Genomic DNA, 72,089 nt, shown 5'->3' with positions numbered 1-72,089 from the left:
TTTGTTTGAATTCTTTTAAATAAGGCAACAGTATTATACAGCTGTTCAAAAGTCATAAATGGATTGAGAGAAAACAAATCTGGGTTACAAACTAAAACCGAAGACAACACATTATCTACAAAAGAAAAACAACAGAAAACTTTGAAGTACAACAGAAACAAACGCCAACATACTGTGGATTCATTTGTTTGCGTAGGTACCAATTTTCGTGGATTGAGGAAAACTGTCACTTTCGTGGATATTCAATTTCGTGGTTTATATAAAGTCTACATACAAGGCAACGGAAATTTACATTTTGTTGAAAATTTAAATTCGTGGTTAACATGTACCCACGAAATCCACGAAAATTGGTATCCAACTAAAATAATGAATCCACAGTACATACATGAGTGATTTTGCGGCCTTTTTAGCTGACTATTCTGTATTGTTTTGCTCTGTGTTGTAGGCCGTACGATGACTTATATAATTTCTAAGTCATTACGTTCCTTGTGAAGAGCTGACTCATTGACAATCTTACTACGGTTTTTTTTTTATATGATAAGCATTGAAATATAATTATAAGGAAGACCCAAAGTAAAAAAGGGTATTACATATGTTTAAGTCTAAGAAGTACGTGGCATAAACATGTTGAAAATAAGCTGCAGAGTCCTATAGTTTTACCTTTCAAACAACATTGAATTTGGAAGATACATATTTTTTTTTATGAAACTACATAGTGAAAGGGACAGTTTAAGCTGTCGGTAAAAGGAGATCCTAAGGGATATTGTTTAGGATATTGACAATATCTGTCCTTTGTCTGAAAACCTGAAATTCTTTGTTTACAATGTCAGAGTATATTTTTGAAAGGTTAAATTAACAATTGCCAACCGGATTTTGCATGCATGGAAAAGTGTCAGTGCACTGATCTGTGTCAAATGTTTTTTTTACTATGAATAAGGTTTTGAATTTTCAAATATTTTAACCTCGAGCATGATTGATTTGATTGATTTATGATGTGTTGACGTCACTTTTATTTCTAATATAAAAAAAGAAGATGTGGTATGATTGCCAATGAGACAACTATCCACAAAAGACCAAAATGACACAAACATTAACAACTATAGGTCATCGTACAGCCTTTAACAATGATCAAAGCCCATACCGCATAGACAGCTATAAAAGGCCCCGATAAGACAATGTAAAACAATTCAAACGAGAAAACTCACGGCCTTATTTATGTAAAACAAATGAACGAAAAACAAATATGTAACACATAAACAAACGACAACCACTGAATTACAGGTTCCTGACTTGGGACAGGCACATACATAAATAAGTTGGTCAATTGACAATTGTTTCAATATGGATTATGTGGTCTACAACTATTGAATACATTTAATCATATAATTGAATCTACATTCAATCTTAACAATTCAAAAACTTGGAGATGAACAAATTCCATATTCATAATCACTGTTGACACCATTTTAATTGACTTTAAACGAAATTATCCACAAATAATAATGTAAGAAATTTATTTATACTAAGTAATCTAATATACCTTCTATCACTTTTTGCATTTTAAAAATGAAGAGGTGAGTATCGAAATAAAGAGATCTCATTTACTGATATCTAAACAAATATTTGTGCAAGGAGACTTTCATCAAATCTCAATAACTTATCTTGCATTTTGTCCATTCTTTAAGAATTGCAATTATTAATGCATCCACCAATTTCTGAATTTACAGTATTCATGAATGAATTACCTAAAGAACTTACCATAGTTCGAAAATACAAATTTTCTTCGTGTACATTCAACATTTCAATGTATGGGCTTCTTAAAATTTTACCATCATGCATGAAGCTCTATAAACAAAGAAATGATGATTCTTTTTTAACTTTTATTTTAATTGTCTGACATCTGGCTGGCATTAAAACGTCTGTTTTATTTTCTTTTATTGTGTTTATAATCTAAAATATTTATATTAATTTTATATTGGAATTTTCAAAAGAAAATCGATTATCCGCTATTTAATTGATAATTGATAGAGTACAATGAAAGAGGAGTCAATATATGTTAGTTAAATTTATTGATAAAAAACATTTGTTTTATTTATGTATTATATAGACCATTTCCTGGTACTTTTCATAACTCTATTCATATAAAACAAAATATAACAATTTGCCATAATTGATTAATATCAATCACAAGAGTTATGAAGTTTACATTCGAGAAATAGAACAAGAGACAATTTTCTTTATCTTCAAATTTAACGTTTATTCTGTAGAATTCTCGTGAAAATAATGCTAGTTTTATTGTGTTTTAGACAAAGGGTAAAGGTATACAACTGATACTGCCAAAATTCAATTTCAGACATACTTCTGTAAACAAAATCAGAGGTGGTATGATTGTTAAAGAGACAACTCTCCGACAAAATAAGGTAGAAGTAAACAACTCAAGGTCACTGCATAAACATTGCCAAATACACAATTTTCCATCAGAGACAAAATGTAATAGAATTTAACAACCATAGATCACTGTTCGGCGTTAAAACATAATTACTTTCAACGCGATTGTATATTGGAAAAAAAATCCAGACATTGATACCATTAATATCTTGTTATGCAGACAGCAAACAACGACAATAATCATTAAATAATAGAAAGTATGTTAAATATATGTGTAGGCATTAAACTCTCTCCGATTCCTGGACATTGGTGAAATAGTACAACATTAGAAAACCTAGGAAAAGCAATGTCTAAATATAGTTATTCACAGGATATCGCACTATAATAGTTCATAACTGTTGCATGATACATATTATTTTTGTTTTTTGATTCATGTAGAACAAAATCAAGGTCAGAACCAATAAAGACAATATTAAAAGATCTAACTTTAATGTAAAACTGCTGACCTATACAAATAAGCTATTCCAAAGGAGCGATGAAAAATCTCATCTGTAATACAACTCGTATCTGTACAGCATAAAGTTCGAACCAAATCTTTATATATATACATGTATAAGCTTAAGTATAAGGGTCTGATGCACAATTAACTGACTTACACAGAGGAGAGTCAAACTCTTAGATAGAAAATAAACCGACAACACCATTGCTAAAAATAAAAGACAAACAGACAAACAATAGACTGTACAGAAGACACAACATAGAAAACTAAAGACTTAGCAACACGAAAAATATGCAATACAAGAATATTGATGTCCAATCTGACCAATACACTGTATTGATGAAACGCATATACATGTTGACAAGGGAAAATACAATGCTGTTAGTACTGCGGATTAATTATTATTCGTTGAATACTAATTTTCGTGGATTTTGTTGTTACCTTTGAACCACAAATTTTAATTTCCAACGAATAACACATTTTCTATAAGATTTTATGCAGACTTTGGCAAAAAAAATAAATCAAAGTTTTCCTTAATCCAAGAAAACAGGTATCCACGATAATAAATGAATCCAAAGTATCTCATTACTTCCTTACATGCTCAAAATAATTAATTGTCTGTATTTGGCAAAAGCTTGCTCAGTACTGTGAATTTATTTATTTTCGTGGAAACCACATTCGTTGATTAAAGAAAACTTACATATTCCTGGATATTTAATTAAGTGGTTTTTCTGTAGTCTGCAAACAAACATATAGAATATTTATTAGTCATTGAACATTTAATTGTGTGGTTCACCTGAACCTAAACAATCCATTAAAATTGGTATCCAATGAATAGAAATAAATTCAGAGTGTAAGGTCATTTATGTTCTTCACCTTCGAACTATATTTGGCACTTTTTAAGTATTTTATGGTTCGCTCGTCACTGATGTTACTTTTGAAGGCGAAACCTGCATCTGTCGTAAACATTTTCATCCTCGTATTTTTAATGATTATTTATAAAAAGATTATTATTTTCAATTACACTTCACTCAAATTTTCAGGAAGCCAATTACGACATTTAAATGATCTTATCTCTACGATTATTCTTAAAGTCATAAGAAACGAGTGACCGGTGAAAAATTATGTTCTTCCAATTCTTGAACCAATGCATACACACATCATAAACTTAGTCTTCTGTTCACGAATTTATCATTTTTTTCGTGTAAATTTCGTATAATCGTCAATTTTTTTTTCAATCGGTCAGTGATGTTGTGAAAATATGGCAGGTAATTAAAGTTCGTGTTTTGAAGCCGAAGTTTAACGATGGTCACCTGTTTGTCAACAATCGACAAAAAATAAATAAAAAAGCATGGAAAGAGAGCACGTGTTTAACAAGTGAATTCAGATAATAGTTTATTTTAAGGACATCCATGCGTATTGTGATCACCGGATTTTTACGAGATGGGTCACAATGAGGTCACTTTGCATACGGAAAATATGTCTGGGGAATTGGTTGCTGGAAGCAAGCAATTGAAATAAAGTAAACTTCTTCTAAATATGAATAAATTAAAGAATTTTCTTCAGAAAAAAGTAGATGTACATAAGTTTTATAATGAAAACTATCCATTGAGTTATAAAAAACATATGCATTATTTTTTTTTGATTTGAGGTTTCTTATGACTTTAAGAAAATGTGCTGAATGCAAAATGTTATGTTTAAAAAGATTTGCGAGTTCATACTCAATTTTATAAAGTCTAATTTGTAACAATAATTTGAAACTTACAGAGCTACACCTGGGATCATTTCTGACCTATAACAAATCTGTAGGATGTAAAACTGTTATATATTACTAATTATGACAGTTCCGTCTTTTTTTTCCTCATGTAAGTTTTTTTCTTTTCTAGTTTATTTCCAGAGGGTTCGTGCAGCTTAATCCTTGTATAAATTATTTCTTTTTTGGTTTTATCCGGGTTTTTTCTTGTCGTGGTGGCTTTTTTTATTGAACTTTCCATTGTCCCCTTGACATTTTCTTTTTACATTTTCACATTGAATGGCTTTTCTTGAAATGACGATAAAAAATATAAATGATAGCTAATTCACAGAGGAGTTTCATGCCAAAGTCATACTTTATTTAATCATAATGCCATCATTATTTCTTTTCAATTTGTACTTCGCTAACATGAAAGTAGTCTTACATGTCTTATTTTACGCCTTATTTAAAGGTCCGTCATCTACAACACAAAATTACATGATCGGTGTTTTTTCACCGAATGGATATAAACGTTATAAAGAAATCGTGATTCATGCTGGGCTTTGTTTTATCAGGATGTCACTGCCCTGATAAAAAAAATATATTGGTAAAAAACAAAATTAACTGAATACCTACATGCGAGAACTGTTATGCTTCTCTTAAGACGTGTCTATACATTTCCTACTGACATTGAAGCTAATGTTCTGCAATAGGATGTAATTGGTGTTGAACTTTTCCTACCTTTTTAACGTAGTCAGAACGTCGGTACCGACATGATTTATATCAAACCTTTCAAAAACTGTCTGTTTATTAATTTTATATCGTAAAAAAACTGTGGTTTCAACACCACGAGGCGAAATTGACCTTCAATGTCAGTATCATTTTTGTTCATATACCATTCAACTGTTGTCGTTCTTGGATTTTCAAATGTTCGACTTTGACAGAAAATGTTTGAGCGTTCTAAATACAGAAATTCATTAAAGATCTAGACTAAATTGTGTCCGTCATTCAACAATCCAAGATGCTAATTATATTCAGTTGTATTACATCCTATTTGATTTGTTTAAAAGTCGCGACTTAATGGAAATAAAATTTTATTTATGTCAACACATTTTGATGGAACACAAATTTAGTATTTCTTTGACAGGTAAAATATTGATGAAATGTTAATGTTGAAATAAACAATATTTATTAAACCGCATCCCAACGTAACGAACTATCTGTGTACTCATGTAAAGCTGGCATAATTCAAAACAAATCTGTTACAAAATTTTAAGTTGCTTCACAAGTCGGAGATATCAATCTTAATTTGAGTTTGAATTGCGGCAAAAGTATTAACCGACTTTCATATCTCATAGATAGAACAAGAATTAATAGACAGGTCTTGGTCACAAACAAAAACAGGGGGAACCATGTTAACTACTGAAAGAACCATATCATATAACTAAAATTGTGTTCGTTTGAATTTTTTCAAGTTTAAAAAAAAAATGAAAATAAAAAGTTGAAGACTGAAATGACAATCTGCTTAATATTATAATATACCGTAGACAACTACAAGCTTAAGTCTGAATGAACTTTCTGCATACTAACAAGGGGAAAGTGATTATTGATTCATTACTGATATTTCTGTATTATTTCAAACTTGTAGTGATGCGATTTATAATTTACATTGAAGTTTTATTGATTAGCTTCTTTGAATACAGATGCTACAATGCATATACCAAGGTTTTACAAAACAACTATAACACAATTTATTGATTTTAACGTTAACCTTAATATTGATATTCTTTTTTCCTTTAAATTCACTTTTTGCATCAACACCAATCAACAACATTTTAATAGGTCACTCAATATGAGGTCTTTGATAGATGCTGCGGTATAAGGAGTAGTATAATCTTCCAAATCATTTCAAATATGTTATTGTAAAATGCTTCGGTATTTTACAGGTAATACAAAAATTGCTCAAAATCTTTCAAGTCGCAATAATAAAGTTGACATTTGGTTTTTTTTCCATAACCCTGTAGAACTAAGGAAATCTAATAGAGTTAAAATACTGAGATCTACTTGACAATGCTTGATATTTAAACGCATATTTTAACAAAAAAGGTAAATAATCAAGCATATGCTCATATGTTATATAAGCTTCACTAAGTGTAAAATTCCCAACATATACTTTCCAGTTTATCTACATAATGTTCACGGAAAACTGACAGCTGTTGTCATAATATTAGTAAATAAACTTCGTCTACTTATATTGTTCGCAGATGTCATTCTTAATTACAATGCTAGACCAAACATTAATACAAACAATGCAAGCACTCCAACCAAACATTTGTCTTTCTAAACTTGGGATATCAGCTGCAAGGTTAAGTTATATACATTTCTGTTGAAAGATGTATTATATAATGCATGGTATCAAATTTTCAGGTATATAATTTGAAACAAGTTGCATGCTGATGCAGTGATTTGATTGATAGTTTGTGTTCATTACGCTTAGCTAATTACTGGTGGCAAGGTTCTACTAGAAGAAGAAATCGTAGTACACAGAGAGACTAAATCAACTTTTCACAAGCGAGTTTCAAATTAGACCCATGAGTACTTTAACGTATAAACATTTTGAAGCTCAAAAGACGAAAATATATTAATTTGTTACTTTTGAAACAATTCCTGTCGATAGATCTCATTTCTATATTGCTTATTCCAACATTCAATTTTTGCCTTCAAACTAGGTGTTTCTCCCTTCAATTTTCAATATCTTACTTCTAATTTGACAGGGGCCTCCTTAGCCGAGTGTTCTTAGTAGAAACTACTGTAATCTCTAGCAATTCATCACTTCGGTTTTTAGATCGAACTCCGCTCGTGCAGGTGCACTCGAATCCAATCTTAATTGAATAAGATTGTTAATTTTCCTATCGAAGGTCAGTAGACACTCTGGATTCCTCAAACAATAAAAACTGGCCGCCACGAAAACACGGAGCATAAATGTGGTTTTTAAACACAAAAAACAATTAATCACTCCAATTTGGCATACCAAACTTCTAATTGACATGAGAAACTATATGCGTCAAAATACAATAAATGATTTCCTGGAAAAGAACTATTTCTTGTGTTCCTGATAATTCATACGTATAACAGAGTAAGCCGTATACCTCTATTTTCTTTTTTAAGTTTTTTTTTTAATTTAAAACTGATATGAAACTGATATTTTTCTATTCCGCATTTCACTTAACCGTAAAATTTATTCTAGCGTAGTACTTTGATCATGGGAAGTGTTACTTCATAAAAATGATACATAGGTAGTTTTAAATTAAATGTCTTTTTCTTTACTATGCCCGCAAAAAAAGTTCTTTAAGGGTATCTACTAGTTACTCCGTTAGTTTGTCCGTCCAGGTGCCATGGCAAACGCAACCTCCTGTAATCGAGCAGAAGGACATACATGTACTTTTACACAGTTGTAGAGGACTAAATCCTAAGGTGCATGCAAAAATTTGATATTGATCAAAAATGGTAAGTGGAAGTGAATACTTAGATAAAGGGAAAAATTATCTGGTACCAGATGCAAGAGGAAAATTGTATAAAAATTGCAAATATGCGAATATAGTGTATAATAATGTCATCTTGCGTTCATTTTTTAACATAAATGAGGCCGTTAGTTTTCTCGTTTTAATTGTTTTACACTGTCTTATCGGGGCCTTTTAAAGCTGACTATGCGGTATGGGCTTTGCTCATTGTGAAAGGCCATACGGTGACCTATAGTTGTTAATGTCTGTGTCATGTTGGTCTTTTGTGGATAGTTGTCTCATTGGCAATCATACCACATCTTCTTTTGTTATATTAGGCGGGTGTATCAAGTTTCAGATACGAATTTATATGACTAAATTGCCAGTTTAAATGACTTAACTGGTCTTTTTATCCAAGTATCACTTAGAATTACACAAAGCAAGATATTTTACTTTTAATGTACAGTTCCACTTGGCAATATTTTGATATGAACAGAACAGTTGATTTTCCTTTTAATATATTTTCATTTGTTCGAAAATGATTGCTTTCGCTGATATGTTTAAATAGGTACACGTAATAAGTATAAAAAAAGAAGATGTGGTATGATTGCCAATCAGACAACTGTTCACCAGACACCAAAATAACACAGAAATTAACAACTATAGGTCACCGTATGGCCTTCAACAATGAGCAAAGCCCATACCGCATAGTCAGCTATAAAAGACCCCGAAATGACAACATAAAATAATTCAAACGAGAAATTTAACGGCCTTATTTATGTACAAAAAATAAATGAAAAACAAATATGCAACACATAAACAAACGACAATCACAGAATAACAGGCTGCTGACTTGGGACAGGCACATACATACATAATGTGAAGGGGTTAAACATGTAAGCGGGATCCCTACCCTCCTCCTAACCTGGGATAGTGGTTTAACTCTACAACATAAGAACGAAATATAAAAATCAGTTGAAAAAGGCTTAACTCATCAGATGGACAAACATACAAGGCTCATTTGTTTATGCAGTTTGCTTGACTAGGTTTTTATTATGAGAGTGCAAAGGTTCTTGAATTTAAACATATACGAGCAAGTTCAATGAAAGGCTACTCGTAAAAACGTGACATCTCAACTAATTGCTAAGGATAAAATAAGCAATTAAGATTAAGAAAGGGTATTAGTTCTCATGTCTTAGAACTACAAAAACACCATAAAATAAACCTTAAGTCGTCATTAATCATTCTGATAGTCATACTTACGACACCTAATGAGAAACATTATATCCTTCTCTACTAATTACTTATTGGAAAGATAAAAATAGGATATACAGTATTGTTCATGCAACCAAAAAGATTAGTAATTGATTAGTACAGTGCAACTTGTTTAAACAGAACCTATTCGGGACATAAGATTTTGTTCGGTTTAATCAGTTTCACAATGAATACAATTTGATACGACGGTGCTGAAGAACATATTTGGTTAATACATGTTTCGGTTTATGCAGTATTCAGTTTAGCCAGGTTTCACTGTAAACTATTTTATCATAAGAAGTGTGACGTTAAGACACATCTGTCATTATCTATACAGTACTTGCAACCTTAGGCGTTACTATTTCAGCGATCAATCAGCGGTCATCGATCAGTCACCGATCAGTCAAGTTCGCGTCAAACTCACGTCAGCAATCCGTCAGACTTATAGAAAAAGTAATTGACTGATCGGACTGATCGGACGGATAGAATCGATCGACCTTGGTGACGGATTGACCTGTAATACGTCACATGATTAACTTATACAAATTACGGAATCTTAGTTTCGTTAAGTTTAATTAAAATGGCGACTAGTGAAAATCAAACGTTCAATGATCATGATGATACATTTTGCTTTAATAATAATAATTGAGCAAAGTTTTATTACAAGAAATGTACAGATAAAACCTAACATAAATATTATTATTAAAGAATGGTCTTTTTGTTTTATTAAGGATATAAAACTTTTTTCAAATGTTTGTCTTTGAGCGTTCCTGATGAAGGTAAATCCAGAAAAGCGCTTCGGACGCAAGAAATTAATAACGTGTTGTTTTCAATATATATTTTCAAACCCGGCGGGTTCTAAAACAGTGTCTACATCGCGATATTGATTTTGTTATTTTCCAAACATACTCGGGAAAAGCAAAATGAAAGGATCATTTAATGAAAGATGCAGTCTATATTTAAAAATTTTGTATCCTTATCATCATAAGATTCTTAAAAAAAACCTTATCATAATCAAGGACGTTCTATATTCCTGTCACAATCGAAGCCTATAAAATTTTAATAAAAAGAAGACTAATTTTGGACATTTTAAACGACGCGAATAAAATTTAAATAAGACTGACACTCTTAATTTCAGGAAAAAAAATATTCTAATTTATAAAAAGTACAAAAATCAAATGGCGCTCAATAATTTTTAGTAAAATGAAGAAATATTTGCATTTTAGTCAACGCGTCCAAAAAATTAATATCTTTTTCCTTGAAATAAGCATATGTTATGAAGAAAAGCCAATCTTGATGTACACAAAGTACTGAAATCATATGACGGTTAATAATTTGTATTAGAATTAATTCCACAACTGCATTCTTATTCAACAAAAATAAAAGTTTAAGTATTTTAATTCTCATTATATCTCAATTCTGATTAGAAGACTTGTCTCAAGATGGTAAAAATAGCTGATTTTAAATAAAATAGCATCATTTCAAATAAAAAGAAGACTAATTTTGGCTATTTTAAACAATGTGAATAAAATTTCATGAAAAAAACTATTCTAAACAATAAAAAGTACAAAAAATCCAATGGCGGTCCATAATTTTGAGTAAAATGAAGAAATATTTGCATTTTAGGCAACACGTACAAAAGTTTAATATCTTTTTCCTTAAATTAAGCATATTTTATGAAGAAAAGCCAATCTTGATGTACAAAAAGTACTGAAATCATATGACGGTTAATAATTTGTAATAAAATTAATCAACAACTGCACTCTTATTCAACAAAAATAAAAGTTTAAGCATTTTAATTCTCATTATATCTCAATTCTGATCAGAAGACTTGTCTCAAGATGGTAAAAATAGATGATTTTGAATAAAATAGCTTCATTTTTAATATAAAGAAGACTAACTTTGGTTATTTCAAACAATGCAAATAAAATTTTAGAATGTATTCTCTGAGTGACACTCTTTTAATTTCATGAAAAAAAACTTTTCTTAACCATGTTAACTATAAAAAGTACAAAAATCCAATGGCGGTCAATAATTCTTAGTAAAATGAAGAAATATTTGCATTTAAGGCAACGCGTACAAAAATTTAATATTATTTTCCTTAAAGTAGGCATATATTATGAAGAACAGCCCATCCTGATGTACAAAAAGTACTGAAATGATATGTTGGTTAATAATGTGTATCAGAATAAATTATTAACTGCATTCTTATTCCACAAAAATAAAAGTTTAAGTATTTTCATTCTCATTATATCTCAATTCTGATCAGAAGACTTGTCTCAAGATGGTAAAAATAGATGATTTTGAATAAAATAGCTTCATTTTTAATATAAAGAAGACTAACTTTAGTTATTTTAAACAATGCGAATAAAATTTTAGTATGACTTCTCTGACACTCTTTTAATTTCATGAAAAAAACACTTTTCTTAACCATGTTAACTATAAAAAGTACAAAAATCAAATGGCGGTCAATAATTCTTAGTAAAATGAAGAAATATTTGCATTAAAGGCAACGCGTACAAAAATTTAATATTATTTTCCTTAAAGTAGGCATATATTATGAAGAACAGCCCATCCTGATGTACAAAAAGTACTGAAATGATATGTCGGTTAATAATGTGTATCAGAATAAATCAATAACTGCATTCTTATTCCACAAAAATAAATGTTTAAGTATTTTCATTCTCATTATATCTCAATTCTGATTAGAAGACTTGTCTCAAGATGGTAAAATAACTGATTTCAAGTAAAATAGCATCATTTCTAATAAAAAGAAGACTAATTTTGATTATTTTAAACAACGCGAATAAAATTTTAATAAGATTTCTCTGACACTCTTTCAATTTCATGAAAAAAATATTCTAAACTATAAAAGTACAAAAAAAAACAATGGCGTCAATAATTTTTAGTAAAATGAAGAAATATTTGAATTTTAGGCAACACGTACAAAAATTTAATGTCATTTTCCTTAAAGTAAGCATATTTTATGAAAAACAACCAATCTTGATGTACAAAAAGTACTTAAATCATATGAAGATTAATAATTTGTATCAAAATAAATCAACAACTACATTCTTATTCAACAAAAATAAAACTTTAAGTATTTAAATTCTCAGTATATCTCAAACCTGATCAGAAGACTTGTCTCAAGATGGTAAATATGACTGATTTAAAATAAAGTAGCGTCATTTTAAATAAAAAGAAGACTAATTTTGGTTATTTTAAACAACGCGAATAAAATTTTAGTAAGATTTCTCTGACACTCTTTTAATTTCATGAAAAAAAACTCTTCTAGACATAAACAGTACAAAAAATTGAATGGCGGTCAATAATTTTTAGTAAAATGAAGAAATATTTGCATTTTACGCATAGTGTACAAAAATTTAATATCTTTTTCCTTAAAGTAAGCATATTTTATGAAGAACAGCCAAATATGGCGGTTGATAATTTATATCAAAATATTCAATAACTGCATTCTTGTTCCACAAAATAAAAGTTTAAGTATTTTAATTCTTATATCTCAATTCTTAATGAAAATATTTATCTCGAGTAGTTGGAAATAACTGATTTCAAATAAAACAGTGTCATTTTTTAAATGAAAAAGAGTTTTTTGGTAGTTTTAAACAATGCGAATAAAATTTAAATGTGATTTATCTGACATTCTTTTAAATTCATGAAAAACGACCTTTTCTAAACTTTAAAAAGTTCAAAACTCTAATGGCGGATTATCGGCATTTTCGTATGTAGCAGTTCATGTTAACTGAGACATATAATACTATTGTGTATTTTTATGTGTTTCTAATGTTAACAATATTTAATACAAAACTATTAATCAACACAAACAATTTAACGCTTTTATTAAGCATCTAATATAACTGTTTTACTACTTTTACTTTTTTATTGCAACCAAATTAACGTGTAAATTATGGTGTCTTCGTCGAGGTCCGCGTTCATGGATCGTAAACACTGTTGAGTTCGGTTTACATTAGAATTTGAAATATATACGTATCCGTCCGATCCGTGCATAAATTTGATTTACTGATCGATCGATGACCGTTGTCACGGTAACTCTCACATAGGTTATTTGACTTATCTGACGGATCCTATGGGTCACCGATCACCGATCAGTCATCGATCAGTCAAACATCCGTCACCGATCATTCACCGATCAGTCAAGTTCACGTCAAACAGTAACGCCTAAGGTTGCAAGTACTGTACTAGTTTTAAGAAAGCATTGAATACTTGTTTCACTAGCAATGTCCGGAGATAAATACAGCTTACTCTCAGTCGAAAACAAGGCATTGTGTCGTGTTTTGGTTGATTTTTGTTTGGCATGGATAATTTTAAAATGCAAATGATCTAACTTACAAAACATAATGAATAATGAAAAACTAAAACCACAATTGTTGTTTAATTTGTTTTGCCTCAACCCTTTAGTGTATTAATTTACATTAGTCGGCTCATGCTGATGTTTCTGTGTCTGGGTGCATGCTTCTCCCTTGTTGGTTGTAATATCGATGTCCTACCGGCAAATGTATAGAGAGAGGGGAAAACAAATAAATCACAAAAGTATACACAGTACACAAATTATAAAAAAAAATATTACACGGAAGAAAAATACAGGAAACAAGGAATAGCAACGTGAATTGGTATATATTTTAGAAATTACAATAAAATTCCATTTCGTATCAGCTAACTTGCGATATCTTCAACTAAAAATCATTTGCATAATACATCTGATCAAAGATAATCCAGTTAAAAATTTCTTGTCTTTTCAAAAGTACAAAATTAAATGTAATTATGTAATGCAAATCGTTTGGAAAGAAAATTTCCATAGGACACAGAAAAATATTTTGAAGTATTATTTTAGGTTAAACAAGTCCGTTAAAAGGGAATATCAATCTTTTATATTTCGAATTTGTTTTGTGTTTTAATAAAAAGAGTTATATTATACATGTTATATGAAGGATTGAAACTTAAACAAAATGTGACACTTCTCCACTTTAGATGAACAGCTGTTTTTCAATGACACCCTTTTTGCAGTTTCTGAATGTAAATGTATGATAGTAACCACCTGATATAGTACAAGAAGTTAAAGCCTTACTTATCATTCTGGATGGGTTGAGAAGCATATAAAACTTTGCGGTTCACATATGTTTACGACAGAAAAAATAAACACGAGTAAACAATGTATATTCAATACGTCTTTGATACCCCTGTATTGTCATTATATTTGCAGTAATTGCATTTCTGTTCTTTCCAATAATATGTATTTGTTGGTTTCTATAAAGTGACACCCAAGGCTTCGTGTATAACATCGTCATTTGACCAATAATTGTTAATTTTTTATGCTTTGTTAATTTGATGGAGAGATAGCTCATTAACAATCATACCACATCTTCTTGTTTGTATTAACAATACCAATTGTACTTGACTGACCCAGAACTACGATGTACTTTTATGTGTATGCCCTGGGAGACTTACAATGTACAGTTATACAGTAGAGTCATCGACTCACGGGTTAAAATGACATTAATGGTTCGAATGCTACAACTGTATTTCTGTTTGATTTGTTTACAAATTGTAGTCAATGTAATGGAATTTTATATTACTGTAATACAAGTAAGGTATTTCATTAACATACTAAAGGCTGGTCTTTTAAAATGTTCACAGTTAAAAATGGTGAATCAGTATCGTCATTATATTTGTAGTACATATAAAAAAATACATACATTCAATAGTAATTTAAAAAAAAAAAAAAGTATTTTCATGGGATTGAAACAGCAACAATTACAGTTGTATGTTCGTTCATGTTATACTTTTATCTGTTCATTAATATACAAGTGTGGCTGTTTGAGCTGTATTTCCTTCTTATACTTTTTGCGAATGATTTTAGGTTCGATGGTTAGCTTTCTGTAGTCACTTGCTTCACTAAGTTTTTTTTTTGTTTTTCCTTTTTCGACATATTATGTCTATAAGGCTTTCATTGGATGACCCCTACATATACTTCCAAAACGGTTTTCATATCAGTATATGTGTTTCATTTATCATAAATTATTGTATTGTACTATGCAATGTATTTACGTTATGATCTGATATACAACGTCACTTTGAAATTTATTATTAGAAGTAGCAGATTAGAGTACTGTTGCTTGATATTTATTTAGATAATATATGCGCATTTACAAAATCACTGTAAAAGCAAAAGTGTTCGTGTAGGATTAAATTTCGTTTTTTCCGTGAAAAGAATAAATGCAAACGGCAATTAGAAGCAACATCATGCAATTTTGCTTTTAACTGCACACCACATACACGGATATATATGTTTAGAACTGATATTTGATCCTTTCATATGTTTGTTTTGTAAAATAAAGAAATGTTTAACGAAAACATTTAATTTTTAAATGTAACCGATTTTACTTGTAAATATACAGAGATAAAAACAAAACAGTTACAGTAAGTTATTCACATCAAAATATATCACCCGAATGAAATACTTGATTACACAATAACGAAATCTTTTGATTTACCTATAAAACTATTTTTATCACCTTTAAAGTATTTATGTTTTTTTCCTATATTTAACTTGGAACTTTTGCTCTATTTATAAAACTGAGAAATTTTAAATCTATAAAAAACATCAGTCATGATTTAATATTGAAAATCCATGGGCAATCGGTTTTCCAAGTTATGAAATACACGTCTTTTGTAAGGAGTTTAATCTTACTGTGTTTAAAAAACATTGTTACTACATGACCATTCATGAATTTCGATGGAAGTATTTTTGTGTTTATTCTTATAGTATATTCATTCTTTACAACATGTACAAGTAAGTCACTCTATACGTTTAACCCTTATGTAATATTTTTTTGTTTATAAAGGTTACCTGAATTATACATTTCACCATATTTTGTTTTGAAATGAAAAACGATCATTTATTGTTGAACAAACAACTCTCCTTTTTCATGTTAAAAAAATATCATGTTTTTGTTAATTGTTTAATAAAAAAAATAAATTAAATCTGAATGCAAGGGTTTATATGTTGGTACAAACAATGTGTTATATCTTGGTACAATCTTCAATAGTATGTTTCGGCTTTGATCTATATTATATGTATTCAAATTATTCAAATAATGTAATTATATTCAATTTGAATAAATTTGCTCTACGATAATTCACATACCTATGTTTCTAAATCCGTTATCTCTAAATCAAGTATATATATGACTGCCCGTATTTCAGTATTTTTCATTGGTTCGTGTATGTCATATTTGATCTTCGTAAATTTATTTGATTACAAATTAAGCCGATAGCTTTCTAAATTGAATTATTCCACATTTTTCATGTCGCGGCCTTTCAAAGCCGACTATACGATATTGGTTTTTTTTTACAACGTTGAAAGCCGTACGGTTTCCTATAATTGATTTCCTCACTTTCATTTGGAGTTTGGTATATCGTTTTCTCATCGATTATTATGGCACATCTTTCTATTTTTATATAAGCTAGGTTATTTAGCATTGGTCGTGTTCTTTTCGTTTTCACATCAACTGAAAGAATTAACCACAAAAACATACATTCAAGTAATTTCATATATTTAGAAAATGTATAACTCACAGTTCAGGATTTCTTAGATTAAGTAAAACATCATATTTTAAACACAAGCGCACAAACATATACTGTGGATTCATTATTATTCGTTGGATACCAATTTTCGTCGATTTCGTTGGAACCGGTGAACCACAAAATTAAAAGTTCAACGGAAATCCAAATTTTCTAAAGTCTTGTATGCAAATTTCAGCAAAACCACGAAATTAAATATCTATGAACATGTTAGTTTTCTTTAATCCACGAAAGTTGGTACCCACGAACAAAAATGGATCTACAGTACGTACTTGAAATGATCTACATTACATAAATGTCCAACCAAAGTAAGACGCGTAGTTTCGAGACCTACTTTTCAAACCTTTGGCGTGTTTTTATGTTCTTGTGTTTAATTTTTGCTAAAGTGCTTTTGTGTTTTTCTGAAATTGTTTCTTTAATATTTCAAATCGGTATAATAATTTTATTTTAACTATTTATCCCTTATCTTAATTAACTATGTATTTGCATTGCATCATAGATCAAATTTGTTCGTTCATTGTGTAATCTGTTGTGTTACTGCGTTTTTTGATTGAGTTAAGCCACTTTAATTGATATTTTATAGTCAGTCTTTCTATATTGTGGTATTACACTATTGTTTCAGATAAGGTAGAAGGTTTGGTACCATTAAAACGTTTAATCCCGCTGCAATTGTTTGTCCCTGTCCTAAATCATGAATCTGATTTTCAGAAGATATCGTTTCTGAATGTGTATTTTGCGTTTCTCATTGTTTATATGGATTAGAACGTTGGTTTTCCCATTGGTAATTTTTTGGGGCCTTTATTGTATGTTGTTCGGTGTGAACCAAGTCCCCGTGCTCAAGCTGTACCTTGACATATAATGGTTTACTTTGATAAATTGTGACTTGGATGGAGAGTTGCCTCATTTGCACTCATACCACATCTTTCTGTTACATATTTGTCTGTTTGTATAGTGATTCAGACTATAACACATGCAATGTTTACTGATGTACCCCTATTTTTCACATTTTTACCTATTATATTTATTTTTTCTGCACACATCGTTGTCAATATAATGGAAATTGGTGCGAATGTCATATACAAGTGAGAGGTTTAGCTGGGCATAAAAAAAAGGTTTTGTCAATCGTTTTCTTCATTAGAAAATGATAATACCAAGTCAGTAATATTCTTTCATTTGATGTGTTTGAGAAACTAGTATTGCCATTTGATAAGTGTTCTCTTTTTTCTTTTGCCGCTGTGTTCTGTATTTATTGTGTTTATGTAATTTACAGCAATTTACCTGTTATTACTTCTTGATATATGAATTGACTTAAAATACAAATTACTGCATCTTCATTTATGTACATTATACAATGCATATTTCAATTGTTTTGCTTTTCTTACAGCTGGAGCAGATGTTCATGATAATACAGAATCGGAAAATAAAACTGTTAATATCAAGTTTTCAAATACATTTTATTCTATTAGTTGCCAACTTGCCGATTATCAACATACTAATGTCTATTGGATTAAGTTATCAAAAGAAATAAATGGAAGTTATTGGGATATTGTAGATGTTCATAGAATTGGAGAAAACAATGATACAAAATGGTTTCCAGGCACGGACATTCCATCAAGATCTTCCAATTATGGTTCAGATTTAAACAATGCCAAATTAGTTTTAAATTTACATTCAAATGCCATCAAGGAATCTGACAATGGAGTTTACAAATGTAAAATTAATACAATGAATGGTGTCTATAGCGATACGTTGGAAGTTGATTGGAGAGGTCTGTACGTTAAGCATAACAATTAATTAATTACATGAACAGTCTTTAGTTTTCTATATTGTTTTGTGTGTGCTATTGTTGTCTATTGGTCTGTTTGTCTTTGTTATCCATGGATTTGTTTGTTTATTTTTTACAAATGAGTTGAATGTTCCTCTTCTATATGTGGGCGAATGAAAAGAATGTCTTATTTTTTTTAACTTTTTCGTTATAAATGTCCATGAAAATTATTTGACCTCGACCTTAGTTTTCTATGTTGTGTCATGAGTACTATTGTTTGTCTGTTTGTCTTTTTAATTCTAGCCATGACGTTGTCAGTTTATTTTAGATTTATGAGTTTCACTGTCCCTTTGGAATCTTTCGTCCCTCTTTTTTTAACAATTTGTATATAGGACATACATGTAATATCTGTTTCCTTTTACAATACCTATTGACGTACACGGTTTACTTAGTTTCAGATCCAATGTTAGTCTTTAAGTGTATCATCGGGTAAGCTGATTTAGCTCATTTCAAGGATCAGTTTGTTTGTAAAAGAAAGAAACACGTTTTATTCATTTGATGGTTACCAGAGTTGACTGATTGCTTCCTAACATTTGAGCCATTTTCAACATATATTTATTACATAAGGAACACCAAGTTAAAAATAAAATGTGTTTACCGAATAAAAGAGTTTTTTTGAAATTGAATAATAAGGGTTTTCGTTTGTCGGCACTTCTGTTTTATACATAATTGTTTTACATATGTTTTTAATATTGAAAACAAATCCTTAAACATGTTAAAGGTTAATCATGGATTTTCTAAATCCTTTTTTTTTTATTTTGCAGGAGGCAATGACAACTCATCTGTCAGACCTACGGAATCAGTTTTACTGTACCTCGCTGCTTTTTTGCTGTTAAAAAGCAATTTGTATTAGCATAAGACACAACGACATTTTCAACCAAGGAAAAATAGGTCGAGCATACAGATTCAAAGACAATTCGAAAGGTTACGTTTTTTACACTGTGTGGTTAGTCAAATGCTATGTGAGAACCGTTTGTGTAAACTGCATTGTAAACATCAGATATCCTTCATGTATTTGTCATATCTGGCATTGTGATAATTATTAAGCATTTACTTTTTTTCTTCATCTATTTATAATTATTTATCAAAAAGACTGTGATATTTGTTTTATATTTTAACGATTAAAATAGTACATGTTTTATTGGAATTTTTTTGTCAACTATTGATTTTTCAATAAATAAAGTGATTTTTTTTAATTTATCTTTACCTGTAGAATACTCTATATAAATTTATAGTGAGTAAAATAGAGGCAAAAGATACCAGAGGGACAGTCAAACTCCTAAATCGAAAACAAACTGACAATGCAATGCATAAAAAAACGTGAGACACAAAATACATCAAAATAAAGATTTAGCAAAACGAACCCCAAAAAAAACTTAGGGTGATCTGATGTTCTCCGGAAGAGTTAGTAGATTCTACTCCTCGTGCGACACACGTCGTGTTGCTTATGTTTGTACAAACCGGTAATTAGTCTAATTCTGTGGTTCACAATCGCCTAAAGGGAACGGGATTGGTGTTACGACATGACTATGTGTATCAACACTATTTAAGCCATTTGCTATTTCTTTGTTTGAGTTATAATTAAAGTTTAATAACACCGTAGAGAAGAATACTTATGATGAGCTATTAGATACACTCAAAGTCCTGTATGTTCTTATCGGGGAATTGTAAATTCTGACACTTCTTTCGAGAATTTTTAAAATATCAACGCAATGAAAAGTTTAGTTGTGGACAAAATAAGATATGAAAAAAGATGAAAATATTACATGAATTTTAAAGCTATTTTCTAGTCGTTTGAAGTGGTTGAAATATTGATTTTGCCATTTGTTCCGGTTTGGATATCCCTTGAGGTCTATTCTATTTTTTGATTTAGCTCTAACATGTCATAATGTTTAACGTAATTATGTATTGTTATGAATAAGGCATTTAATATTCTTGCTTGAATTGTTCTCATTTTTCATGCTGTGACCTTTTTTCATAGCTGATATGATGTCTTATTGATGAAGGTCATATGGTAACCTTTAGTTGTGTATATCTTAGTCATTTCAAATCTGCTAGACAATTATTACATCAGCAATCAATTATATCCTACTCTACATATAAATGGCTGAAAGATGAATTTATATGAAGCCACTCTGCCTCCGCCGCAACATGCGTAACAAATAAAAAAAACAATTGCATTTTATGTTGTTACAAGAGATCGTGTTTCCTTCTTTGATAATAAAAAAATAAAAAATACTACATGATTGCCTTTTTTTAGACAGCTATTCATTATACAATAACACAATAAAAAAAATAGAGAAAAAAATCATTAGCAGCGGGAATGTCGTTGCTTACGGTCAAAGGTTGAAAGTTGTATTTTACGGGTGAACAGCAATGGAGTTCTAAATGGAAAGGTTGAATGTGTGTTAAATTTCTATTGGAACTTTTGAAATATGAAATAGTATTTGTTAGTGAGATATAAGTTCAATAAGAACTGTCGGTTGTTTTTTTTTCGTTATTCTTTATTATATTCACAATGTGGATTATTCTTGGTTTTTATTTGGTCAAACCCAAGAAAAGGCAAATCTATCTAACAATCGGATGACAATTCATAGCAATTAGTGACCAAACACTTGACGTGAAAAAAATACTTTATCATCAAATAATTTGTCCATCAATCAATTAGTTGACTGGTGACCTTCAAAGATTTGTCTGAATTTTAGGACACAGAGGTGACCTTCAAATTAATTGTGGTAGATATATCAATACTCAATGTTACATGAAAAGACTCATGCTATTGTCTTTTGAGACGAATAAATAATAACTGATTTTCAATAGATGATCATGAAAAAGCTTTATTCCTTTTTATCAAAGATTTAATAGACGTCTGATGTGTTAAATTTACCTCAGTCTTGTTCAAAAAAAATACGCCAAACTTGATCGTATATGTTTGAACTATGATTGCAAAAAAAGATAGTTTGACCTGTTCCCTATTTAGTGCTATTGGCTTATAAAACCGAGAAAATAAACATATGTAACTTAATATTATGTGCGTTAGAGATGAACATGTTCACTACAGAGGCAATATCTAGAATGAATTAATTGTTTCTGAACTAATTTTGACAGAAATATGATTGGCAGTGTTATCCTTTTGTAGCGTACCAGGTCCGTCGTTACTTTTATCGATTTTGTTGAAATTCTTTTTACTTTCAGTTTAACTTCTCATTTGCTTAGAACTATTTACGGAGTATCACTTTTGAATAAAAATTGTGTTTGATCTGCAACGGTCAGATTGTTTTGAATGATAGATATAGGAAGATGTGGTGTGAGTGCTATGTTGTTTTATTAGTTTTTCCCACTAACATGTTTAACCCCGCCACACTGTGTATGTATGTGCCTGTCCCAAATCAGGAGCCTGTAATTCAGTGGGTGTCGTTTGTTTTGTGTTGCATAATTGTTTTTCGTTCATTTTTTTGTACATAAAGAAGGTCATTAATTTCTCGTTTGAATTGATTTAAATTGTTATTTCGGTGCCTTTTATAGCTGACTTTGCTCGTTGTTATGTTTTGCACTAAATAATCTGTACCTCAATCATCAGTATCATCATAAGGTAGCTTTAAACATGTACGAACTACTGTGTTTTTCATATTAATAATCAATATCCTCTTCATTACGAAACGATATATTTCTGTTCTTTTCAATATCCGAAAACAAAAGTGCATATGTGATGATAAAAGAGGGATAACTCTATTTCATTGAATGTTTGAAACTTAAAAGCTATAATATATTGTACTTTTGAATATAAAAAATCTGTTTTTCTAATTAAGAAATGAGCGCATTGTTCTTACTGCGGATTTATTATTATTCGTGGGATACCAATTTTCGTTGATTTCGTGGGCACAAATGAGCCACGAAATTAAAAGATCAACGGATTACAGATTTCTTATAGGCTTGTATGCAGACTTCATTTAAACCATGAATTTAAATATCCACTGACATGTAAGTTTTCCTTAATCCACGAAAATTGGTACCCACGAAAATTAATGAATCCACAGTATATAATGTTATAAGTGAACATGAGAAAGAAATTAAATGGTATAACTCATTCTGTAATAGAATGAAATATCCCATTGTATCAAAATTCTATCACAATATAAATACACAGTAATAAAAAAAAAGATAGATTAGATATAGGAAGATGTGGTGTGAGTGTCAATGAGACAACTCTCCATCCAAATAACAATTTAAAAAGTAAACCATTATAGGTTTAAGTACGGCCTTCAACACGGAGCCTTGGCTCACCGAACAACAAGCTATAAAGGGCCCCAAAATTACGAGTGTAAAACCATTCAAACGGGAAAACCAACGGTCTAATCTATATAAACAAAACGAGAAACGAGAAACACAGGACATCACTGAGAAATATTTAACCAATCAATGTTCACTTTAGAAAAAAAAACGTTTTTTTATAATCTTGAAGTTTATACAAATGTTGTAAGAATAAGTGAAAAATTGTAAAACATGTAAATGATATTACAAATAATCAAAGCTGGTGTACAGACAAGATCCATATAAATAAAAAATAACAAAAAAGCATTATAAACAGTATCAACAGTTTAGTTTATATTAATTTAAAGCTAGAGATCATTTTAATGAAGCTTTTCCTTTCAAATTATAGTGTGTTTCTTTCTGACCAGAGTTTTCTTTTGTGAATGGTAATTATTCTCATATGACGGGCACAGTCACGTGCTAGATTAATGACATCACCGTATACGTCTAAGACACATGGCTCTGACTTTTCATGAGAATCGCCATCTTTGTATGTTTTCTGGGTTATACCAAATGTCTTCAGTAGACCTGTCGTCTTTTTGTATGAATCAGTCAACAGTCGCGTGGAAATCTGCTGCCTGTTGTGCGAACTCAGCTTTGATGTCCAAGTCGTAGGTCGATCTATCGCTTTTTTCTTGTCTCAGATTTTGATTTTACAATTACAGCGGTTACTGAATAAAAGGTTTACATTACATGACTAACTCAAAGTTGCACTCAACTTTGACCCTCTTAGTTACATATAGGAGCAACATTACATTGAAAACAAATTAACATCGTGTCCCCTCTTTTTGGTTTCTAATTTGGTCTACTGACAAATATGTTTAATTCTAGTTTGTTGATATACATATGCGTATGAGGATCAAAAGGGGAAATATTCAAAACACGACAATTGCAATGTGTTTGCTTTGTACAAATGTCTTGAACGGTATCTGCCTCTTCTGTTGCTTATGACATTAACTTTAGTGATTAATATCAGTGCACTCAATATGAGGTGAAGATACATGAATGAATATATCTTTAAGTCACGATCAACCCTAAACATTGAAATTCACGGTGTGAAGAGAAATAAATAGAAATTTAAAAGACAAAGGTGTCTTTTTTACAGACATCTCAAATTACCTGATTTGTTTTTAATGACAGGTGACTTAAATCCTGAACAATTTTTTAAGTCTTCCTGTTTTAAAAAAAATCTGATATTGTAGGGTTAATATTAAGAATGACAGGTTATTACGATCGTGAGGTAGGAAAACAATACATAAACAAAACATATGCATATTTTCTTTTCATTTTAGATTCATTTATCAAAATCGACGTTTTTAAAGTGGGACAGTTTATAACAAAATATTTTACAAGATCGCATTATACTACAAGGGAAAAGGTAAGAATAATAACATTATAGCGAACTTTCTATAATATCGTTTTAAACATGCATGATAAATTTGCCACTGGATATTAAGCAACAAGCAATCAATCAATCAAGTATAATAACGAGAGACTAAATAACATCAAAAAGTAAACGTTTCAAAAGTCCGTTGTATTGAAAATGTATTGCAGCTCTAAGTCTGATGATTATGATCAAAAGCTTATTTCAATAAAATCTCATGAACTTTATTAAATAAGGCTGGATTTGTTTTTGTCGGACTTCAGAAATTTAACATTTAAAGAATGCAACTGAAGGTTTATATTTCGATTTCAAATTCATATAGGTTGTGAGCAGGTGCTTGAAAAAAGTTATCATAGATACCAGGATTATACAAAAGAAAGTAAAAACACAAAAATACTGAACTCCGAGGAAAATTCAAAAAGGAAAATCAAAAATCAAAAGGCAAAATCAAAAGTCCAAACACATCAAACGAATGGATAACAACTGTCATATTCCTGACTTGGTACAGACATTTTCTAATGTAGAAAATGGTGGATTGAACCTGGTTTTATAGCTAGCTAAACCTCTCACTTGTATGACAGTCGCATCAAATTCCGTTACATTGTCAACGATGTATGAACAAAACAAACATACTCAAAATAACTTAGTACGCCAGACCCGCCTTTCGTCTACATAAGACTCATTAGTGACACTCAGATAAAACAAATATATAAAGCCAAACAAGAACAAAGTTGAAGAGTATTGAGGAACCAAAATCCTTAAAACTTGTGCCAAATACGGCTACGGTAATCTATTCCTGGGATAAGAAAATGCTTATTTGTCAAAAAATTCCAAGTTTTGTTAAAGGATTTTTGTTATCCCACGCATTGATTACCTTAGCCGTACCTAAGCCGTATATGACACAACTTTTTGGAATTTCATATCCTCAATGCTCTTCAACTTTCTATTTGTTGGGCTTTATAAATGTTTTGATATGAACGTCACTGATAAGTCTTATGTAGACGAAACGCTCGTCTGGCGTACTAAATTATAATCCATGTACCGTTGATAACTATTTGATAAAAATAACCATATAATTGAGTCTGATTTTTTTCAAATCTAAATAAAGGCAACAGTAGTATACCACTGTTCAAAATTCGTAAATCGATGGACAAAAAACAAAATCGATGTAATAAACTAAAACTGAGGGAAACGCATTAAATATAAGGGGAGAACAACGACACAACATTAAAATGTTACACACATAAGCATTAGACAAAATCCGATGAGAATAATAAATATAACATCAAAACCAATTATATGAATTTGGGATAGAAAATTACCGTGACACGTCTTATAGTAATGTGAATTCAAACTCAAATATAAGAGAAAACAAACGACACAACAGATCTAGAAACAGAACGTTAAAATGTAACACACACAGACACGAACTATATTATAACAATGCCCATTTTTCTGACGTGGTAAAGGATATTTTTTAAAAGAAACAAATGGTGGGTTTTGTGGCATGCGAAACCTCCCTCTTTAATGTCAATGTTCAATATAACATTAAAATGACAACATACCAGGACAGGACTAAAATACAAATAAATAGGAGAACATGTTAGACAAAGAAACACATGAATAATAGCTAACAAAAGTCACAAGTTTTTAAATTCAATACTTCAGAAGCGCGCCTCGTCCACACAAGACCTACCAGTGACGCCAAGATATAAAAGTTCGAAAGTCAAAACAAGTACAAAGTTGTACAGCACTGAAGATCAAAAGTTCAAAAAGGTTGTGCCAAATACGGCTAGGGTGTTATGCTTGGGATAAGAACATCCTTATTATTTAGAACAATTTATACTTTTGCAAGCAGTATTTTTTTTCAAATAAATATAAACGATATACATGATAAAACTGAAGTTATTAACTATAAATAATAATACAATAGTGGTATTTAAAGTTTATTAAAATTATGTGTTTAAAAGCATTCAGAAATTGATAACAATATTTAAAATAAGGCGATTTGTCGATGTTCTCGTAAATCTAGTAGGAACAGTCAAATGAAGATCACAAACAAAATAAAACTGACGGAATATCATTGAAACTGAGTGGAGCAAGACCTGTTGCTTCGATTGGGTACACATATTCTACTATGTGTCACTATGCTTATGCATACTCTCAGTCAAAATAGGGTATATGACACAATAGCTTAAACTTAAGATCAGACTACTTAACTGTCACAATGAGTAAAAAAGTAACCAATTTTAGGTCATAGTACGATCTTTAACACGTTTGCCGTGGCTCACACCGAACAACATTTTGGGGCAATTATCTTTACAGAATAAAACACTCTTTATATATATACGTACACTAAAGTTAAAGCTGAACAACCTGGATATTTAACATAAAACAAAATATAGAATGGTGTTAATGGACGTTTCGTCACCGAGGGTATCACCAGCCCAGTAGTCAACACTCCGGTGTTGACATGAATATCATTAATGTGGTCATTTTTCTAAATGTCCTGTTTACAGAACTTTAAATTTTTCAAAACACTTAAGATTTTCTTATAACAGGCATATGGAGAGTTGTCTCATTGGCACTCACACCACATCTTCCTATATCTATAGATTACCTTAGTCGTATTTGGCAAAGTTTTGGAATTTTGGATCAGCAATGCTCTTCAACTTTTTACGTGTTTGGCTGTATAAATATTTTGATATGAGCGTCACTGGTGAGTCTTATGTAGACGAAACGCGCGTCTGACGTACTAAATTATAATCCTGATACCTTTTTTAATATTAAAAAGATTTATTAAATGTTGGTTTTTGTGTCAATTTGACCATGCTGTCACAAAACACATTTTATTTCAACTTCTTTGTAATAAATGATTAAAAGAAAAAAATATACAAGAGTTCAATTTTACATGAAAGACGAAATGTCTGTGTTGTGCACAAAATTTATAATCTATAAATAATAATACGAATATTACATCAATCTATCTTTCCCTACACATATGTATAAGAATTACGAAATTGAAATGAATTGATAACAACATAAAGTTTGGAAAGGATTCGCAGCGATTGAAATTGCCGTGCAATACTTTTTTTTATAATATTACCTTCTTAGAAAAGAATTCATTCGGTGCGGACTTCTACATTGGAAATGACACTGAAATGTGGTCGAAAATCAACTGATGACATCGTGTGAGTTAACTCCCGATCATAATTTCTCTTTGCAATGTCGCCCTCTACGTATAAAGTATACTATGTAAATATTTACCTTAACAAGAACTGATGGCAGTCAAATGTTCCTGACGAAAACAGCATAAAATTATATTCAAAAAAAATAATAAGAAACCAGTTTACAGTTTATCTATTTATTTATTTCTTCAATCATTTATTCAATATCAATTTATAGCATCGGGTACTTACCAGTCTCTTGGTCCCATATTATCTATTCATTCATGTTACCTAATTCTTTTTATATAAAAGACTAATAGCTCGTTGTAATTTTAAAGCAACCACTAGTTTGTTAAAATGCTTATTGTATTTCGATACTAACCGGATAAAAAAGTGACCAGATGTAACCAGCATTTAAAACTGTGTTGAGTGACATGTTGTAAAAAGAGTCAACTTCTTTGTTATTTACTAGAGGTCATTAAAATCTACAACCATGTTAATAAGAAAACAAGAGGCAACTAAAGATAATATATGTGATCCGGAAGGGTAAGCAGATCCTACTCAACATTCGGCACCCATCGTGTTGCTCATGTTATTACAAATCCGGTAAAAAGTCTAACTCGGTAGGTCACATTAATGAAAAGGGAACGGAATTGTAGCTACAACATAAGGATCATAACTGATATCATCTGTGAAACGGTTATTCCATAACGGTCAACCAACTCGTGATGGCGTCCGTAAAATGTACGGAGGGATCGATGATTCAACTTCTCATTTGGAACTCATGATTAAGGAGCCTTAAGTTTGTGAGCAGCAACTTTATGTCAAGGCAATAATCATAGTAAATCCAGACCCTGGAGGTTGCCATAGTCAATATCCATGTAAGTTGACTAGAGGATATCATAGTCAATCTCCTTGTAGGTTGACTAGATGTTACCATAGTAAATACCTCTTTGGTTGGACCTTAGGTAACCATAATCAATATATCTTTTAGCTGACCGAAGGTAACCACAGTTCGTAAATTGACGAAAGATCACCCAAGACATAACCAGTGTCAATAATATGAACAAATGTGTCCAGAGAACAGAGGGCACAAAAGTGAACATCTGTGTAAGGTGACCAGTTAAAAACAGAGGTCAATTTCTGAGTTCAGTTAAAAGAGGCGGCCAAAATAGATATTTGTGTTCAAGGTTCATCAACTAAAATTCATTTCGTTTCTTTATTTATTTTTTACGTCACAAGACCGACGCAAAGAAAATAATGCGTCAAAAGCAAAAAAATAAATAAATGAATGAATGATAAATTAAAACGAATACAGAATATTGTGATAAAGACAAATTATATAAAGAAAACATAAATATACCTTGAAAAATTATTTGAATATGAATACCTTGGATGTGTTATAACATCTAATGGCAGTCTAACTAGTTGTAGTTCAGATCTTGCAAAAAAAGCAAGAAAAATTTTATTTGCTATTAACTCTTACTCATCAGGCTTTGGACAACTTCCTGTGAGAGTGTCTTGCAACCTTTTTGAAACTTTGGTCAAACCTATGTTAACATATAATAGTGAAATATGTTATATGGACACTTATATTCAAATTTATAGAGCTAAACTCCGAGCTAACAAAAATAGCTAACTATTTTAGAAAAAACCCAGCTACATTTTATTAAACAAGCTCAACAAATCTATCTGTTAGAAATGTACTAGGACTTCTGCCATTATAAACTTTCATAAAAACCCAAACTATGATGTACCTATCTAGATTAAGTAATGAAAATCTAAACCCACTTCTTAATGAAGCCTTTAAATTAACTAAAAGTTTAGATACTAAGGGAACATACTCTTGGTATACTTTTGCAAACAATGTGTCACCAGATATAAACATTGACATTAAACTTATTGAGGAAAATTAAACTTTAAAACAGACTAAAATGTTAAAACCCCAATTAAAAAAAACCTTATATCAACTATTATCAAACTCTTGTTGATGATACAATAAATAACTTAAACGAAAATAATATAATATATCTGTATAAATTTCTTAAATCTAATATAAATAAACAAATGAAATACTACCTATCACACCCAAGTAAAGAAACAAGAAAAATGTTAACCAAATTTAGAATAAGCCATCATTGTTTCTTAATAGAAACTGGACGATATACCAAAATACCACGAAATGAAAGAAAATGTAAAATATGTAATATCTTAGACGATGAATTTCATGTTTTCTTCAACAGTAAAATAAATAAAATTAAAAGAGAAATCTTTCTAAAATATAATATGCAAAAATGTGTAAATTTTAATACACTTAATTTTACTGATAAACTCGTGATAATACTAAATCCATCAACACCAAATGATGTAAAAGCAGCTGTTTCTTGTATTAAAAAGTCATTAGAACTGAGGAAAGGAGAACAGTAACTTTTTTCATCATATTTCTTATAATATTGTCGAGTTTTAAATTCATTGTGTTTGATTATGTTTGTTTTGTCAATGTATTTGCCATAACCACAATTGGTTTTTGTATGTTTTGCAAATAAAGAATTATTAAATTCTAACGAAAAGTGAATAATTTATAAAAGGCAAAACATTTAAAAAAAAAAAAGAAAAGAGAAACATATGGTATATAAAAATGTACAGTTAGGAAACGGATTAATCTAACAGCTTGTTTTTGTATTCTATTAATTATTAACTGGTATTATTATGTAAATGCATTTTTGTGTACATTACTTTTCCTGAATTTAAATTAATAAAATATGTTTGCACTAATATGTACAGTAATGAACGACCCCATTGAGATCCTCTTTAATGACATTCCAGGTGTTTCTCTCTTTTACAGAGAAATTTGACACTTCAATATCAGCAATGTTATATATACTACAGATCAATAAGTAGTTCACTATGACATCTTTAATACAGTAATATACTCTAATTGATTTCTTTATAAGACATAAATGTCCATATAGATGATGTGTTATATATATATATATATATATATCAATGTACGTAACATGCGTAAGCACAGGTAGGTTTTTTTTAGTACATACCCTCCATTTACATTATTTATTTAGATGCGGACAAATGTATTATTTGATTCTCTTTGCTTTGTATTTTAAATAAATATTTTGGGTTGATAATTTATGCGTTCAGAAACATTGTTTGTTTCAATGACCATGATACATACGGAAGCGTATTAGGGCCATCTTTTTTTAAATCTTACAACTATGAACTTTCATCTTGGAACTTCTTACATGAATCTCGGAATAATCAAAATTAATCTAGGAATTATGAACTTTGAGATTAAAGCTAGACATGCAAGCTTTAAGTTGGTAAATGCCAATATTTTATTCCAACTGGACATTAGCTAACTAAAAAACATGATCTAAACAGAACGTAATCGCAAAAGACTGGGTAACAGTTTTTTACTTTATGTGATTTGTTTTCAAGGAAAAAAATCAATGGTAATAAAATACAATTGTGAGGTCCAAGGAATTACTTCAGAAAACCCTTTCCTTTTCAATTTCTTCAGGCGTTTAGATTTTTAATGCATTACCCTTGTAATGGATAACTGGTATAACGGTAAAAGACTTTTGTTTGCTATCAAATCATCAAAAATCAATGTACTATGATCTGTCGTTCATTTACCCTGAAGTCAGTATATTCAAAATGTCCACAAGAAAAAAGAAATTATGGTTAACAAGTGGTTTAATTGAACAGGTAAACACAATAATTGTGTATTCTTTTTTTAGAAAGAGATATCATAAAATAGATACTTTATTTTTAATAAACAAATACAAGTTTGCGTATAAAGAACTATTACAATACAGTAACAAATAGAGCTCGATCATTTACCAAGAACTTGTTGATAAATATTCCGTATCAACTTCACAAATAATACAAGATGGTCTTGAAGGATAGATTTTGCGTACTGACGTTTGTTATCATCTTAATTACGTATTATAGAATTCTTTTATAAGTCTTTTTTAGATAATCATTTGAAGTGACTCAGTGGTTATGTAAAACCACATACTTTGAACGGCAAAATTATTTCATTGATTGATATTACTTTTACTTAAGGATCTTGAATACTATGAATGACAAAACTATTTTATTCAATAACACTACTTTTTCTGTTTAGTCTGTTTTTCATGATATACATTTGACGTGAAACTGTACTTATGTATCCCGTCATACTTTGAACCACACCATTATTTTATTTATTATTATTACTTTTACTGTTAAGTGTGGTTTTAGGTATATCTACTTTACGTGAGTCTGTATTTATGTATGCCGACATACGACAAAATTATTTTTATGTCTACCTGTGCGAATTTCAAACGCGCTATTTTACACCAGTAATGAAAACCTTCTATCATTTATGGGTAGACTTTACATAGATAAATTCAGCCGTTTTTGACGTGAAACTGTTCTTATGTATCCCGTCATACTTTGAACCACACCATTATTTTATTTATTATTATTACTTTTACTGTTAAGTCTGTTTTTGTTAGATCAACTTTACGTAAGTCTTCATTTATGTATGCCGTCATACGACAAAATTATTTTTATGTCTACCTGTGCGAATTTAAAACGCGCATTTTTAAACCAGTAATAAAACCTTCTATCATTATGGGTAGACTTTACATAGATAAATTCAGCCGTATAAGAAAAGCAAAATGAGAATGTTAAATTAATGTATGCCTTTTTGTGCTTCTTTGTTACATTTGTTGTTTATGTAGAGATATTAAGATGATAACACAATATTGACTGTTGTACCCCTATTTTTGACATTTTTACTCTTTGAGTATGTTTGTTTTGTTCATGCATCGTTGACAATTTAATGGAATTTGATGCGACTGTCATATAAGTGAGAGGTTTAGCTAGCTATAAAACCAGGTTCAATCCACCATTTTCTACATTAGAAAATGCCTGTACCAAGTCAGGAATATGACAGTTGTTACCCATTCGTTTGATGTGTTTGGACTTTTGAATTTGCCTTTTGATTTTTGATTTTCCTTTTTGAATTTTCCTCGGAGTTCGGTATTTTTGTGTTTTTACTTTTTAAAGACGCATCATCCGTATCATATACAATTATGGTCCGTTGAAAAGGTGAATATCCAAAATTGTCAACACGAGGAGGTTATTTCAATGAGGGCATTGTCCGAAGTGAAATAACTTTTAAGGGTTGACAATTTTGAATATCCATCGATTCTAAGGGGGCCACTTATTTTTTTATTATACCGAACTGACAGTGGAAGGGCCTTTTGAACACTTATCATATTTGTTACGTAACAAACACAATCTGACGTTTGAAAATAGCTCAAGAAAATACATTTGTCATGTTTGTGTTCAAGGGCTTCAAGAATTTCTCGGATGTACAACAAAGCTAGAATCTGTTTGTAAAATATTTATGGCCCTGAAAAGAGAAATCATCGTATGCTGGCACTCTATTTATTTCCAAAGCCTTATTTCCTTATCTCTCGATGGGCTGTCAGTGTAACGTGAACGCTGCCATCTTGTTTATTTATGCCTGTGACGTCATTTTCATGGTAGGTAACTCGAGTGCAAATCTAGACACTAAAAAGGTTATTTGCCGGTGAATACTAGGGTTATTCACCGCTGGTGTAAATTGTAAGGGTTATTCGTCCTCCCTTGCAATTAAATGAAAATTATCCGAATTATTCCATGTCACGTGATAAGTTGTTATCCAATAGAATTGGTTGTAATATATGTAAGGTATAGTAATATACGTTGACGTATACGCATTTGCAGATTTACAAATAATCATTATGTGATCCAAAACTTTAATTGTATATACTTTTAATAATGCAGATGGACAATTGATTAATTCTTATGCTAGTATTTAATTGTTTAGCTTACTTTTTAATTGGAAACGAGTGGCGAAAGATACAAAAGGTAGAGAGGAAAAATGTATAATAGTCTTAAGCTTTGGATCATATAACATCTTTTGAAATATTCGAGATAATGTGTTGTCCTGTAATTGGTTAAAGGTGTGGTGTAACGAAAAAAAATGAAGCACATTTAGTTATTTAGATAATAAACCGTTCAGAATTTGATAATAAAACGGTTTGCTAATTTCACGTTATATATTCGTCACAAACTGGCCGCCTGAAAGTTTCAATAAAAAGAAAAACAAACAAACAAACAAAAAACAAATATGTTTGTAGTTTTATAATTCGAAAGATGTACACTTCACTAGCATTTTAATTGACAATTACAAAAGTTAATTTATTTCGCCTAAATAAGGGGAAATGTGTGTATTAGTGAAGACTCTGACTATACATATGCATTTTGCCTAAGTATAAGCTATGTGCAAGTGAAACCAGAACCGGTACATGATAAAGCAGCATCCACACGGACGATCAAAAGAGACAGAAGCACAAAAATACGTCAGTGGTGACCATTATATTTCTCTGCCGTATTCAACTAGTAGATTTAATGTTAGAAGAACCAATAACCAAGAAAAAGAAATGTTCCATAAAAAATATAATGATAAAAAGGGTTCTCTTTTGAAGACATATTAGCATAGCGTTTAATTGATGTCAGTACAAGTTCTAACATGCTGTGTGGGTGGTTTTTTCTTCCTTAAGGCCAAATAAAAAAGATATGTGTTTCCTATTTCCCTACCTACCGTATATTTTAGGTATACAAAGCCCATCAATTATCAACAATTGAACTTTGAGTACAGCAATGAATCTAACAAACATACCTGATTAAAACGTATGATATTCTTCAAAAACAGGACTGGAGTATTACGTCACGTCGTAACTTCAACCCCCTCCCCTTTCATGAATGTGACCTACCTTATTAGACTTTTTGTCGTATTTGTTATGACAAAAGCAACACGACTGTTAGCACATGTAGAGCAGGATCTACCTACCCTTCCGGAGCACCTGAGATCAACCCTAGTTTTTGATGTTGTTTGTGTTGCTTATTATTTAGTTATCTATGTTGTGTCATGTGTTCTTTTATGTGACTGTTTGTCTTCTTTCATTTTAAGCCAGGCGTTGTCAGTTAATTTTCGATTTATGAGTTTGACTGTCCCTCTGGTATTTTTTCGTCCCTCTGTTACAACGGCTATAAAAATCAAATCTTTAAGTCTTTCGTCATAATTTAATCGAGAATTTCTACATGTTCACTTTTTATTGGCCATCTTCAACTTAGATAACCACAATATAAGAAAACACATAGGTATACCCTATATAAGTTTATGTAATCAAATCAAGTTGTATTGTTGATTGTCGAAAATATTTCTTTACCAAAATTAGTTTTTAGTCAATACTTAGGATTTGATAAAATGAGCAATTGTTTAAGTTTAAGAAAATTATGTAATTTTATCCCCATTGAACTTATATCCGAAATTGAGCGTCACCTTCCGCCAATTGTTAATAACGGATGTTTTGATTGCGTATTGGAATTTATTTGTTTAACAATTCGAACAGACACAGGTCAGTCGTAATTTTAAATTATAGGGTTATTACATGAATATCGGGGAATATTGTCCCGAGTAGATTTTTATATTTGCACAAGCTTTCGAGTGCAATATATGTTTAACGAGGGACAGTTTTCCTCAATATTCATGCAGTAACCCTTTTTTGTATAGCAATATAATGTTTGAAAGTAAAAATGGGTTTAAACTAAGATTTAACCGTTGATGACGTCATAAATTTTATAGATTTTTTTGCACTAGTGCAATATTGGTATTTATTGCACGCTAACTTTTGGTTAATTTCTGTAAGAAATATTATATTGATATGCAATAAGTATAGACCATTACATGGCATTTTTCATATCAGACCCTTCATCGGCCCAAGGTTATGATATCAGCCCAAGAGCCGCAGGCTCGAGGGCTAATATCATGAACGAGGGCCGATAAACGGTCTGATATGAAAAATGACATGTAATTATCTTTTTATCATATACTTCAGCAGAAGAAGTAATATTTACAGACAACAACAAAAAAATAATAACTTTAATTGTTTTTATTGCATGCTATCACAAGCATTTTTTTTTATCTTTTCACAACAATTATCATGTTGTTCAATAATATTGTCAACTCATTTATGTCTTTCAAAACAAAATTAATTTACTTCATTTTTGCTCCTCAACCATTTTTGGAAAAGTCTCATCACTTGCCGTTTTCTGCGTTCTGTTGTCGTTTTCAAACAAATTTCCATAAATGCACGAAGTGGTGTGTGATAAACGTCACGGAAAGTAACGGAAAGGCATGTGATAACAAACCGGAAGCAGTCAATAAAAGTACCTTTATCAGCCCGCTATTGACATTCCAAGGAATCTGGTCAATAAACCTAGTAATCCTTTTTTTCATAGCCTTTCATAGATATTTTCAAATGTTATTGAACTGTAACATTTTAGTAATATTTTATACAAGTATACGATAATATATAAATAACACATAGCTGAGAGGGTGATAGAGCAGATTGGTACCCCGAGAAAACATTGTCAACGGCGGCGGAGGTTGACAATGCTTTTTCAAGGGATACCAATCTGCTCTATCACCTTCTCAGCTATGTGTTATTTAATTTATTATACTGAACGTCCTACCATTATTGTCTTTTACAGATTAATTCAAAATATTCCGCGCTTCATACAAAATGTACTTTGGTCAACGTTTTTACAAACCAATACAGTTACAAAAAGAAGCATTCAATTCTTAAATGACTTTCTGACAATTTATATATGTCTAGGAATATGATTGATGAAAATCAAACGCTAGGAGGCTGTTAATACTTCATATGGATTTCGTAGTCGCGGTTAATGTCAATACACAGTTAGAAGTGGTGTTGCAATTCTTTGTAAAAACTAACCTGTTTTTTTTTACAGCCGACACAATTGATAACAGATGATTAAAAATATAAAAAGTTAACAAGTTGTTAGCGTTGGCTATTTTTGTATTGTCCAATTTAATTCTGCTCTTATTATTGAAGACTTGATCATTTTGATAGGCCAGTGGTTTAAATACTTCATTTTAAGATAGTGGATAAGATACATTCATTCAGCTTTAGAATCGCTCAAATCCCCATACGGAATTTACTGACCACAAATATATTGTACTAGGTCACTAAACACTATTAATTTGTTTAACTAATAGTGTTAACAAACACGTGACCGAAAATATGTTTAAATCACGATTAATGATTTACATCAGATATTCAATACAGTAAAACTTCCAATGCAAACAAAAAAGCTCAGACACCTATTTTAAAAGACAAAGCCGTCATGTTTTTTCTTAAAATGTTAAAATCTGATATTGCAGGGTTGATATGTAGAATGACATGTGACTAAAGTCGTGAGTTGGGAAATAATACATAAACAAAATAAGTGAACAATATCCCTTTAATTTTTGGTTCATTCATCGAAATTACTGATCTTTTAACCTTGATATAATCCTCATAACATTCAATATGTAGTAGAAATATATAAGGCAGAATAAGTTTAAATCACGTAAAATGCTATCCTATATATTGAACTTAATTGTGTAAATAGAAATAGTATTGACCCTTTAGTTAACAAAGTGGTCATAACTATTTGAAAAGAAATCTAATACAGCAGGGTTTATTTTTAGAATGAAGGTATATACGATCGTGAGCTTTAAAAAAAAATTGAATGCAAACTGATCGATTTACTGCACGATTTCATATAGTTTTTTAAATCATGCATGTACATCACCGGTGTTTATCTTGGACGGTTGATAACAAAATGATTTGGAAAGAGAAAAAATGAATAACTAGTTTGCTAAAGAGCAACAAAGGTAAGAAAATTAGCTATCTTACTTTCATTACTAGTTTATTATGGGGAAAAATCAGCTAAGAATAATTAGCTATATATCTTATATAAAAGAGAAAAATAATATGATAATTAGCTATCTATCTTACATTACTAATTTACTTTTGAGTAAAAATGTAAGAATAATAAATATCTATCTTGCATTACTAGTTTACTATAGAGAAAAAAAATGTAAAACTAATTAACTATATATCTTAATTACTGTAAACTCAGAAATTTTTGCTTGCATTTAATATTGCGATTTTGTCATTTGAGGCTAAAATGCGATTTTTTTATTTTTGCGATATGAAGAAAAATCCTGTTGTTATCATATAAAAAAATTCAAATTGCGATTTTTACTTATTGCGATTTTTCGCATTTTTCTGTCGCATTTTTCGCAATAATAAAAACATCGCAATAATTCTGAATTTACAGTAATTGGAATCATCAAAATGCAACGAGAAACGTTCTTTGGCATAAGAACCCCTCCCCCACCCCTTTCCTTGCATCTTAATTCCTACTTAGTCACTTAGGCCTTGAATATCTTTTTAGAATTTTTTTTAAATATATTTCTTTTCGGTAAGAAAAGAATTGTGTATTTTATTTCATTTTGATAAATTAAACATAACTAAATATTTACTTCTTCATTTTACAATTATTAAGAGTTATGCACAATTTCCGGTAAAGTTAAATTCCTATAAGGACAATCATACCCCATCTCTTGATTTCATATTATGTACTAAGTGTCAGTTTCATAATCATAATGTTCTTATTCATTCTAACCTAGGCCTTTTCTGCCTTAATGCCGATATTTCTTTTTTGTTTGAAATGCAAAGTGAATTACTGTCGTCGGTTTAACAAAAACAAACTATCGCAGTTCTATGAGCATCAGTAATTATCTTAACCATAATAGCCTATATCACTGTCCTTGCTACATAACTTTCGTACAGTTTGTTAACTTTGAAATTAAAGAAAGTACTAATATGTCGCTTATAACTTTAATATTTTGTCAATTGAATACAAAATATTTGAATATATATGTAAACATTGGATTGTAAGTATACAGGCGTGTATTTAGTTAAATACGTTCTTTTTTGGAACAAATCAATATCTCAATTACAGAAGAAAAAAAATTATGATGTTCCCACAATGCATCTTGTTTTCAAAAGAACATATTGGTTCTCTACATCCTTTTTTATATTTGTGATTTCCATCAACTGTTAATCAGTATATACATGTAGATATAATACGAACTACACTATAGGACAAAAAAACAAAATAAAGAGGCGAATGCCATACTTTATTGAACACAATTATATGAACGTTCATATTTAATTTCCCGAGGGTATTACCAGCCCAGTAGTCAGAACTTTTGTGTTGACTTATGTTTATATAGATGTGGTCATAGTTAACTGTTTTCTTTATTTTGCCTTTTTAACATTTAAAACATCTCGAGTCACTGATGAGTCTTGTGTAGACAAGACGCGCGTCTTGTGAAAATATAATATTTTAATCCTGATATCTATGATAATGATGATGAGTTAATTTATATACTTTATACATGTAGTTAAATGAAAATAGTTTTATACTGGTCATTTGGTTATCATAATTTATTTTAAAATGTTATCTGAAATATTTGTGACAATTAACAATGGATTAGTAAAAGGATGTATTAGTGTCCGTTTACCTTCATTGAACTTCGGCTTGAGATTGAGTGTTAGCTTCCGTCAATTGTCTGGATCGGAAATATTTAATCGCTCGTTGAAACTTATAATCATACAATAGGATTCGGACATAGACGGGTCAGTCGTTTTTTGTTTATAATGATTTGTAATTGACATTGAAATAATTGAAAAAATGTATTCTTTTTTCGTTCAATTTATTATAGAAAAAAGCGGATTCAACAAAAAAATAATAAGGGATAAATAAAAAAATAACATGGGAACCGAACAAAATTTATAGGTAAACTTTAAATAAGTTTTCATTTAAAAAGCAACGAATCTAGATCTCTATTGTCTGTTCTTCTTCAGTACTTCTGTCCAACAGTTAACAATCCTCGTCATACATACTTAAATATACCCTAAGGTAAATCATGTTTCTGCTTATGATTTGTTAATTGGGTTTTCTTTTGTCACTTTCGTCATATATTTTAAAGATTTTTATATCAAGATAGAGCTGTATTTGTTTAGATACTCTGTATACCATGAAATATTGCATCTTCAACCGTTAAAACTCTAATATTGTATTACCTTATTCTTGCTATCTCCTACAAACTCTGCAACATAGGTGAATAAATAATGCTGCTATAGGCAGTTCCATGTATTGCATCACAGTTTGATAATTATAAATATCGGATATTTGCCTCTGATTATAAGTAGCACTACAGGTTCATCCATGGTTGGTTTTTTTTCGTTATTTCTATTATTTTTCTGTTTTTTTTTATGTTGAGGTTAATGGTTTGATTTACTTAATCTCTATCTTGCGCGTACCAAGTGAGCAAAAAAATAATAAAAAGCCTTTATTTATGTCCTCAATCATAAACTGTCATATAAATCAGATTCGCATTTATTTTCACATTGTTACAGTTGATATTAAAAATTTCTGGCTACGTTACTGTTTAATGATATCTGTAAGTTATTAAGCTGCTGACGTGATAAAAAAATCACAAATCATATTCCTGACTTGGTACAGGCAATTTTGTATAAGTTGAAAATGCTGGATTTTTTGGTATCTGTATCAAGTCAGGAATATGACAATTGTTGTCCATTCGTTTGATGTGTTTTATCATTTGATTTTGACATTTGATAAGGAACTTTCCGTTTTGAATTTTCCTCGAAGTTCAGTTTTTTTTTTATAATTTTACTTTTTGTCCATATGGTGGTACTAGTCGTGCTCAATATAATCCAGAAACAAGCACACTTTGTGTGCACAAATCTTATTTGGTTCTATTAAAATGCTACTACTACAATACAATAATAAGTAGTTTTATAACACGACAGTTTTGAAATATATTGTCAATTTTCCCAAAATTAATACTTAACTAAACATACTGTTACATTTTTGCACCAGGTTCAGATAAAGAAAATCCCTTGATTTATTTTTTGCAAATATTTTTTTTATATGTTTGGTGGGCGCTATTTAATTAACAAATATATTGCGTAATAGATAAAGGCAACAGCAGTATACCGATGTTCAAAACTCATAAATCGATAGAAAAAAAAATTCAGGTCACAAACCAAAACCGAGGGAAACTTAAATTAAATATAAGAGGAGAATGACGACACACCATTAAAATGTAACACACACAGAACGGACTTAGCATGAGACAAAATCCGATGAGAAGAACAAATATAATACAAAACCAATTAAATGAATTTTGGATGGATAAGTACCGTGACACGTCTTATAGTAATGTGAATTCCCCCTAAATATAAGAGAAAACAAACGAAACAACGGAAACACAACGTTAAAATGTAACACACAGAGAAACATCTCATCGATAGGCACATATCCATCTTTCTGGTGTTGCAGTCTCATATCAATTTGATTAACATTACTATCCCTTTTGGTTTTTTTTGTTAATGATAACCATATTCTATACCATATATAACATTAGGTGAAAGGGATATTTAGAAATATTCATATCAATAATCTTGAAAATAGTCACTGCAATTTCCTCTCAAATAAGGACACTGACGCAGTCATAAAGCATAATACATATTTCATATTCCTTTATTTCATAATACATAATACATATTTCATTATTTCATACATAATACATATTTCATTATTTCATTGGTTATTCCATAAAAGACAATCATATTTTAGAGGGTGTTTTTATTTATTTTTTTTAGGTTGGGGTGTTTTTTGGGAGGGGATACAAACTTGAAAAATGCAAGTTTAAGTGCACCTTTTTTATAGTTTGAGGAAAGTATGCAAGCATACTTTTTTTTTGTTGATCTATCAAATATTGAATAAAGTTGCTTAGAAGTGTGTCAATTTCTATTTATAAATTAGCATATAAACCTGTGTATTCGCCAGATTGTAAAAGTGTACTCTCTAATAATGAGGATGTTGTAAATATTGGAATTCGGTGTTTTTGGGAGGGGGATACAAACTTGAAAAATGCAAGTTCAACATGTTTAAGTGCACCTTTTTTTATGGTTTGAGGAAAGTATGCAGGCATACTTTGTTTTGTTGATCTATCAAATATTGAATAAAAAGTTGTTCAGAAATGTGTCATTTTCTATTTATATATTAGCATATAAACCTGTGTATTCGCCAGATTGTAAAAAGTGTACTCTATAATAATGAGGATGTTGTAAATGTTGAAATTTTTATTATAGTATTGTTAGTGCATATGAAACAAACAGAGAATAGATTTATTGTTCTACACATGGTAGTAAAAGTATTTATTATTCGTAGATTAATCTAAGTATTTTTTAAATCATTTCCACATAGGTAAGTTAAGTTTGATTCGATTTGGTTATATTGTTTTATGGGTATCAACAGCTCGGTAGCCATTAATTCGGTACTGGTAAGAAAATAGATTTGTTTTTCTTGTCAAATTTTGCTGTTATAGAATTAAAGAAACTTTATCCACAACATGGTGGAGTCTTTTTTTCAACTCACGGGTTCTAAATGCACCTGATTTCTTTCAGAATATATAAACATTTTTTTTCAAATAAGACTTTTTTTATAATGTTCCTTCAATTCACAATGGATCTAAATTTTGAATGCATCATAATAAACTCATCATAGATACCAGGACTATATATTGTATATACGATAGACACGCGTTTCGTCTTCAAAGGAATCACCAGTAACTTTCGAATCCAAAAAAGTTAAAAAGGACAAATAAAGGACGAAGATGAAGAGCATTGAGGACCAAAATTCCTAAACGTTTTGCAAATTACAGCTTAGGTAATCTATGCCTAAGGTAGGAAAGCCTTAGTATTTCAAAAAGTTCCAAAACATTTTGTAAACAGTTATAAATATAACTGTTCCTGACCATATGAGTATTTGGACAGTACGCGTATGGTCATGACCATATGCGTATATTCATATTGCCCGACCATACGCGTATGGTCCGACCGTATGCGTATGGTCGGACCATTTGAGTATAGTACTCGTTTGGTTATTAACGGGCCGGATCATAAAAGTATTTGGACCATAGATTTTTTTTTTTAAATTACATTATAAAAGTTTTAATAATACAAAAACTTTATCTAAAAAAAACAGTGATGGTTACATGACAATGTATTATTTTTATAATTAAAAAACTACGTAAAAATCAATATTGATGGCATAAGTCAGTATTCATCGCTAGTTACATTCTTGCATGTAGGCTTGGGGTGACATTTACTTCCACATGGTATCATAGCTTTTTTGCCTTTGCAAGTCTTGGTTGTGCACGATCCTTTTCATTTACACCTTTTGTTTGCTAGTGAAAATCTAGCCTTTTTGTAGCTGCGTACAGTGATACCGAGGTCTAGGGCCATTCCGATATTTCTATGGTGTTTTTAAGAAGCTCTAAATCTCAAATATCGTTACATGACTGCAATAAACCATATTCACAAGACAACTTAAATAAACTAAGTTACTTTCCACTGACTTCTTGTCTAACAGTTCATTAAGACATTTTTTGAAGTCGATATATTGCCATTCACTCGTAATAACAAATTGGTATCGACCATCGGTAAAAAATGTGTTTATTATAATTTTGACAAGTAAGTAAAATTAACTATTTGGAACATCTAATTTTAATTTAGCTTATCTTTTCATTATCATATCATAATAAAATTACCTATATGATAGGGTCTTTTTAATGAACGGTCATACAATATGACGAGTTTAGAATAATTAAAAGTAAACTGTAACAGAGTTTTAAGTACCCCAACCATATGAGTATATACCCATATGGTCATGACCATAAGCGTATGATCCAAATACTCATATGGTCCGGAACATAACCATATTAATGACAATTCATGTCAGCACAAAAAGTGCTGACTACTGGCCTTGTGATACCATTGTGGAAATAAATCTCCACCAGCAGTGTCATCGACCCAGTGGTTGTAAATAAGTTACCTTTGTTTGTCCTTTTCAAACAAGAAACATATGATGCATTCCAAAAAAAAAAATCTATTTATAAATTCAGAAGGTAATCTGGTTGTCTCTTAGTTGCAAGTAAAACGATTTCTTAAAATTGACAAAAAATAAAGAAGACTTTTTTTTTCAAATTAAACTATCAATCAGGTTGTGAACCAAATGTTTTATTAAATGCATGTCAAAAGATTTATTCAAAAGATGATTATTTTATTATTTTAGAAAAGACCCCATATTACTGTATACCAACCGCGTTTGTAAAGTAAGTGGTACGCCACCAAATGCAGTGGCAGATCCATATTTTCATTAAAAAAAAAGGGGGAGAGACACTGACTGCCTAAAAGGGGACCACCTCCATTCTGAGGGATGTGACCTGCCCCTGAATTCAACTCTGGGAAGTCCATGATGTCATGATATACATTTCCTTCGTCATTTGATTCTTAACCTGGCAGTCTTAGATAGACCATGAAAAAATCTTTTACAAACCAGGAACTTATAAGCAATGATTACACTTTTGGGATGGGTGAAATGTGGTCACTAGGTTTTTGAGCAAACGACGATCATTTTAATGATGAAACTGCGACAACGTTACCACAAAGTGTAGCCGATGAAAATGGTCTCTTCAGACAGTGAACCTGTCACGATAATTAGCTGTCCGCGGGAAACACATTCTTCTTTTGTATAATGGTTACAATCGTATCCGTATTATCATACGTATATTGACAGGAATGCTGTAAGTGTTTCGATTACCAATGAACAAAAACGAAACCTTTTTTTTATGACATTTTTGAGGGGCATGCGCAGAGTTGACAAGGAATGGCCAAAACTTCCGTTTGCTATATGGTTATCGAAAGAAAGTAGTTGACCGATAATGGACCCCTAGAACAGTTTTTTGTTGGACACAGATATTGTCACTGTATTCACACTCGCGTTGATAAATTAATCGAAGACAACAAACATTATCTTAAGTCCATATTTTTTTCATACAGACAGCAATATGTGTTGATCAGTAGTATGACAACAACTTCCTTCCCTGCATGAGCTTAAATGATTGGCAACAAAAGTTATCTGGAACAAAATCCACTATTGAAACCTAACATGAGACAACAACATAAATATGCAGACTAGGGAATGTAGAAAATAAAATAGACGTACTATTCACTATTAGAATGAAAACAAAATCACAAAAATACTGAATTCCGAGGAAAATTAAAAAAACGGAAAGCCCCTAATCAGAGTAAAGGTTGACCATGCCATCGGAAAATGAAATGAAAACACGAATTTAATAGTACTGTTTGACAATTCACATCTGTGACCATAGGGTTTCTGCCTTTGTGTGAAGTCGAAAGACTTATTTACATGATTATTTCATTTTACTGTGTATCATAATTGGATTTATATTTTCAATTTGGGAAGACACCTTATTTTTCGTTATATGTAATTGTAAGTCTAACTGTAATCCTAGTTTCCATAAATGTATACCAACCCCATATGAAAAAACACGGTCTTCACAAGGTTACTTTGTTTCCTATCATATTCTTATTCATTATGCAAGATACTCTTATTGATTAAAAAAAAATTGGGGGCAATATTATGAAATAAACTATCATGATAATTTATATACTTATATTGCATTTTAGATGATTTGAAATTTTTATCCAGGATTGATTAATAAAAGACCAGAACATGGATATACATCTGGTTCTTCTGATGATATTATTGATTTTGGCAGGTAAGTTGTATGGATGGGCTTTCTTTCCTGTTTTACGGTTAAAAATGTATTGTTTATAATTTATTCTATTTTTTTCCACATTATAAAAATGACTGTCATCCTTTTGCAGATCACTAAGAAGAATGCACATATCTTTTTTTCATGCGCGATTTATAAGTATTGAGTTCGATATCATCTCCATTGAAACGTTATGCTCGTTTAACGGAGTTATGTGAAACCGGGTTTAATCCAACGTACGAGCATTAACTCATCATAGATACCGGGACTAACCCATCTTTAAAATACACAAATATGTAGTAAAAGTACAATGCACTGTAGTAAAAAAAAGGGTGCAAAGGTAACCACACTTCCGGATGGACACTCAACAACTAAAAGTTATGAAAGTTGAGCCAAAACGTGTTCTCTATTATGGAATTGTAGATAAGGTATTCACAGGTATGCGGTGATTGCATGGGTAAATAAACAAACGTGTGCCATTTTGCATTGCGTATCCCAAATTAAGAGGCTTTAGTGCGGTAGTTTTCTTTTGTAAGTCATGTCTTATTGTTTGTTTGTTGTTTTAACACTTTCATCAGGATGTTGGTTTTCTAGTTCGAATCGTCCTACATTTTGGAATGTTGAGACTTGAAATTGCTTTCTATGTGTAATGACATATCATTTTCTTAAGAGACGATTCTAAGTGTGCTACATTTACAAAATATTTTTTTCTTCTTTTAGTTGTATGCGTAGCAGCCATAGGTAGTCCAAATACATTGATATGGACGTCAAAAGGCAAAAATGCAATTGATTCAAATCAAGATTTGCTTTTACCAGGTAATACCATTTTGTGCAATTCAGTAAAGAGAGAAATATTTACTCTAACTTACGTACATTTCAACAAACAAGATATGTCATTACATTCGACTATATAAAAGAATACCAGATAATGTGGATTCATTATTATCCGTTGGGTACCAATGTCCATGGTTTTCATGAGTACAGGTGAACTACGAATTTGAATGTTCAACGAAGTATACAAATTCTATCAGGTCGTATGCAGACTTAAGCAAAACCACGAAATTACATATCCACGAAAACTTATTTTTCCGCAATCTACGAAAATTGATACCAACGAAAATAAATGATTCACAGTCAGTTATCATACGAATAATACAATGAGCAAGATGTTTTCAAGTAATCCGTATTTTGTTATGTCGGGTAGCTGATCATGCTGTATTTGTGAGGTGAGGTTAAAACTCGTACAGTAACCTTCAATGATTAACATTCACGTCATTTTACATTATAGGCAAAAGTAAAGTTGTAAAAATACTGAACTTCGAAGAAAATTAAATCGGAAAGTCCCTAATCAAATGGCAAAATCAAATAATAAAACGCATCAAACGAATTGATTACAACTGTCATATTCATGACTTCGTACAGGCCTTTTCAAATGTAGAAAATGCTGGATTACATACTGAATAAAACAAGTATGCCTTTACCAAAAACAAATTCATGTTAAGGAAAATTAGTCTGTTTTATGTTTTATGAAGAATACAACAACAAACTATGTATGTTTTTGTCAGGTATTCTACAGTTAGCTGCCGTTGAACGATTGAATATTTTTTTCATTTTGCAGATGATCTCAAAAGTATTTATCGAATTCACTTTATACTCAAAACTAAGTCGGATAATGTTTATTTTGCCGATGATTTAAACAAGTATGGATGTTGGTGTGCACAAAACGGAACTAGCTATCCTGTTGACGAATTAGACAGGTACACTTATCATTATTACTTTACTTATTTTATACTATTGGTAACACATCTTCCCATTGTGAATTTCATTGATAGTTTTTCTGGGCTCGGAAAGATCTTGGTACAATAGCCAAATAGTTTGAGCAAATTAAGACGAAACATAAATATCGAATTCAATGCAGGACACTTATTTCTAAAAAAAAAAGTAAAATTACAAAAATAGCGAAAATTCAAAGCGGATAATAATGGCAACAGTGGTATACCACTGTTCGAAATTCATAAATCGATAGAGAGAAATCAAATCCGAGTTACAAACTAAAACTGAGGGAAACGTATAAAAACAGTCCCTAATCAAATGGCAAAATCGAATGATAAAACACATAAAAAACGAATGGACAACAAATCTCGATATATCTGACTTGGTACAGGCATTTTCAAATGTAGTAAATGGTGGAGTAAAATATTGAACTCCGAAGACAATTAAAAACGGTCAAATTAAAAGCTCCAGCCCATCAAACGAACGGATAAAAACTTTCATATTCCTGACTTGGTACAGGCATTTTCTAATAGCGCTAAACCTCTCACTTTGTACGACAGTCTCATGCAATTCCGTTATATTTACAATGATGTGTGAAATAAACAGACATAATAAATAAAATAAACAAAATATGGGTACAGCAGTCATCATCGTGTTACAATTTTAAAAGAAACATTGTTAATTTCATTCACGGTTTTCCTGGGTTCAGAAAGACCTTAACAAAAAATATATTATTACGTTTTGTTGCAATAGCTTGAGAATTTAAGTCAATAACGATGAAACATTAATACTGATTTCAATGCAAGACACTTATTTCGGAAATTACCCTAACGGACACGCTCACAAACAAACACAGAGAAGTTCAAAGACTCAAACGAAACAGATTGCGTTCAGACAACTAAAAAGAGACTGTGTATATAGTATTTAATTCCTATACACATGTCGAAACGGCACATGTGTACATACTGAAGTGCATCAATGGCTTGTTATTGACTGCTAATTGGTTGAAGTCGATTCGTCGTCATCGATTTAAATCTAAAAAAAAATATGCTAATTCCTCAATTGAAAGGTAAATCTAAATTTGAATACAAATAAAATAAAAATTACCAAACTCAATGAAAATGCAAAACGGAAAGTCCCTTATCAAATGGCAAAATGAAAAGCTTATAAGAATTGTACATTTAAGTGATATCTAAAAATGTATTTTTTTCTGTAGATGCTGTTTTGAGCACCAGTTGTGCCTTAAAGAGATATTATCAAAAGGTTGCCCATTATCATCTAGATACTACTCCTATGAACAGTGCTTTGGCTTAATATTTAAATGTAGTAAGTGCACACATTTACATCTTGTTATATAATCTTAATAGATATAGGAAGTTGTGGTGTGAGTGCCAATGAGACAACTCTCAAGCAAAAAAGCCGCAAAGTGTACTAGAAATATTAAACGCAAAATTAAGTATCAAGAAAAATAAGTTGGTATACAGTAGCAGATACTATAAAATTATTTTTACATACCGCATCAAGTATACCTCATCAAGGACACTCGAAATAAACATTCAAATGTTTATTTGGACAATGTTAAGATACATGTTTATGATGCTTTTCGTAAATAAGTGGTTTTAAAACAAATAAAAAATGGGCCCTATACTGAGACATCACTAAGAACGTATGTAGTAAACACTCTCACTTGTTTACAGGTGCAAAAAATCATATTCTATTGACAAAGTTTGGTGAACAAATCAAGCAGACACAATAGTTAAATACGTCAAAATTTAGGTGTATCAGCCGTCATTGCGTTATAATCGTAATCACTATAAAACAAAGACATGTGTAGAATAGAAACACAAAAAGGCACGTAGACAACGCAGATTTAATTTAACAAAAATAAAAGACAAGAATTCAAAAACGAACAATAACACAATGACGGGATTTTATAAGTACAAAGTCAAGTCATATGTTACAAACAAACACAATTTGAACAGCGGTATACTACTGTTGCCTTTATTTACATAACTAAGGCCGTTAGTTTTCTCGTTTGAATTGTTTTACATTGTCTTATCGGGGCCTTTTATAGCTGACTATGTGGTGTGGGCTTTGTTCTTTGTTGCAGGCCGTACGGTGACCTATAGTTGTTAATTTCTGTGTCATTTTGGTCTTTTGGGGAGAGTTGTCTCATTGGCAATCATACCACATCTTCTTTTTTATACAAAAGACATACATAAATATAATTTCCACGCACACACATTTGTACGTCATGACAAATCTTAATTTAATCATGTGAAATGATGATTCCTTTAGGTATCATCCTACTTAACTGTTACTCTTTTTTATTTTCGACACCTGAATTAATATGCAATATATCTTCATTTTTCAGCTGATAGTGACGAGTGCAAACGCAAATTCTGTACGTGTGATATCGAGGCAGCAAACTGTTTGTCAAATAAGCAACTTCATTATAATCAACGATGGAAGAAAGGAAATAAAGATTACTGTATCAAAACATAAATCAACAAACAACCAAATAGAACGATGGAAAACAATGATTACTAACTCTGGTGCTTTGTGGTACAGACGTGTCTAAAGAAAACAATGATTTCTAACTCTGGTATTCTGTGGAACAAACGTGTCTTTCTTTTTCAAATCATTCTCATTTTTTCGAGTTCGAATGTTGCGATTGTTGTCTTTGTTGTAAATGTTACAGATTCATTTATATTCATACATATATATACTTATAGTGTTTACAATTTTATTCTTTGGAATAGATTTTTGTTTGCTTAAAAAGCGAGAAGCAATTTAGGGGGCATAACAAAACGATTGGAATGAATCCTACTCTAATATCTGCACCCGCGTTGTTGCTAATGGCGTGCAGAGTGTGTTGACCAAACGCATATAATTAATGTCATCATCAATGTAACTTTTTTTTCGCTCTTATCAGCGTTGGTTTTTGGTTTTGGATTTTTTTTTCTTCTTGCACATCACTGACGAAAAATCAATAGAGGAAACCAAAGGTCATGTAGGGAGCAATTCTGTGAATTCGCGTCAAGAGCGATAACCTTTTATCAAGCATCCTGAGCACCTGAGATTACCCTTAGTTTTTGGTGGGGTTCGTGTTGTTTATTCTTTAGTTTTCTATGTTGTGTCATGTGTACTATTGTTTGTCTGTTGGTCTTTTTTTTCATTTTTAGCCATGGCGTTGTCAGTTTATTTTAGATTTATGACTTTGACTGTCCCTTTGGTATCTTTCGTCCCTCTTTTAATTAAATTCTCTTCATTTGGTTGATATGGTTTTTGTTTCAGTATTGTATGTAAACCTTGAAGAAATTGTTTTCATATTTTGCAAAACATAATATAAAAAAATATTTGAAATTCCTGTTTGCAAGTTTAAAAAGATAATCGACGTGATCTCACTGATTTTTTCAATTAGTTATAAATACAAAATGTGCCTTATATACACACTGAATGCAATATAACATATTTACATTTTGTATCAGCTTATAATGTTTTATTACTGTTTACTTTTTAGTTTATTACTTTTTTTATTTTTGTCGTTTCTTTATATCTGTTGGGCCACTGTGCTAAACACTTCTGTTTATTTTTATTTTATTCTCCACAAATTAAATTTTCCGCGCTTATTTAAATTTAAAAAAAAAGTTATTAACTCAAAAATAGGTCTTCTTTGACACACACAATCTCATTTATTTCAACGTGTCTCATAAAATTTAAAAAATAAAGACATTTGCGAATATCTGTTTCCGTAGTTAAAGCTCACGGTTAATTAAATTCGTTACCAAAAAAAGTTTAGTTATCACAACTTTTTTAAAGTCCCTGACATGACTTTGCGATACCTTTGTCTGATAAAGTACAAACCAAGATTAGTTTAGAATAGCATAATGTTTATGTGAAGTATGTTCGCTACTCTGTTTTTTTTAAGAAACTGTCATAAATTGATTGTATATTACGTATTAATTGTGTACTTCAGAACTAAGCATAGAGCCGACCAAAGACATTGTTACATTAACCATTTCAACTTTATTACTAAGACACATTTTGATTGGCCATTATGACAAAAGTGTGTCATAAATCATATATAATATTCTTCCTCAGTCACAATAACCGTCCATCTTTAACAAAGAAAAACGACGGGTGCCGTATACGGTGCATGAAATGCTTACCCTTCCGGAGCACCTGATTTCACTCCGTGTTTTTAGTGGAGTCCGTGCTGTTTCTTAATTAATATTTATAACTGTTGATGTAAACGTCCTTTGGTTTTGTGAGTTTTTGTTTACTCCTTGGTTTTAATTGTTATTGTCTCTGAACAAATCAATCTAACGATTTAAGAACACCTTGTCAAATATAAGAGTAAGACTAGAACTAAGTAGACTTCAGGTTGAAAATTTGATTACAACCCAATATATATTATATCTTGCTAGACTTAATCTTAACACATTATCAAAAGAAGCATCCGATCTTTCAAAATCCCTTCATCTAAAAGGTGTATATGTTATTGGTATACGTATGCTAAGAATGTCTTACCATAACCTGTAAGACATATCTGCCAATTGTAAGAATATTACAGGTCATCGTTGGGAACATAATAGAATTGAATGCGACTGTCATACAAGTAAGAGGTTTAGCTAGATAAAGGAAGATGTGGTGTGAGTGCCAATGAGACAACTCTCCACCCAAATAATAATTTTAAAAAAGTAAACCATTATAGGTCAATGCTCAGCCTTCAACACGGAGCATTGGCTCACAACGAACAACAAGCTATAAATGGCCCCAAAATTACTAGTGTTAAACCATTCAAACGGGAAAATCAACGGTCTAATCTATATATAAAAACGAGAAACGGGAAACACGTATATATTACATAAACAAACGACAACTACTGTACATCAGATTTCTGACTTATGACAGGTGCAAACATTTGCAGCGGGATTAAACGTTTTAATGGATCCAAACCTTCTCCCTTTTTCTGAAACAATAGCATAACATCACAACTTAGAAAAACACACGATAAAATATCTAGCTATATAACAGGTTTCATCCACCATTACTGCATACGACAATATCAGTACCATTTCAGGAATATGTAATCAATTCGTGAGATGTGTTTGCGCTTTTGATTTTGACATGGGATAAGGGACTTTCCGTTTAATTTTTCCTCGGAGTTCGGTATATTAGTTATTTCATTTTCTAGTTTATGACGAAAAGCATAATACCAATAATATATATTTTCACCAATTTGATTCGTTCAGGGATAGTTACATGTTAGACGGTATTGTCAAAGGAAGTTCAAAAACTGCACATAGCTGTATAGTGAATGTAATTAGCAAGCAAAATCGAGGGTATTGTGCAAATGATCATACAAGCATGAAAATTACCACGAAGCATTATTATTATATACTCTTTAAGAAATAACTGCTGGCCATTAAAAAACATATTTTTTTCAAGATAGCCACGGCCATTTTCTAAAATGTTTGTTTTCTTCCGTTTGAAAAAAAAGGGATTTTTCTGGAAACCTTTTTTTAACTTCTTTTAGTAAAAACCAATTACCAGGTTTGGCGGCTACCTTTCTTACATCACATATGTATCAAAAATGAAAATATTTGACATATCCAGTATTTGCACGTGCGCGAAAATGTTACAAAATTCTTTCAAAAACATTTGAACTAATTACCATATAATTAGTGTTTTTGGATTTCTAATAATATTATGAATTGGTTTAATAACATTTTTCAAGGTTATGATACACATGTGTTTAACACTTTTGCGCATGTGCAAACTATTCATAAACATTAAGAGCGATTTGTTAGTACAACCAGGCAATTATCAGGTATTCGATGGATTAGGCGAAAATGTGGTGAATCCCGAAGAAACATCAATTTTAACTGCAGATCAGACACTTTTGGAAATGCCTAAGCAAATTCAACGGGAAGGACCTGATAATTACTGAAAAGATAAGTTTATCGTCATGTTTGTTGGATTGCACATTGAAATGACTTGTTATAAAACACTATGTGATATATTGCGTGATAGGTGATGAACATGTTGTCTTACTGAGGCCAAGATTGCAAAACAAAAGATTTTGTGGTTTGGGTCATTCGATAACAGATGAACGACCTAATGAAGACTCTACGAAAACACAAAACGATCTCTTAAAAAAGCTTTAAAGACTTTGTAAAGTGATGAACTAGTTTGCAAATTCATTTCTAGAAGAGTCGTTAGATTTGTAAAAAGAAATAGCGTTTTAGGAAATTGTTGAACATGTAAGATATGTAAATAAATACCAAAAATGTTCATCCAAACAATACGAAGATCTTTTGAAGCAAATGCAAGAGAACATGCTTTTTATAAGCAAATTAAAAAAAAAAAAAATCTTATTTTGGCCACAAAATGAAACTGGAAACGTCTTTGTCAAAGACAAAGCTAGAGAACCTTAAAAGTATTTGCAATATCTTTTCTAAACTTTTCATTTCTTGTCACAGTAGACAGTTTTACTTGAAATATTTCTTTATCTATAAAAAAAAAACTTCTCCTCTGTCTTTATCAAAGGATGTTTCTTGAAATAGTGGAATAGAGTTGCTGCAAATGGGTATACTTGACACATTTGCGATTTTCTGAGCCAAATTCAAGCGCATTTATCATTGGTTGGGCAGGAATGGTTGATTCTAGGTCACAAAGTTGGGCAAAAATATTTGATGATTATGCAAATGATGTCATACTGTCTTACATAAAATCTTGCATTGATAAGTATTCAAGAGTAAACATTGTATTTGATATTTACTAAATGAATAACTTAAAGGCTGTGACAAGGACAAGGTGATACGGTGCTTTTTGTCCGCAATTTGCTTTTTGTCCGCTTTTGCTTTTTGTCCGAATATTTTGCTTTTTGTCCGACACTTTTGCTTTTTGTCCGTTTTGCTTTTTGTCCGATAATTTTGCTTTTTGTCCGATAATTTTGCTTTTTGTCCGACACTTTTGCTTTTTGTCCGTTGCTTTTTGTTTGTTTTGCTTTTTGTCCGATAATTTTGCTTTTTGTCCGACACTTTTGCTTTTTGTCCGTTGCATTTTGTCCGTTTTGCTTTATGTCCGATATAAAAATGTATATAAGAAATATAAAAAATAACTATTGACGGATGGCTGAACTAAGACTACTCCAGGCAGGCCAGTATACCAGAAGTAGAGGTAGTCACACCCTTATAAATGGCTCATAGCACATGTCCTGGATCCACACAAGTTTGTCAGCAACGAATTAAAAGGGGTATGGGTTTCGCCGGTATATCACGAAGTAAAAATAAACTTCAGTATTGCCAGCTCTTCAAACTAAGAGATTCTCCACGTTGGCCATTATACCAGAGGTATAGGTAGGCAGTGCCTCTGGTATAATGGCCCATGGCATTTATGTCCTCGACCCGTATGAGTTGGTCCGCAGAGGGTAAGGGGAAAACTGTAGTATATCACAAAGTCCATCAAAAATATTGACGGCTTCCCGAACTAAGAGATTCTTTAGGTGAGCCCTTATACCAGATATAGAGGTTGCCATTCTCTTAAAAGTAGCTCATAGAACTTATACTATAGACCCGAACGAGTTTGTCAACAATAAGTTAAAAGGGGGATGAATTACCCCGGTATATAACGAAGTCGAAATAAACTGTTGTCTGCTGGCTAAACTAAGAAATTCTTCACGTGGGCCATAATATCAGAGATAGATGAAGGGATTGCCTCTAAAATGATCATGAGCACGTATCACCTAGACCCGTACGAGTTAGCCAGCAAAGTGTAAGGTTGGTACCCTAGTATATAACAAAGTCGACCTAAACTATTGCCGCATGGCACAACTAAGAGATTCTCCGCGCGGGCCATGATACCAGAGGTAGAGGTGGTCATTGCCTCTAAAATGGCATAAATCACTTATCCCCTAGACAAGTACGCGGTATCATCAAAGGATTTAAAGAGGAAGTTAGAACCTCTGTTTACAAAGAAGTCGAAGTAAATTATTGCCGGCTTGCCAAAGTAAGAGATTCTCCAAGTGGGCCATTAATCCTGAGGTAAATGTGTGCATTGCCTTTTAAATGGCTGATAGCACTAACGACCTAGACCCGTACGAATTTGTCAGCAAAAGATTAAAAGGGGAATGCGATGCCTCTTTTTACAACGAAAATATAAATTAAGCTGACAGGCTGAACTAAGAGATTATACACGCGGGCCAACATTAGACCCGTACTAGTTGGTCAGCAAAGGGTATGGAGGGTACCCTGGTATATAAGTCGTTATAAAATATTGCCGGAGGGTCAAACTACGAGATTTTCCACATGGGCCATGCTACCATATAGGTGGTCATTGCCTTTAAAATGGCCTATATCACTTATATGGCCTAGACTCGTACGAGTTTGTCAGTAAAGAGCTAAACAGAACAGGTGGTACCTCTGTTCACATCGAAGACAAAATAAACTAAAGCCGGTAGGCCAAACTCCGGAATTCTCTACGTGGATTATTACACCAGAGGTAAGGGTGGGCAATAGTTTATTTCGACTTCGTTGTAAACAGAGGTACGTATATATACCACCTTTCCTTTTTAACCCTTTGCAGGCAAAATCGTACAGGTCTTGGGAATAAGTGTTATAGGCCATTTTAAAGGCAAATATCATCTCTACCGCTGGTAAAATGACCTACGTGGAGAATCTCTTTGTTTGGCAAGCCGGTAATAGTTTATTTTGACTTTGTTGTAAGCAGAGGTACCACTTCCCCTTTTTAATTCATAATTGTCAAACTCGTACGGGTCTAGGGCATAAGTGCTATATGCCATTTTTAAGGCAATGCCCACCTCTATCTCTGGTATATTGGCCTACGTGGAGAATCACTAAGTTTAGCCAGCCGGCAATTATTATACTAGGTAGTGTATTTCGACTTTGTTGCAAACAGAGGTACCACCTTAACCTCTTAATTCATTGTTGTCAAACTCGTACGGGTCTAGGGCCTAAGTGATCTATGTCATTTTTAAGGCAATGCCCACGTAGAGAATCGCTTGGCCAGCCGGCAATAGTTTATTTCGACTTTTTTTTTATATACCAAGGTACTGCCCTTACTCTTTGCTGACTTACTTTTACGGGTCAAGGGCAAGTGCTATGGGCCATTTTAGAGGCAAGGCCTACCTCTGAATGGAATTGCCTAAATTGTACTTTTAAGATTAATGACTCTGACTAATCTATTCGTGACATCTATTCTTGTTTACAATTTCGGAGAGTGTCCTTTGTTGAATATGTATATAGACGAAGGTGACCACAAAGGCTCTTTAGAGACTCTAGTTTATTATCTTTAGAACTATGTATAGCTGGTTAAAAATGACTTTAAAGACCAATGTCGAATACTTCTCGCTTGATAGTTTGGAACTGGTGTACAGGGTTATTTGAACGGAAGTACACAAATGTAATCCGACTTCGAACGTTTCCTCTTGAACTAAAATATGACATATGACTTACATGCTTTTATTATCGACATGTAAAGTTTAGCTTAGTATCCCTCTTTATAAAGTAAGTTCAATAAACATTATACTATATGCCAGGTCCTTCTGACAACCAATTACAAACAATTTGGGGCTTAATCTAATGAGGCTTTTCCCAGGATCCAATTGCTCGTTTTCTGTATATTTAAAATCTACAGTTGACCAAATAATCAACAAATTCCGCAAAAGTATCTTTTAGGGATAGGTCATGTCCATTGAGACATAAAGCACCAAACGCCCAGCAGGACCGATGCATTTGTCTTTAAAATCTCCGATATTGATTCCGCGTGGCCTTCCAATTGACATGAGTGTCCATTGGCGTTCATTGTTAAACCTTTGGAGCTATATCAGTTTGCGTGGAAATTAAGAGCACGATGACCTTTCCTTGGTGATACTTTAATGGCCTTCCGGCGTAAACAATATCTGTTAACCAACAACCATATCGTGTGTTACCAAAAACCAATAGCGATAGTCACACCGACAATTTGCTACCTTCGTGGACCAAAATCTGGCTTTTCGATGGATCCTATTTAACATCTAGTGTTGTCACTACTATGTGCTGTAGAGATTTCGTTGCACAACATGTCAAAAACTTTCTTTGTTAGGACTCTATGCTGATATTTCGACATTGGATGTTTCATATACCCATTGTAGCCAAAAAAATTATAATGAAACATTTCTGTTAGATATCGATCTATTGTTTGAATTGTAAATTTTCATATTAATTTTTGTTTGTTTAAAGATTACCATTTTAAATATAAATTTTATTTTTGAAAAAGCAAGTGTTAGACTTGTGCTTTTATTGGCACTCAGTTCATGTAACCTGTCATTTTCTAAATGTGCTTATTTATCCGAGTCCTGGACTGCATTCCAGCGGCTTTCATTCATTTACTTTTGTGTACATTTTATACAGAACAGTATTTTTTCAAATGTTTTATCATTATTTTAGCTGCATGTAACATCTTGAACACTCAGCGAAACAAAATTTAGATTTCAGAAATAAATAGCCTTTAGACATCGATGAATAGCCGATGATTTCAAGAGTTATTTTCGTTAAAGGATGATTCCTTTATTTTTGTGCAATACTTGCTCTTTCGGAGGCTCGAAGGTAAAGAATTTCAGCAAAAAATTCATCATTTTTGTTGTCATTACAAATTTTATTTATTACACTATTACATATAGTTATAACTTTATGATTTGGCACAAAAATCAACCCAAGTATATAATAAAAGTTCATCTATAGATAAAAAGCAAAATCCTATGTTTAAAAAAAATTAATGGATTAATATTCTCAGTCTCCTTAACGACAAAAAAGATAAAAAGAACATTACCCTACAGTATTTTACAACCTCCATTAGTGGTACGATATATATATTTCTGCTGTTTTTTTTATATAAGTTATTGTCCTGAATAAACATCTTTATGCGTTTGTGCGTTTCAGTTTTTATTGTGAAATTTCTTCTATCAGCCAAGACAGACAACCATTAAATTTCGCCTTAACGAATGTTTTCGCCAGAAATCCATGTATTATTTTCGAATTATTACAAATTTAATAATTGTCTAGTGCCCTAAAATGAGATTTTCCGAGACGCTGGGATTGAAATTGGATACCCTATTCAATTAATACAATATTTGGAATCTTTAAAAGATGCATATTGGAATTTTCGGTTCTTATGAAAGTATTCGCAAGGAGTTATATTATAAACTCCTTGTGGGATTATAAAAAAGCAACTATTAAGGACCCCCTTGGATTAAAGATCTTCCAAGACAACGGGGTCGAGAGTTTGAGTTTAACATATGTTATTTTTAAACATAATATGAATGGACGGAGCAGGATTATCTTACTCTTCCAGTAAACCATAAATCATCGCGGTTGGTTCTTGTTGCTCAGATTTTATATTTCAATGTTGTGTTTTGTGGACTGTTTTGTGTCTTGTTGTTTTTCATGCAGCTGCGGCTTTGTTGGTTTGTTTCAACCTTTTTTTAGTGTGATTGTCCTATGGTATATTTTGCCTCTCTCTTATATATATATATATATGATCCGTTCATCCTATATTGTCTCTTAAAATTCAAGAGTCAATCTTAAATTGAGAGTAAATTATATGGCCTTCCAAATACCGTTTCGATCCCCTAACATCACTGAAGAGACATATATTGTCGAAATCTAGATCTGGTGTACTAAAGAAATATTGACACCGAATGTTTGTGGCACAACATAGTAGCCACAAGTTAACAAAAAAAAATGTTTTTCTGTGACTTATTAAATTTATATTCAGATCAATTTTGTTACATCTTGTGATCAATTTTATTTGGCAATCGTCAATGGCAGTCAGCAGGGTTTGAGAACATCAGTTGTTCGACCTGTTAGTCAAATGCGTTTTGTTTAAATATACTTTTTCACATTTTTGGTCTTTTGGAAAATGTTGTTTGTGCTGTTTTTAGACCCTTCTACAACGAAATTTGTTTGACATGCACACGTATAAAAATTGCGGTTTTTATCCAACGCAATCATAGGTTTGAACGTAGTTTTCAATTTAGACTCGTTTATATATATATATATATATATATAAACTGACTGAATAAATAGTCAACGATCAATCTTACAGGGCGATGGATCATGTAATATGATTCTGTACATTACAAAATATAATATATAACAAGTCAAAAAGAGTACAACATCACCATTAAATAACTATAAAATATACAAATATTAGATATTTCGGATAACAGATATCCTTCTTCAATAATAGCACGATGTCAAATGAATCATGTCCATTCAAATTGAGACTCTATCAAAATCTTGATTTATACAATTTAAGCGAACGCTGGAACAATTTTAAAATTTCCAAACACACCGCAAAGACTACAGAAATATGCCAAAAATAAAAATAGTTATTTACGATGTGAAATGGCACAACTTTAGATTTCCAAAGGATGTGACAGTTGAGATGTAATAACTGCATTGAGGGCAGTCCTCAAACAAAAAAATCAAAATAATCAAAAATGTCCTTACCGATCCAGGATGGTATAAATTAGACAATGGTAGGGCAATTACAACGGAAACTACATATTAAAGCCTTCCAAACGAATAGCAGTCTAATAGTGATTGAAAAAATAAGTTTTGTATATTGAGCTTAAATAATTGAACGTGGCAACGTACTTATACATCATCCCGAATCAATGAAAACCTGTAATTTAAACGGTAATTTTAAAAATAATTTCGAACTGTAAAGCCAGTACTAAATCCGGCGTTGTTTGAAACAGGTGGTCACAGGAAAATGAGGGACTCGTTCTATGTTTTTTCATTTATGCCCTCTGGGGAGACTGTCCGTAACTTTCTTATCCAAAATCTTTCCCGAGCGACTCTGTCGACCTTCGACCAACACTCGTTGTGGTCTATGATCGTGATGGTAAGGTTTTTGAGATCAGCTTGTGTGTGTCCAGGTGATCTCAAATGACGACTTACGGGTAGGTCGGGCTTGCAAGTGTAGTCACTTCGATGACCATTCATGCGTTTGTTAAATGGCTGCTCTGTCTCGCCAACATACTGCATGCCACATCGACACTGAAGGAGGTATACAACATTCTGGGTTTTGCAAGTTACATTGCAATATATAGTGTACACAGACCCAGTCGAGTGGCAAGTGAATGTTTGAGTATTCAGTATTTGTTGACAAGTTAGGCAACGTCTGTTACCACATGACTTGCACCATCCTGCAGTTGAACAGCTTTTATTTGAGGAAACGTCAGCTCTAACAAATAAGTCTTTCAGACTTGCTGGTCTCCGATAAGCTAAGACAGGAGGATTGGGAAAGATCTTGGATAATTTAGGGTGTTTGGCAATAGTTTGCCAATTGGCACGGATCAAACGTGAAAGGTTATTAAAGGCTGGATTGTATGTAAGAACAAACGGGACTATTTTGCTGCGCCTCTTCCGTTTGTACTGTAAGAGGTCATTGCGGCTGTTATTGTTAGCGCGCGCAAACCCCTTATCTATGTCCAATTTCTTATAACCTCGTTTTGTCAAAAATCCGCGAAGTTCCTGTAACCGTTTCGTGACAGCCTCCTCAGAGGAGCAAATCCGCTTGACTCTGAGAGCTTGACTGTACGGGATACTTTTAGTACAGTGTTTTGGGTGACAGCTTTGGGGAGAAAGGTATTGATGTTTATCTGTGGGTTTACAGTAGAGGTCTGTTGATATGACACCGTCCTTTATAGATGTGGTTGTGTCTAAGAAAGATAACTTAGAGTCGGAAATTTCATACGTAAATTTAATTGAATGGTGGGCGTTGTTTGCATGTCTGATGAAATCATCCAGTTTTTGTTGAGATTCAATCCATTTCATGTCAACATCATCAATGAAACGGAACCAAGACAAAGGTTTGGATAAAGATGTTGCAATAATTTGTTTTTCTAATTTGCCCATGAAAATATTGGCGTATGACGGTGCCATTTTCGTCCCCATCGCTGTCCCGTTAATTTGAAGGTAATGCTGACCATTAAAGGTGAAATTGTTGCATTTCAGGACCAGAGTAAGCAGCTGGACTAAACATTCAGTAGGTGGTTCTAAAATGTTGCGCGAGTCCCATATTTCCCTACAAGATTGTATGCCGTCATCATGAGGTATGTTGGTATACAATGAGGTGACATCTAAAGTGACAAGGAGGGTTTCCGGAGGAAGAGGGTTCATGGATTCCATTTTACGAAGATAATCTGTAGTGTCTTGAATGTGGAAAGGAAGATTTTCTACATGAGATCTTAAATGAAAATCGACGAATTCCGAGATTTTCTCAGTCGGATGGCCGTTTGCAGATACAATGGGTCTACCAGGGTTGTTAACCTTGTGTATTTTGGGAAGAAGATACAATCGACCAGGCTTGGCATTCTCTGGCTTTAAATAACCAATTGTATCCTCATCTATGTGACCGTCATTGTACATGGTTTGTAACGCAGTGATAATTTTGGAGCTAAACTCGGAAGTAGGGTCATAGTCTAGCTTCTTATAAAATCTCTCATCAGAGAGCTGACGCACTGCTTCCGCGATGTAGTTAGCTTTGTCCATTATCACAACGGCACTGCCCTTGTCTGCTGGTTTTATCACAATATCATCAATAGGAAAGAAAGATGGCGTCCATGAAGGTTTGATGTGAATTTGTTGCACAGAGTTTTGTGTTTTTATGCATTAAGAGATATTCTTTACGTCTTTTCTGTTACATCGATGTTACTACTAGTTGATTGGAATTAATGTATTCAAAAAAACAGAACTATAATTATAAGATTGCAGTTTAAATTACGAACTATAAAATTAACAACCGAGTGAGTAGTAATTAGCCAATGTTTACATTTAGATGTACACATAAGTGAACTTTCAATAGTTTAAATCGCCAAATGTAATATGTCTCAACAACAACAACAAATAACCAGTTTCATTTCTACTGTGAAAGTCGATAAACTGTCAGCTAAAAACACAAATAATGTTGAGGAATCAGCTTTTTTAGAGAAAACAGGAGATAAACATAATATCACAAATCCAGCCAAGCGTCTCCACTCTTGCCTCTCCAGTTCCTCGGACCATAGTTTTTGTATAGAAAACGAACTTGATGAAATCAAGCAGTCCCTGTTAAATGTCCCGAAAAAATCTGACCTGACAGAGATTGTCACAGAAATATTTAAACAGTTATCCGAAAACCTGAAAAAACAAATTAAAAAAGAGATAATGACGGAAGTCAAGTCAGAAGTTGATAAATTAAAAACCAATTACGATTCCAAAATATCTCATCTACATGACAAATTAAGCACTATTGAGTTTGAAAATGGGAATCTGCTTGAAAAAAATGCTAGTCTGCATTCTGATCTTAGAAAAATGAGGGATGTCGTTGATGAAAACAACAGGAAAGCAACTGAAAGTGTTCGGCTTGGTAACTGGAACGAACAATACTCACGTAAGAAAAATGTGAAAATATACCAATTGCCAGAAATTCGAAATGAAGACCTACCACATTCTCTTCTTAATGAACTAAAAAACAAAGTCAAATTAGATATCAACCCGTCAGAAATTGTTGCAATGCATAGAATACCAGGGAAAGAAGGGAGTCCAAGACCAATTCTCATAAAATTTCTTAGAATGGATACCAAAATTTCACTCCTGCGTAAGAAAAAGAGTATAAACGAAGCACTCAAAGTTAGAATTGGTGATGATATTACAAAACTCAACCAGGGTCTCCTAAATAGACTGTACCAACATGACAATATTATAAGCTCTTGGTATTTTAATGGTCATGTATATGGATCTGACGAGGAAGGAACTAGACATCGGTTCGAAATATTTGACGACATAGCCAAAAAACTGAAAAAATAAAATGTGTGTAAATCACTTTGAACTATAACATGCTTTCAATATTTGTTCCAAATATGTATTTTTATATAATTCCTGTTCATTTATCATAATTTTTTTATTTATAACACAAATGTGAACCTAGGGTTGACATTCTGTCTCTTTTTCTCTCATACCAATCAACTATTTGTATTTCATACTTATTTTCCGGAAAAAACACGTTTCCTACGTATTTGGTTTAATTTTATAAAAACTCATATTTCCGGTTTGCTTGCAGATTTGTAAACATAAATATTTTATTATTATATCCATCGGTAACTAGTTTTACACATGAGATTTACACAAAAAACAACTGGCAAATGGTTACAATAGTAAAGCTTGTCCCACACATTTATTCTCATAACAATAGTATTACCAGAATCCAAAACATAGAGAATTTAATATGTGTTTCACTTAGAACTACACTGATAAATATAAGTCGAGTTTACTATTCTTTGTCTAGCATATTCTATTGATTAATCTATTAAGTATCACTGCGCACTATTCAGTTTTTGTCCGAAATGCAAGCTAAATATTATCCTACTTTCACTTATTTATTTTGATTTGTTTTGTTTTCTACATTTCACAATGTTTCAGTCTCACACTTTACAATTACTGCCAACATCTTTGTAACTCTAAAACAAAGATTATTGCATGAACACAGACCTTGCTATATTTTTTTTTCAATAGTATTACAGTATCACAATACAAGTGATAATTGATATCGTTAACATTTGTTATTTATCAATGTTTTCTTTTTGTATATATGTTATGTACATGTATGTTTTGTTTTGTACTTTATCTCGTCTAGTTTTGAGTGTCCTGTTAATCAATGCATATGCCGGCTTTTGGTTTCGAAGGTCTGTCCAAAGTGTACATCATGTGCTTATGTTTCACTATATATTCATCATAAGTTTTGATAGTTTTGACTGATCAATGTTTTTAACATTAATCTGTAACTTTGTAAACTATAATATTAATCACTACATAATCCTCCCTATAATCATTAAAAATGTGTTTATCCTCAGTAGAATTATACAGTTTTTGCTACTGGTTGCTGGAATTGAGCAAAATCCAGGTCCAGATCAGAGTGACAAAAAGAATTTGAAAATAGTACACAATAATGTGTGTAGTTTACTTCCTAAGTTAGATCTCATTAACAATGAACTACATGAGTATGACATTATTTGTATATCAGAATCTCATCTTGACAAGTCAATTACTGATGACCAAATTAAATTAAATGGGTTTCATAAGCCTATTAGGTTAGATAGAAATAGACATGGTGGAGGTGTGACCATTTATGTGAAAAATAGTCTACATTTTATTATACAGAATGACATATCTGTAAGCAATCTTGAGTTGCTTTGGGTTGAAGTGAGGAATTATAGTAATGAAAAATTTTTAGTTGGTGTTTTTTACCGGCCTCCAAACTCAAATTCTAATATATGGGAATTATTTAATGAGTCAGTTGATAAAGCACTTGATTGTAATTTGCCAATTTTCCTTTGTGGTGATTTCAATTGCGATATGATGTCAAACACAAGTAACTCTTTTAAAAAGTTACTTAACCGTTTAAACTTAGAAAATGTTGTTTGGGAGCCTACCAACTTTACAACCCAAACTGGAACTTGTATTGATTTATGTGTGACTAATCGCAAGAACTTAATTAAATCAGTAACTGTTCTTACACCGATATGCAGTTCTCATTCTCCTGTTTCAGTCGAAATTTCATTTAAAACTTTTAAACAACACTCGTTTAAAAGACAAATTCGTGATTTTAAGCGTGCAGATTATGAAGGTCTTAAAAACCAGTTGAACGATACTGACTGGGATGATGTTGTTTTTAATTCAAATAATATAAATGATGTTTATATGAACTTTGTCAGAACATTCGAAAGTACTGTAAATAGATATATACCTACTAAAACTATTACAGTAAGACCAAATGATAAACCTTTTATGAACAACTTAATAAGAAACAAGATAAGACATCGTAATAGAATTCACCACAAAGCGAAAACTTCAAATAATCCAGATCACTGGAAAAAATTTAGAGAAATTCGTAATGAAATTATCAGCTTAGTTAGAAAGGCAAAAGAAGATTATAAGTGCAAACTGACATCTCAACTTATTGACAAAAATATTCCTCCTGGTAAATGGTGGCGCATTGCCAAGTCTGTATCAAATTTTACTAAAAATAGAGATTCTCCCCCTTTTTTAGAACATGATGGCCAAATTTTTATTCATCCATTGGACAAATCAGAGATCCTGAACAATCATTTTGCTAATATAGCTAATATTGATACAGAACCAGAAATTCCTGATAATAAAGAGCCTCCTCCATGTCATTTAAATAAATTTGTCATCACTGAGAAAGAAATTTTAGATCAATTAAAAATCTTGAATGTTAACAAACCTGCTGGACCTGACAGTATCAGTCCTAGAATTTTAAAAGAGGTTGCTAGCTTTATTTCTAAACCATTAACTAAGTTATTTAATATGTCTCTATCAGTTAAACAGGTTCCACTGTTATGGAAAATTGCACATGTTAATCCTATTTTTAAAGGAAAAGGTAGTCCACATTCAGCTCTAAACTATCGTCCAATATCTGTTACTAGTATTGTTTGTAAGATTATGGAAAAAGTTCTATTTAAACATTTGTATAATTACATGAGAAGTAATAACCTTTTGTCAAAGTTTCAATCTGGTTTCCAGCCAGGTGACTCTACTGTTAATCAGTTAATTGAAATATATCATAAAATTATTAGTAATATGGATAGTGGGAGGGATGTAAGGTTTGTATTTTGTGATGTATCTAGAGCTTTTGATAAAGTTTGGCATAAAGGACTTTTATTTAAACTTAAACAATCTGGCATAAACGATCAGCTCTTATCTTGGATAGAGAGTTATCTTTCAGATCGTCAACAAAAGGTCGTTTCAGAAGGTTTTTCGTCAACCCTTAGAAGTATACATGCAGGTGTCCCCCAGGGATCAGTTTTAGGACCTTTTCTGTTTCTCATTTATATAAATGATATAGTAAATGACATTTCTAATGATATTAGACTTTTTGCAGATGACACCTCTTTATTTGTTATAGTAGATGATGATCCTGCTGTAGCAGCTGCTTCTTTGACTGATGACTTGGATGTTATCTCAAATTGGGCAAAATCATGGGCTGTTCAATTTAACTCTAAGAAAACTAAAAATATTGTATTTACTAGAAGGGAAAGGGAACACCCACCTGTATTTTTTGGAATAAACGGGGAAGAGGTTGAGAAAATAAATATTCACTGTCATCTTGGGATAACATTTCAGTCATCAGCTTCATGGAACTCGCATATTGATATTATTTATAAAAAAGCATGCTCTCGTCTATCTGTGCTTCGTCAAGTTAAATATTTATTAGATAGGAGTTCACTTATACGTATTTATTATGCTTTTATTAGACCTATATTAGAGTATGGTGATGTTGTATGGGGCAATTGCTCCCAGCACGAGTCTGAGCTTCTTGAAAGTATTCAGATAGAAGCCGCTAGAATTATTACAGGCTTACGACGTAATTCCTCCAGACAAAAACTTTATATTGAATTAGGTTTAGAAACTCTGCAGAATAGACGTAATAAACATAAGCTTATACTAGTCTATAAAATATTAAATGGGATGACACCTGCATACTTATATGAGTTAGTCCAGCCATATCTTCCCAGACAAACCCCTTATACTTTGAGGAATGAAAATAACACTTTTCATCCGCCTCTTGCTAGAACTAGCTCTTATTTTAATAGTTTCATTCCTTCCACTATAAGACTTTGGAATAGTCTTCCTTTGAGTTTACAAAAATCCCCAAGTTTGGGTATATTTAGAAGTGGACTGGAAAAGTTTTATAGGACTGATGATATATTTAAACCTTTCAACTATGGGATAAGGAAACTTAATATAAGTCATTGTCAACTCAGAAATAATGCTAGCAACCTAAAATCTCATCTGTTTAACCAGTTCTTATCAGAGAACACTGTTTGTGTAAACTGTAATCACCCTGTTGAGGATAACAAACATTTCTTTTTCATTTGCCCTAAGTACAATGATGTAAGACAGATCCTTCTTGATTCCATTAACTCCATTGCTGACAATGTTGATATAAATATTGAATTATTACTTTTTGGAAACAGATTATTTTCATATGATATGAATATTGCTATTTTTAAATCTGTTCATAAATATATCAGTGACACTCATCGTTTTGTTTAAAACTTACTTATTTTTTGCTTCATTTAGTTTTATTTTTTATTTTTTTTTCTTCTCCACTTAAACATTAATTCATTTTATCCACTAAGCAAGCTTAGTGTCTCTTTCAAGCCATATATATATATATTTCTAATGACTTATAAAGGATATTTGCATGTTTCAAGGTTCTTGAATATATGATGAGTAATTGCCTATATATAATTAAATATACTTTGCATTTAGTAAGTAACACTGTAAACATTTATTTTCTCGTGTGTGCTCATAAGTAGCATGCATATTCCACTATATTGCATTATTTTAAATACAGTTGTTATAATTGAATTATACCTTGAACATGTAATATGGAGAGAGCTTTTATAGGCTGTGCCTGTTGCTCAATCCTTTTCATATCTTAATGAATAAAATATGTTTAAAATCAAAAATTAAAGGTGAAATTGTTGCATTTCAGGACCAGAGTAAGCAGCTGGACTAAACATTCAGTAGGTGGTTCTAAAATGTTGCGCGAGTCCCATATTTCCCTACAAGATTGTATGCCGTCATCATGAGGTATGTTGGTATACAATGAGGTGACATCTAAAGTGACAAGGAGGGTTTCCGGAGGAAGAGGGTTCATGGATTCCATTTTACGAAGATAATCTGTAGTGTCTTGAATGTGGAAAGGAAGATTTTCTACATGAGATCTTAAATGAAAATCGACGAATTCCGAGATTTTCTCAGTCGGATGGCCGTTTGCAGATACAATGGGTCTACCAGGGTTGTTAACCTTGTGTATTTTGGGAAGAAGATACAATCGACCAGGCTTGGCATTCTCTGGCTTTAAATAACCAATTGTATCCTCATCTATGTGACCGTCATTGTACATGGTTTGTAACGCAGTGATAATTTTGGAGCTAAACTCGGAAGTAGGGTCATAGTCTAGCTTCTTATAAAATCTCTCATCAGAGAGCTGACGCACTGCTTCCGCGATGTAGTTAGCTTTGTCCATTATCACAACGGCACTGCCCTTGTCTGCTGGTTTTATCACAATATCATCTCGGTTTCTCAGCGATTGTATGGCTTTTTTCTCGTCAGGAGAGGTGTTGTAAAATGACGAGTACTTGTTGCTAGCTAGATGAACAACATCCGATTTGATTTTGTCGATAACATCTTCCAGTGTAGCAGATTTACTAGGTTTTGGAATCCATGAACTCTTCTTTTTAAAACATGTAAAATGCGGAATTATGATTTCTTCTTCCGAGTCAGACGTGTCTGTGTCCTCCTCATTATCCACCTCTTTATCCTTGTTACCAAAATATTCTTTGATTCTGAGGGTTCTAGCAAAGTTATCAAGGTCATCTCCCAATTTCATATCATCTATGTTATTGGGAGTAGGGCAAAAATTCAAACCCTTGGACAAGACTTTAGTTTCGTCCTCAGATAAAGAGACTGAGGATAAATTAACAACCGTGTTGTTGGGATCCATCGGAACTCGAATTTTTCTTTTAAATCTACGATTTCGAGGTTTTTTCTTAAGATTTTGTAGAGGGTCTAATTGAAGGGGTGTTAATTTGCACACCATCACGTTTAAATTTGTTGATCTGTTTGACGTGGAGCTTATGTGATTCAATATGGTTGATATCACCAAGACGTACTTGAATTTCGTCAAGTTCAGGATCAGACAAATGTTCACGGGATCGGCAGTGCAAATTATCACGTAGTTTATAAATATAATTAACTTGATGAATTGCTTCTTGGCGTAAGAGATCCATCAGACGAAAAGAACTGTTGTATAAAATGTTGTTCCATCTGTGAAAAAATCTGTTCGACTTTTCTCCTGTTGTGAGTGGGGAGGCCTTTAAAATAAGTCCTTTCGGAATAATTCCTTGATTAATGTAGGTTTCTAAATTTGAAATGTGATGTTCTGTTTTGATAATTTTGATAGTAGAAAGATCTTAATTTCTTAAAATAAAATTGAAAATGCATCATGGAATATGCAGTAAGAAAATCGGATCGGGTGAACACACTCGATGCAGACTACCAAAAAGGTAAAAATATTAAATGACTGAATAAATAGTCAACGATCAATCTTACAGGGCGATGGATCATGTAATATGATTCTGTACACTACAAAATATAATATATAACAAGTCAAAAAGGGTACAACATCACCATAAAATAACTATAAAATATACAAATATTAGATATTTCGGATAACAGATATCCTTCTTCAATAATAGCACGATGTCAAATGAATCATGTCCATTCAAATTGAGACTCTATCAAAATCTTGATTTATACAATTTAAGCGAACGCTGGAACAATTTTAAAATTTCCAAACACACCGCAAAGACTACAGAAATATGCCAAAAATAAAAATAGTTATTTACGATGTGAAATGGCACAACTTTAGATTTCCAAAGGATGTGACAGTTGAGATGTAATAACTGCATTGAGGGCAGTCCTCAAACAAAAAAATCAAAATAATCAAAAATGTCCTTACCGATCCAGGATGGTATAAATTAGACAATGGTAGGGCAATTACAACGGAAACTACATATTAAAGCCTTCCAAACGAATAGCAGTCTAATAGTGATTGAAAAAATAAGTTTTGTATATTGAGCTTAAATAATTGAACGTGGCAACGTACTTATACATCATCCCGAATCAATGAAAACCTGTAATTTAAACGGTAATTTTAAAAATAATTTCGAACTGTAAAGCCAGTACTAAATCCGGCGTTGTTTGAAACAGGTGGTCACAGGAAAATGAGGGACTCGTTCTATGTTTTTTCATTTATGCCCTCTGGGGAGACTGTCCGTAACTTTCTTATCCATAATCTTTCCCGAGCGACTCTGTCGACCTTCGACAAACACTCGTTGTGGTCTATGATCGTGATGGTAAGGTTTTTGAGATCAGCTTGTGTGTGTCCAGGTGATCTCAAATGACGACTTACGGGTAGGTCGGGCTTGCAAGTGTAGTCACTTCGATGACCATTCATGCGTTTGTTAAATGGCTGCTCTGTCTCGCCAACATACTGCATGCCACATCGACACTGAAGGAGGTATACAACATTCTGGGTTTTGCAAGTTACATTGCAATATATAGTGTACACAGACCCAGTCGAGTGGCAAGTGAATGTTTGAGTATTCAGTATTTGTTGACAAGTCAGGCAACGTCTGTTACCACATGACTTGCACCATCCTGCAGTTGAACAGCTTTTATTTGAGGAAACGTCAGCTCTAACAAATAAGTCTTTCAGACTTGCTGGTCTCCGATAAGCTAAGACAGGAGGATTGGGAAAGATCTTGGATAATTTAGGGTGTTTGGCAATAGTTTGCCAATTGGCACGGATCAAACGTGAAAGGTTATTAAAGGCTGGATTGTATGTAAGAACAAACGGGACTATTTTGCTGCGCCTCTTCCGTTTGTACTGTAAGAGGTCATTGCGGCTGTTATTGTTAGCGCGCGCAAACCCCTTATCTATGTCCAATTTCTTATAACCTCGTTTTGTCAAAAAATCCGCGAAGTTCCTGTAACCGTTTCGTGACAGCCTCCTCAGAGGAGCAAATCCGCTTGACTCTGAGAGCTTGACTGTACGGGATACTTTTAGTACAGTGTTTTGGGTGACAGCTTGGGGAGAAAGGTATTGATGTTTATCTGTGGGTTTACAGTAGAGGTCTGTTGATATGACACCGTCCTTTATAGATGTGGTTGTGTCTAAGAAAGATATCTTAGAGTCGGAAATTTCATACGTAAATTTAATTGAATGGTGGGCGTTGTTTGCATGTCTGATGAAATCATCCATTTTTTGTTGAGATTCAATCCATTTCATGTCAACATCATCAATGAAACGGAACCAAGACAAAGGTTTGGATAAAGATGTTGCAATAATTTGTTTTTCTAATTTGCCCATGAAAATATTGGCGTATGACGGTGCCATTTTCGTCCCCATCGCTGTCCCGTTAATTTGAAGGTAATGCTAACCATTAAAGGTGAAATTGTTGCATTTCAGGACCAGAGTAAGCAGCTGGACTAAACATTCAGTAGGTGGTTCTAAAATGTTGCGCGAGTCCCATATTTCCCTACAAGATTGTATGCCGTCATCATGAGGTATGTTGGTATACAATGAGGTGACATCTAAAGTGACAAGGAGGGTTTCCGGAGGAAGAGGGTTCATGGATTCCATTTTACGAAGATAATCTGTAGTGTCTTGAATGTGGAAAGGAAGATTTTCTACATGAGATCTTAAATGAAAATCGACGAATTCCGAGATTTTCTCAGTCGGATGGCCGTTTGCAGATACAATGGGTCTACCAGGGTTGTTAACCTTGTGTATTTTGGGAAGAAGATACAATCGACCAGGCTTGGCATTCTCTGGCTTTAAATAACCAATTGTATCCTCATCTATGTGACCGTCATTGTACATGGTTTGTAACGCAGTGATAATTTTGGAGCTAAACTCGGAAGTAGGGTCATAGTCTAGCTTCTTATAAAATCTCTCATCAGAGAGCTGACGCACTGCTTCCGCGATGTAGTTAGCTTTGTCCATTATCACAACGGCACTGCCCTTGTCTGCTGGTTTTATCACAATATCATCTCGGTTTCTCAGCGATTGTATGGCTTTTTTCTCGTCAGGAGAGGTGTTGTAAAATGACGAGTACTTGTTGCTAGCTAGATGAACAACATCCGATTTGATTTTGTCGATAACATCTTCCAGTGTAGCAGATTTACTAGGTTTTGGAATCCATGAACTCTTCTTTTTAAAACATGTAAAATGCGGAATTATGATTTCTTCCTCCGAGTCAGACGTGTCTGTGTCCTCCTCATTATCCACCTCTTTATCCTTGTTACCAAAATATTCTTTGATTCTGAGGGTTCTAG

The 72,089-nt window shown here is 32.0% G+C and overlaps 3 protein-coding genes across 6 annotated transcripts; 2 read left to right on the top strand and 1 right to left on the bottom strand.

Moving 5' to 3' along the window:
- The first annotated feature begins 16,080 nt into the window (after positions 1-16,080).
- Positions 16,081-19,903, top strand: LOC134690369 (uncharacterized). 2 transcript variants are annotated; one of them, XM_063550341.1, is made up of 3 exons: positions 16,081-16,202; positions 18,546-18,761; positions 19,583-19,903. In XM_063550341.1, exons 1-3 carry the CDS (start codon positions 16,136-16,138, stop codon positions 19,669-19,671), a joined length of 372 nt encoding a protein of 123 aa, XP_063406411.1. In that variant the 5' UTR covers positions 16,081-16,135; the 3' UTR covers positions 19,672-19,903. The 2 variants fall into 2 exon arrangements, with proteins under 2 accessions (XP_063406411.1, XP_063406410.1); XM_063550340.1 differs by having other exon boundaries at positions 18,378-18,761.
- Positions 19,904-35,093: 15,190 nt separating this feature from the next.
- LOC134691138 (acidic phospholipase A2 PA-1G-like) lies at positions 35,094-51,065 on the top strand. Of its 3 annotated transcripts, none has more exons than XM_063551419.1 (6): positions 35,094-35,155; positions 45,242-45,333; positions 46,051-46,146; positions 46,949-47,087; positions 48,320-48,429; positions 49,478-51,065. In XM_063551419.1, the coding sequence occupies exons 2-6, from the start codon at positions 45,288-45,290 to the stop codon at positions 49,606-49,608; spliced, it is 522 nt and encodes a 173-aa protein (XP_063407489.1). In that variant the 5' UTR covers positions 35,094-35,155; positions 45,242-45,287; the 3' UTR covers positions 49,609-51,065. The 3 variants fall into 3 exon arrangements, with proteins under 3 accessions (XP_063407489.1, XP_063407490.1, XP_063407491.1); XM_063551420.1 differs by lacking the exon at positions 35,094-35,155 and adding an exon at positions 37,298-37,479; XM_063551421.1 differs by lacking the exon at positions 35,094-35,155 and adding an exon at positions 39,267-39,295.
- Positions 51,066-57,841: 6,776 nt separating this feature from the next.
- On the bottom strand, positions 57,842-61,670 carry LOC134690062 (uncharacterized). The gene is made up of 2 exons (XM_063550036.1): positions 60,595-61,670; positions 57,842-57,845 (listed from the first exon to the last, which is right to left on the bottom strand). Exons 1-2 carry the CDS (start codon positions 61,668-61,670, stop codon positions 57,842-57,844), a joined length of 1,080 nt encoding a protein of 359 aa, XP_063406106.1.
- Positions 61,671-72,089: the final 10,419 nt, after the last annotated feature.

The sequence above is a fragment of the Mytilus trossulus genome, chromosome 11 (assembly GCF_036588685.1).
Source record: "Mytilus trossulus isolate FHL-02 chromosome 11, PNRI_Mtr1.1.1.hap1, whole genome shotgun sequence".
In the NCBI taxonomy this organism is placed as follows: Eukaryota; Metazoa; Mollusca; class Bivalvia; order Mytilida; family Mytilidae; genus Mytilus; species Mytilus trossulus.
Note: the sequence above shows the minus strand (reverse complement) of the source record. Positions and strands in the feature narration are given on the sequence as shown.

What these genes read in the sequence shown, in the direction of transcription:
- LOC134690369 (XM_063550340.1), top strand. Translation starts at nt 16,136, where the DNA reads ATGAATTTCGATGGAAGTATTTTTGTGTTTATTCTTATAGTATATTCA. An exon ending in ATTCTTTACAACATGTACAA is followed by an intron (nt 16,203 to 18,377) that starts GTAAGTCACTCT and finishes CTTTTCTTACAG; the next exon opens with CTGGAGCAGATGTTCATGAT. An exon ending in GTTGGAAGTTGATTGGAGAG is followed by an intron (nt 18,762 to 19,582) that starts GTCTGTACGTTA and finishes TTTATTTTGCAG; the next exon opens with GAGGCAATGACAACTCATCT.
- LOC134690062 (XM_063550036.1), bottom strand. Translation starts at nt 61,670, where the DNA reads ATGGACAAAGCTAACTACATCGCGGAAGCAGTGCGTCAGCTCTCTGAT.
- LOC134691138 (XM_063551419.1), top strand. Translation starts at nt 45,288, where the DNA reads ATGGATATACATCTGGTTCTTCTGATGATATTATTGATTTTGGCAG. An exon ending in TCAAGATTTGCTTTTACCAG is followed by an intron (nt 46,147 to 46,948) that starts GTAATACCATTT and finishes TTCATTTTGCAG; the next exon opens with ATGATCTCAAAAGTATTTAT. An exon ending in TGGCTTAATATTTAAATGTA is followed by an intron (nt 48,430 to 49,477) that starts GTAAGTGCACAC and finishes TTCATTTTTCAG; the next exon opens with CTGATAGTGACGAGTGCAAA.